This window comes from Oncorhynchus mykiss, chromosome 11 (genome assembly GCF_013265735.2).
Source record: "Oncorhynchus mykiss isolate Arlee chromosome 11, USDA_OmykA_1.1, whole genome shotgun sequence".
NCBI classification, from domain to species: domain Eukaryota; kingdom Metazoa; phylum Chordata; class Actinopteri; order Salmoniformes; family Salmonidae; genus Oncorhynchus; species Oncorhynchus mykiss.
The window spans coordinates 629,065-701,153 of NC_048575.1; the positions used below are offsets into that span (position 1 = coordinate 629,065).

The following is a 72,089-nucleotide window of genomic DNA, read 5'->3' on the forward strand; positions in this document are numbered from 1 at the left end:
TGGCCTGATATGGTTCCCAATCAGAGACAGCTGTTTATCGTTGTCTCTGATTGGGGATCATATTTTGGTAGCCATTTTCCCCATTGTTAGTTGTGGGATCTTGTCTACAGATATTTGCCTGTGTGCACAACAGTAGCTTCGTTTGGTATTTTGTTGTTTTTGTTCGGTGTTCATTTGCCATGCCTATCACGCTGCACCTTGGTCATTACGAAGATCATGACATATTTTGATTTGTTTAAGACTTTTTTGGTTACTACATGATTCCATATGTGTAATTTCATAGTTTTTAGCTCTTCACTATTATTCTACAATGTAAAAAATAGTAAAAATAAATAAAAAACCCTTGAATGAGTAGGTGTGTCCAATCTTTTGACTGGTACTGGTACTGTGTGTATGTATATGTATATAAGGGAACACTAAAATAACACATCCTAGATCTGAATGAATGAAATATTCTTATTAAATACTTTTTTCTTTACATAGTTGAATGTGCTGACAACAAAATCACACAGAAATTATCAATGGAAATCAAATTTATCAACCCATGGACGTCTGGATTTTGGAGTCACACTCAAAATTAAAGTGGAAAACCACACTACAGGCTGATCCAACTTTGATGTAATGTCCTTAAAACAAGTCAAAATGAGGCTCAGTAGTGTGTGTGGCCTCCACGTGCCTGTATGACCTCCCTACAACGCCTGGGCATGCTCCTGATGAGGTGGCGGATGGTCTCTTGGGGGATCTCCTCCCAGACCTGGACTAAAGCATCCGCCAACTCCTGGACAGTCTGTGGTGCAATGTGGCGTTGGTGGATGGAGCGAGACATGATGTCCCAGATGTGCTCAATTGGATTCAGGTCTGGGGAACGGGCGGGCCAGTCCATAGCATCAATGCCTTCCTCTTGCAGGAACTGCTGACACACTCCAGCCACATGAGGTCGAGCATTGTCTTGCATTAGGAGGAACCCAGGGCCAACCGCACCAGCATATGGTCTCACAAGGGGTCTGAGGAGCTTATCTCGGTACCTATTGGCAGTCAGGCTACCTCTGGCGAGCACATGGAGGGCTGTGCGGCCCCCCAAAGAAATGCCACCCCACACCATGAATGACCCACCGCCAAACCGGTCATGCTGGAGGATGTTTGCAGGCAGCAGAATGTTCTCCACGGCATCTCCAGACTCTATCACGTCTGTCACATGTACTCAGTGTGAACCTGCTTTCATCTGTGAAGAGCACAGGGCGCCAGTGGCGAATTTGCCAATCTTGGTGTTCTCTGGCAAATGCCAAACGTCCTGCATGGTGTTGGGCTGTAAGCACAACCCCCACCTGTAGACGTCGGGCCCTCATACCACCCTCATGGAGTCTGTTTCTGACCGTTTGAGCAGACACATGCCCATTTGTGGCCTGCTGGAGGTCATTTTGCAGGGCTCTGGCAGTGCTCCTCCTGCTCCTCCTTGTACAAAGGTGGAGGTAGCGGTCCTGCTGCTGGGTTGTTGCACTCCTACGGCCTCCTCCACGTCTCCTGATGTACTGGCCTGTCTCCTGGTAGCGCCTCCATGTTCTGGACACTACGCTGACAGACACAGCAAACCTTCTTGCCACAGCTCGCATTGATGTGCCATCCTGGATGAGCTGCACTACCTGAGCCACTTGTGTGGGTTGTAGACTCCGTCTCATGCTACCACTAGAGTGAAAGCACCGCCACCATTCAAAAGTGACCAAAACATCAGCCAGGAAGCACAGGAACTGAGAAGTGGTCTGTGGTTATCACCTGCAGAACCACTCCTTTATTGGGGGTGTCTTGCTAATTGCCTATAATTTCCACCTGTTGTCTATTCCATTTGCACAACAGCATGTGAAATTTATTGTCAATCAGTGTTGCTTCCTAAGTGGACAGTTTGATTTCACAGAAGTGTGATTGACTTGGAGTTACATTGTGTTGTTTAAGTGTTCCCTTTATTTTTTTGAGCAGTGTATATATATTTTTGTTGTTGCCTGTTTTGCATGTTATATTGGCATTAATACGTGTCACAAATCCGTTTGCTAATCATTTCTTGCTTTCTTGAGTAAAGCAGCTCCAAAATGCATGTGTTTCAGCCTAGCTCAGTGCTTTCTGTGGTGGTTACGGCAACCAGAGGATAATATGGAGCGTAGGGGTTGGTAATGTTCTCTAGTTGTGCTGTGATTGGCTCAGTGTTCTGTCACTCATGGGGCCACTACGTCACCGCAAAAAATTATGGTGATGATGATGTGATGATGTGATGATCACACCTACACACCAGCCTGGTCTCATAGACACAACATAATAAATAACGTAATAAAAGTTCATCCGGGACAATCAAATTAATATGATATGTTACGTTTAGTATGCTTACGTAAAGGCAAAAAATTCAAGTAGGGTGTTAGTCGGGATGGATGGGTGGGTGTTGAAGTATAATGCTAACTTCTAGCAACCCACAGGTTGCATGTTTGACGCTCATTAAGGACAACTTTAGCATTTTTGCTAATTCACAACTTTTAAGCTACTTTGCAACAACTTAGCATTTTAGCTAGCCCTTTCCAAAAACCTAACATTAAGAATTTTAACTAAACGTAAACCTAAACTTAACCTTAACCTAACGTTAGCCTCCTAGCTAGAATTCTTAACATATCATACGCTTTGCAAATATATATTTTTAAATATTGTACATTTTGCAGGTATCCTAGTGGTTAGAGCGTTGTGCCAGTAACCAAAAGGTTGCTAGATCGAATCCCTGAGCTGACAAGCTAAACATCTGTCCTTCTGCCCCTGGACAAGGCAGTTAACCCACTCTTCCAAGGCTGTCATTGAAAATAAGAATTTGTTCTTAATGTTCTTAACTGACTTGCCTAGTTAAATATCATAGGTGATGGACAAAAAAATGCATACATACCATATGAAACCTAATGTATATAAATTGAGTGTATCGGGAATTTACATGCAGAATAACACTAAATGCTCTGAGACCAGGTTGGACACACACATCTCCATCCCCCCAACCCATGGTAGTTTGTGAAATTTTTCGTAGTGGTGGTCTTGGTGTGTAATGTTTTGAGAGGGGAGAGACGCTGTAGCTTCCTTCTTCCATCGGTTCCAGCCATTCTTTTACTCGCGCCCATCTAACGTCAGTGGAGAACTTCTCGTGTCTCGCACACAGACACCTTGTCTGTTAAAGACGCGCAGCATCCACTCCACGGGAAGATGGAGAAACGGCAAGCACCGTTCTCCAGATTTACAGAACAAGAAAAATCAAGGAATTCTGTCAGTTAGGATGCAAATAGTGCTTTTCCGTCGATAGGAACTTCTTTTAGGGAAAGGGTAAGTGATATTTCAAATTTTTACAGAATATTATTTTATTCGTTTTTGAATAATATAATTGTGCACTGGATATGTAGTTCTGTTTGACCAGACCTATGGCGATAGGCTACTCTATACTGCCACAACAGTATTACATTATGTTATAATGACAGGCTTTCTCAGGAAATTGACATATTTTAGATTTATATATTGTTGCAGACAAACCGGAACGTTAGAAACGGGCACACGTTGACGTCAAACGTTAACAAATTACAGTTAACGAGTAGTCTGCATGCGTAAATATCAAAAGTATTGCCACTCTGTCATTTGACGCTTTATGCGTGTAGTTTATATTAATGTAATAAAAAAAATAGTATTAGGAAAATCTTTATTCTGAGATTATTTGATTGTGAATCGAGGTTGGTTCCGTTACTTATCCAAGAACTCCCGGATGAAATTGGGATTTCTCCCTTTTCCTACATTTAATTATGAATTCTACCCTCTCAAAATACCACTTTTTCCTCGAGCAAATTGTGTTTTGCGAAGGTTTCCACCTAAATGAAATAAATACCTTTTTAAACTAGTCAAGCTTTTCCAGACATAGTCTTTTCAACAGCCATAGGCTACTTGAAATATAAAGCAAATCAGTTATTTTGGACTTATAATAATCAAATATGTGAATGTTTGACCAGAAGGCAATGTATCAGAGATGAGAGAGTGGTGGTAGCAGAGTGAGAGAGATATAGAGAGACAGAGGGAGAGAGACAGAGATATAGAGAGACAGAGGGAGAGAGACAGAGATATTGAGAGACAGAGGGAGAGAGACAGAGATATAGAGAGACAGAGGGAGAGATATAGAGATCTATAGAGACAGAGGGAGAGATACAGAGTGAGGGAGAGACAGAGATGTATAGAGAGAGGGAGAGAGACAGAGATATATAGAGACAGAGGGAGAGAGACAGTGAGGGAGAGACAGATATATATAGAGACAGAGTGATGGAGAGACAGAGATATATAGAGACAGAGGGAGAGAGACAGAGATATATAGAAACAGAGGGAGAGATACAGAGATATATAGAGACAGAGGGAGAGAGACAGAGTAAGGGAGAGACAGAGATATATAGAGGCAGAGGGGGAGAGACAGAGATATATAGAGACAGAGGGAGAGAGACAGAGATATATAGAGACAGAGTGAGGGAGAGAGAGACATATAGAGACAGAGTGAGGGAGAGACAGAGATATATAGAGACAGAGTGAGGGAGAGACAGAGGGGGAGAGACAGAGGGAGAGAGACAGAGATATATAGAGACAGAGGGGGAGAGACAGAGATATAGAGCGACAGGGAGAAAAAGAGACAGAGGTGATGTGGTTGGGGGGTTTGTCAGATAGGAAGGCACATATCTCTGCCCCTGTCCCCTTGTGGTAGGAACTGAGATTACAGAGTGTTGGCCAGACTTCCAGTTTGGTATAGCCAAGGAGGGCTTTTCATTCTCTAGCTGTTAATCCATTATTATCAAGAGTTGGGCTGCATGGGGCTGGAAACCACCACCTTGGGGCGGGAGAAATAGCTTACAGCTAAAGCGGATTTCTGTTAGAAATCGTAATGGATGTTCATTTGGTCATGGGTATTGGTATTGGTATTGGTCATGGGGAAGGTATTGGTCATGGGTATTGGTATTGGTCATGGGGAAGGTATTGGTCATGGGTATTGGTCATGGGTATTGGTATTGGTCATGGGTATTGGTATTGGTCATGGGTATTGGTATTGGTCATGGTTATTGGTATTGGTATTGGTCATGGGTATTAGTATTGGTCATGGGTATTGGTATTGGTCATGGGTATTGGTATTGGTCATGGGTATTAGTATTGGTCATGGGTATTGGTATTGGTCATGGGTATTGGTCATGGGTATTGGTATTGGTCATGGGTATTGGTCATGGGTATTGGTATTGGTCATGGGGAAGGTATTGGTCATGGGGAAGGTATTGGTCATGGGTATTGGGGAAGGTATTGGTATTGGTCATGGGTATTGGTATTGGTATTGTTCATGGGTATTGGCATTGGTCATGGGGAAGGTATTGGTCATGGGTATTGGTATTGGTCATGGGTATTGGTATTGGTCATGGGTATTGGTCATGGGTATTGGTATTGGTATTGGTCATGGGGAAGGTATTGGTCATGGGTATTGGTATTGGTCATGGGTATTGGTATTGGTCATGGGTATTGGTATTGGTCATGGGTATTGGTCATGGGTATTGGTATTGGTCATGGGGAAGGTATTGGTCATGGGGAAGGTATTGGTCATGGGTATTGGTCATGGGTATTGGTATTGGTCATGGGTATTGGTATTGGTCATGGGTATTGGTATTGGTCATGGGTATTGGTCATGGGGAAGGTATTGGTCATGGGGAAGGTATTGGTCATGGGTATTGGTATTGGTCATGGGGAAGGTATTGGTCATGGGGAAGGTATTGGTCATGGGGAAGGTATTGGTATTGGTATTGGTCATGGGGAAGGTATTGGTCATGGGGAAGGTATGGGTATTGGTCATGGGTATTGGTATTGGTCATGGGGAAGGTATTGGTCATGGGGAAGGTATTGGTCATGGGTATTGGTCATGGGTATTGGTATTGGTCATGGGTATTGGTATTGGTCATGGGTATTGGTATTGGTCATGGTATTGGTCATGGGGAAGGTATTGGTCATGGGGAAGGTATTGGTCATGGGTATTGGTATTGGTCATGGGGAAGGTATTGGTCATGGGGAAGGTATTGGTCATGGGGAAGGTATTGGTTTTGGTATTGGTCATGGGTATTGGTATTGGTCATGGGGAAGGTATTGGTATTGGTCATGGGGAAGGTATTGGTCATGGGGAAGGTATTGGTTTTGGTATTGGTCATGGGTATTGGTATTGGTCATGGGTATTGGTATTGGTCATGGGGAAGGTATTGGTCATGGGGAAGGTATTGGTCATGGGGAAGGTATTGGTTTTGGTATTGGTCATGGGTATTGGTATTGGTCATGGGTATTAGTATTGGTCATGGGGAAGGTATTGGTCATGGGTATTGGTCATGGGGAAGGTATTGGTATTGGTATTGGTCATGGGGAAGGTATTGGTTTTGGTATTGGTCATGGGTATTGGTATTGGTCATGGGTATTAGTATTGGTCATGGGGAAGGTATTGGTCATGGGTATTGGTATTGGTCATGGGGAAGGTATTGGTCATGGGGAAGGTATTGGTCATGGGGAAGGTATTGGTCATGGGGTATTTTGAGTTCCATTACCTTCCAAATGTCCAGGGTTTAGAGGAATACCGCTGGTTATGGGTAGGTGAGCAGGAGACTGGTCTGAGAGCTCTGTTGGAGGTTTCATGTTGTTGGGATGTTTCATGTCTACAGATGTAGGATGTTAATTTGAGCCAGTTTGTTACCGAAGAAAAATAATCCCACAGCAACAGGAAATGTAAATTGTTATGTTGATTATAATTAATGGACATTTTTGTAGGGGTTGATACATTTTTTCGTTAGTGCAAATCAAGTAAAATTTAAAATTAGAATCACAAACTTTAGAAGCCTATTTAAACCTCAAATACACTACACGCTTGGATTTCCTACTGCACAAGAAAATTCTCAGCAACAATAGAGTGATCAAATTAAGATCCTCCGTCTGCAGTATGGGGGTGGATGGAACTGAGCATCCCACAAGGAGAGGATTCATAATTCCAGTTAGTATATGATGTATTATAAGACCAAGGATAGGTCTTCTGTGTTTTGTTGTACTAAACACAATGTATTTCGATTCTTACAAGACATCTAGAAATGTTTCTTATCATTAGATAGTAGAACATTTGAATATCAGTTGTACTCTCCAGCCCCATTCCCTCTCTGTTTTCTGTGTAGTTATTATTAGTAGGCTAGGCTAGTGCACGGCAGGCTAGTGCACGGCAGCATGCATCGAGCTGTCATTCCCCTCCCTAGGGGTGGCATCTTTTTGGACGCTCAGTCAAGCAGCTAATAGGGAAACATCATGTGACTCATTTAACTGTGTAATTATGTCTCTGGTCCAATATAGAGAGAAGAGTCCCCCCTCCCCTATAGCATCATCACAGCCTGCTTCATTACATTATCCCTCTCTCTGTGCCTCAGCTGAGCTAGCACTGCCTGGATATATAGGAAATAGACATGAGACCACACAAGAGAAAGAGAAGATGAGAGAGGAGGGGAGGGGAGAAGTGTGTGTGTGTGTGAGAGAGAGAGAGAGATACAGAGAGAGAAGGTGAGAGAGGAGGGGAGGGGAGAAGTGTGTGTGTGTGTGAGAGAGAGAGAGAGATACAGAGAGAGAAGGTGAGAGAGGAGGGGAGGGGAGAAGTGTGTGTGTGTGAGAGAGAGAGAGATACAGAGAGATAAGGAGAGAGAGGAGGGGAGGGGAGAAGTGTGTGTGTGTGTGAGAGAGAGAGAGAGATACAGAGAGAGAAGGTGAGAGAGGAGGGGAGGGGAGAAGTGTGTGTGTGTGAGAGAGAGAGAGATACAGAGAGATAAGGAGAGAGAGGAGGGGAGGGGAGAAGTGTGTGTGTGTGTGTGTGTGTGTGAGAGAGAGAGAGAGATACAGAGAGAGAAGGAGAGAGAGGAGGGGAGGGGAGAAGTGTGTGTGTGTGAGAGAGAGAGAGATACAGAGAGATAAGGAGAGAGAGGAGGGGAGGGGAGAAGTGTGTGTGTGTGTGTGAGAGAGAGAGAGATACAGAGAGAGAAGGAGAGAGAGGAGGGGAGGGGAGAAGTGTGTGTGTGTGTGAGAGAGAGAGAGAGAGATACAGAGAGAGAGGAGGGGAGGGGAGAAGTGTGTGTGTGTGTGAGAGAGAGAGAGAGAAGGAGAGAGAGAGGAGGGGAGGGGAGAAGTGTGTGTGTGTGTGTGAGAGAGAGAGAGAGAGAGATACAGAGAGAGAGGAGGGGAGGGGAGAAGTGTGTGTGTGTGTGTGAGAGAGAGAGAGAGAGAGATACAGAGAGAGAGGAGGGGAGGGGAGAAGTGTGTGTGTGTGTGTGAGAGAGAGAGAGAGAGAGATACAGAGAGAGAGGAGGGGAGGGGAGAAGTGTGTGTGTGTGTGAGAGAGAGAGAGAGAAGGAGAGAGAGAGGAGGGGAGGGGAGAAGTGTGTGTGTGTGTGTGAGAGAGAGAGAGAGAGAGAGAGATACAGAGAGAGAGGAGGGGAGGGGAGAAGTGTGTGTGTGTGTGTGAGAGAGAGAGAGAGAGAGATACAGAGAGAGAGGAGGGGAGGGGAGAAGTGTGTGTGTGTGTGTGTGTGTGAGAGAGAGAGAGAGAGATACAGAGAGAGAGGAGGGGAAGGGAGAAGTGTGTGTGTGTGTGAGAGAGAGAGAGAGAAGGAGAGAGAGAGGAGGGGAGGGGAGAAGTGTGTGTGTGTGTGAGAGAGAGAGAGAGAGAGATACAGAGAGAGAGGGTGGGGGGAATGCAAAGGAGACGGGGAGAGAAAGACAGGGACGGAAAAGGAGATCACTGAGGCAGTGAGTTATGAATTATGTAAGTGTTATTATGTAAGTGTTTCATCAGTGGGAAGACCTCTGTCTTTCTATGGTATTTCTCCCTTTGCTGTTCCTCTCCAAGACCGCACAATGTATTCACATTTTAGATTTTAAAAAAACATTTTAATTCACATTCTTGTGAATTGTTCCATAAACAATCATGTTTTTAACATATCAGATACATTATTTGATATCACTCAAGAAACAGTATATTACCACCAGTCAGTATATTACCACCAGTATATTACTACCAGTATATTACTACCAGTCAGTATATTACTACCAGTCAGTATATTACCACCAGTATATTACCACCAGTCAGTATATTACCACCAGTATATTACTACCAGTATATTACCACCAGTATATTACCACCAGTCAGTATATTACTACCAGTATATTACCACCAGTCAGTATATTACTACCAGTATATTACCACCAGTATATTACCACCAGTATATTACCACCAGTATATTACTACCAGTATATTACCACCAGTCAGTATATTACCACCAGTATATTACTACCAGTATATTACCACCAGTATATTACCACCAGTCAGTATATTACTACCAGTATATTACCACCAGTCAGTATATTACTACCAGTATATTACCACCAGTATATTACCACCAGTATATTACCACCAGTATATTACCACCAGTATATTACCACCAGTATATTACTACCAGTATATTACCACCAGTCAGTATATTACCACCAGTATATTGCCACCAGTATATTACCACCAGTCAGTATATTACCACCAGTATATTACCACCAGTATATTACTACCAGTATATTACCACCAGTCAGTATATTACCACCAGTATATTACCACCAGTATATTACTACCAGTATATTACCACCAGTATATTACCACCAGTATATTACTACCAGTATATTACCACCAGTCAGTATATTACCACCAGTATATTACCACCAGTATAGTACTACCAGTATATTACCACCAGTATATTACCACCAGTATATTACCACCAGTCAGTATATTACTACCAATTTTTATTTTATTTTTATTTATTCATTTATTTTTCTTCTTGGGCCTCTATAACTATATCTATTGTTTTTATTTTTGTTGTTGTTGTGTGATTTGGATTAATCCCCTCTACCACACGGAAACCCACTAATCTACTGACGGAACACAAGAGTTGGCTAACAACAGACTCCATCCTATGCTAGCTTGCTCCTGTGCTAGCTTGCTACCGATTTAGCTGTCTAAATCGCCGTGACCCCCAACCAACCTCTCCACTCACTGGACCTTTTTGATCACTCGACTGAGCATGCCTCTCCTTAATGTCAATATGCCTTGTCCATTGCTGTTCTGGTTAGTGTTTATTGGCTTATTTCACTGTAGAGCCTCTAGTCCTGCTCATTATACCTTATCCAACCTATTAGTTCCACCACCCACACATGCAATGACATCTCCTGGTTTCAATTATGTTTCTAGAGACAATATCTCTCTCTTCATCACTCAATACCTAGGTTTACCTCCACTGTATTCACATCCTACCATACCTTTGTCTGTACATTATACCTTGATGCTATTTTATCACCCCCAGAAACCTCCTTTTACTCTCTGTTCCAGACGTTCTAAACGACCAATTCTTATTGCTTTTAGCCGCACCCTTATTCTACTCCTACTCTGTTCCTCTGGCGATGTAGAGGTGAATCCAGGCCCTGCAGTGCCTAGCTCCACTCCTATTCCCCAGGCGCTCTCTTTTGACGACTTCTGTAACCGTAATAGCCTTGGTTTCATGCATGTTAACATTAGAAGCCTCCTCCCTAAGTTTGTTCTATTCACTGCTTTAGCACACTCTGCCAACCCGGATGTTCTAGCTGTGTCTGAATCCTGGCTTAGGAAGACTACCAAAAATTATGACATTTTCATCCCAAACTATAACATTTTCAGACAAGTTAGAACTGCCAAAGGGGGCGGTGTTGCAATCTACTGCAAAGATAGCCTGCAGAGTTCTGTCCTACTATCCAGGTCTGTACCCAAACAATTTGAACTTCTACTTTTAAAAATCCACCTCTCTAAAAACAAGTCTCTCACCGTTGCCGCCTGCTATAGACCACCCTCTGCCCCCAGCTGTGCTCTGGACACCATATGTGAACTGATTGCCCCCCATCTATCTTCAGAGCTTGTGCTGCTAGACGACCTAAACTGGAACATGCTTAACACCCCAGCCATCCTACAATCTAAACTTGATGCCCTCAACCTCACACAAATTATTAATGAACCTACCAGGTACCTCCCCAAAGCCTTAAACACGGGCACCCTCATAGATATCATCCTAACCAACTTGCCCTCTAAATACACCTCTGCTGTTTTCAACCAAGATCTCAGCGATCACTGCCTCATTGCCTGCATCCGTAATGGGTCAGCGGTCAAACGACCTCCACTCATCACTGTAAAACGCTCCCTGAAACACTTCAGCGAGCAGGCCTTTCTAATCGACCTGGCCGGGGTATCCTGGAAGGATATTGATCTCATCCCGTCAGTAGAGGATGCCTGGATATTTTTTAAAAATGCCTTCCTAACCATCTTAAATAAACATGCCCCATTCAAGAAATTTAGAACCAGGAACAGATATAGCCCTTGGTTCTCCCCAGACCTGACTGCCCTTAACCAACACAAAAACATCCTATGGCGTTCTGCATTAGCATCGAACAGCCCCCGTGATATGCAGCTGTTCAGGGAAGCTAGAAACCATTATACACAGGCAGTTAGAAAAGCCAAGGCTAGCTTTTTCAAGCAGAAATTTTCTTCCTGCAACACTAACTCAAAAAAGTTCTGGGACACTGTAAAGTCCATGGAGAATAAGAACACCTCCTCCCAGCTGCCCACTGCATTGAAGATAGGAAACACTGTCACCACTGATAAATCCACCATAATTGAGAATTTCAATAAGCATTTTTCTACGGCTGGCCATGCTTTCCACCTGGCTACTCCTACCCCGGTCAACAGCACTGCACCCCCCACAACAACTCGCCCAAGCCTTCCCCATTTCTCCTTCTCCCAAATCTGCTCAGCTGATGTTCTGAATGAGCTGCAAAATCTGGACCCCTACAAATCAGCCGGGCTAGACAATCTGGACCCTTTCTTTCTAAAATTATCTGCCAAAATTGTTGCCACCCCTATTACTAGCCTGTTCAACCTCTCTTTCGTGTCGTCTGAGATTCCCAAAGATTGGAAAGCAGCTGCGGTCATCCCCCTCTTCAAAGGGGGTGACACTCTTGACCCAAACTGCTACAGACCTATATCTATCCTACCATGCCTTTCTAAGGTCTTCGAAAGCCAAGTCAACAAACAGATTACCGACCATTTCGAATCTCACCATACCTTCTCTGCTATGCAATCTGGTTTCAGAGCTGGTCATGGGTGCACCTCAGCCACGCTCAAGGTCCTAAACGATATCTTAACCGCCATCGATAAGAAACATCACTGTGCAGCCGTATTCATTGATCTGGCCAAGGCTTTCGACTCTGTCAATCACCACATCCTCATCTGCAGACTCGACAGCCTTGGTTTCTCAAATGATTGCCTCGCCTGGTTCACCAACTACTTCTCTGATAGAGTTCAGTGTGTCAAATCGGAGGGTCTGCTGTCCGGACCTCTGGCAGTCTCTATGGGGGTGCCACAGGGTTCAATTCTTGGACCGACTCTCTTCTCTGTATACATCAATGAGGTCGCTCTTGCTGCTGGTGTGTCTCTGATCCACCTCTACGCAGACGACACCATTCTGTATACTTTTGGCCCTTCTTTGGACACTGTGTTAACAACCCTCCAGGCAATTTTCAATGCCATACAACTCTCCTTCCGTGGCCTCCAATTGCTCTTAAATACAAGTAAAACTAAATGCATGCTCTTCAACCGATCGCTACCTGTACGTACCCGGCTGTCCAACATTACTACTCTGGACGGCTCTGACTTAGAATACGTGGACAACTACAAATACTTAGGTGTCTGGTTAGACTGTAAACTCTCCTTCCAGACCCATATCAAACATCTCCAATCCAAAGTTACATCTAGAATTGGCTTCCTATTTCGCAACAAAGCATCCTTCACTCATGCTGCCAAACATACCCTTGTAAAACTGACCATCCTACCAATCCTCGACTTTGGCGATGTCATTTACAAAATAGCCTCCAATACCCTACTCAACAAATTGGATGCAGTCTATCACAGTGCAATCCGTTTTGTCACCAAAGCCCCATATACTACCCACCATTGCGACCTGCATGCTCTCGTTGGCTGGCCCTCGCTTCATACTCGTCGCCAAACCCACTGGCTCCATGTCATCTACAAGACCCTGCTAGGTAAAGTTCCCCCTTATCTCAGCTCGCTGGTCACCATTGCATCTCCCACCTGTAGCACACGCTCCAGCAGGTATATCTCTCTAGTCACCCCCAAAACCAATTCTTTCTTTGGCCGCCTCTCCTTCCAGTTCTCTGCTGCCAATGACTGGAACGAACTACAAAAATCTCTGAAACTGGAAACACTTATCTCCCTCACTAGCTTTAAGCACCAACTGTCAGAGCAGCTCACAGATTACTGCACCTGTACATAGCCCACCTATAATTTAGGCCAAACAACTACCTCTTTCCCTACTGTATTTCATTTATTTATTTATTTTGCTCCTTTGCACCCCAATATTTTATTTCTACTTTGCACATTCTCCCATTGCAAATCTACCATTCCAGTGTTTTACTTGCTATATTGTATTTACTTTGCCACCATGGCCTTTTTGCCTTTACCTCCCTTATCTCACCTCATTTGCTCACATCGTATATAGACTTGTTTATACTGTATTATTGACTGTATGTTTGTTTTACTCCATGTGTAACTCTGTGTCGTTGTATGTGTCGAACTGCTTTGCTTTATCTTGGCCAGGTCACAGTTGTAAATGAGAACTTGTTCTCAACTTGCCTACCTGGTTAAATAAAGGTGAAATAAAAATAAAATAAAAATATTACCACCAGTATATTACCACCAGTATATTACCACCAGTCAGTATATTACCACCAGTATATTACCACCAGTATATTACCACCAGTATATTACCACCAGTCAGTATATTACCACCAGTATATTACTACCAGTATATTACTACCAGTATATTACCACCAGTATATTACTACCAGTATATTACTACCAGTATATTACTACCAGTCAGTATATTACTACCAGTATATTACTTCCAGTATATTACCACCAGTCAGTATATTCCCACCAGTATATTACCACCAGTATATTACCACCAGTATATTACTACCAGTCAGTATATTACTGCCAGTATATTACTACCAGTATATTACTACCAGTCAGTATATTACTACCAGTATATTACTACCAGTATATTACCACCAGTCAGTATATTACCACCAATATATTACCACCAGTATATTACCACCAGTATATTACCACCAGTCAGTATATTAACACCAGTCAGTATATTACCACCAGTCAGTATATTACTACCAGTATATTACCACCAGTCAGTATATTACCACCAGTATATTACCACCAGTCAGTATATTACTACCAGTCAGTATATTACCACCAGTATATTATCCCCAGTCAGTATATTACCACCAGTCAGTATATTACTACCAGTATATTATCCCCAGTCAGTATATTACCACCAGTCAGTATATTACCACCAGTATATTACCACCAGTCAGTATATTACTACCAGTCAGTATATTACCACCAGTATATTATCCCCAGTCAGTATATTACCCCCAGTCAGTATATTACCACCAGTCAGTATATTACCACCAGTCAGTATATTACTACCAGTGTATTACTACCAGTATATTACTACCAGTATATTACTACCAGTCAGTATATTACTACCAGTATATTACTACCAGTATATTACCACCAGTCAGTATATTACTACCAGTATATTACTACCAGTATATTACCACCAGTCAGTATATTACCACCAGTATATTACCACCAGTATATTACCACCAGTATATTACTACCAGTCAGTATATTACTACCAGTATATTACTGCCAGTATATTACTACCAGTATATTACTACCAGTCAGTATATTACTACCAGTATATTACCACCAGTATATTACCACCAGTCAGTATATTACTACCAGTATATTACTACCAGTATATTACTACCAGTCAGTATATTACTACCAGTATATTACTTCCAGTATATTACCACCAGTCAGTATATTCCCACCAGTATATTACCACCAGTATATTACCACCAGTATATTACTACCAGTCAGTATATTACTATCAGTATATTACTGCCAGTATATTACTACCAGTATATTACTACCAGTCAGTATATTACTACCAATATATTACTACCAGTATATTACCACCAGTCAGTATATTACCACCAATATATTACCACCAGTATATTACCACCAGTATATTACCACCAGTCAGTATATTAACACCAGTCAGTATATTACCACCAGTCAGTATATTACTACCAGTATATTACCACCAGTCAGTATATTACCACCAGTATATTACCACCAGTCAGTATATTACTACCAGTATATTATCCCCAGTCAGTATATTACCACCAGTCAGTATATTACCACCAGTATATTACCACCAGTCAGTATATTACTACCAGTCAGTATATTACCACCAGTATATTATCCCCAGTCAGTATATTACCACCAGTCAGTATATTACTACCAGTATATTATCCCCAGTCAGTATATTACCACCAGTCAGTATATTACCACCAGTATATTACCACCAGTCAGTATATTACTACCAGTCAGTATATTACCACCAGTATATTATCCCCAGTCAGTATATTACCCCCAGTCAGTATATTACCACCAGTCAGTATATTACCACCAGTCAGTATATTACTACCAGTATATTACTACCAGTATATTACTACCAGTATATTACTACCAGTCAGTATATTACTACCAGTATATTACTACCAGTATATTACCACCAGTCAGTATATTACCACCAGTATATTACCACCAGTATATTACCACCAGTATATTACTACCAGTCAGTATATTACTACCAGTATATTACTGCCAGTATATTACTACCAGTATATTACTACCAGTCAGTATATTACTACCAGTATATTACCACCAGTATATTACCACCAGTCAGTATATTACTACCAGTATATTACTACCAGTATATTACTACCAGTCAGTATATTACTACCAGTATATTACTACCAGTATATTACCACCAGTCAGTATATTCCCTCCAGTCAGTAATGTAGTCATGTTTAACTCTGACCTCTGTCCTTCTCCAGTGTGCTCTGATCTGCTGAAGGAACATGGATGTGTCTGGGGGCCAGCAGCAGTATGGAGGATCTAAGAAGAGGGTGAAGATCCACCCCAATTCCGTCACAGTGAAATACGCCACCCACTTCCCCCAGCCTGGAGACGAGGGTTACGACGATGCTCCGTCCTTTGAGGACTTTGATTCGTTTGCGAAGGCCAGCCCTGCTAAGAGACTGGTGACAGACAGTAGTAGGAAGACCATGGAGACCCCCAGGACGTTATGGGGAGGGGTGGAGCCCCAGAGCCGGGACAAGGGGGTCGGGGGGCAGCTGGCTAGCTTCGGGGAGGCCAACGTCCTGGCGTCCCGGGTCACCTGGATGGCGTTGTTCGGGGCAGCGGTTGCTCACGGCTGCGTTGCTCTGATCACACGGCTGGCGGCAGACCGCTCCAAAGTGCCGTCCCTGGAGCTGATCTTCATCCGGTCTGTGATCCAGGTCCTGTCCATCACAGTGGTGTTTTATAACCAGGAGGAACCCTTCGGCCCGAAGGGGTACCGCCTCCGGCTCTTCTTCTATGGTGTCTGCAACGTCATCTCCATCACCTGCGCCTACACCGCCTTCGCCATCGTGCCGCCCAGCAACGGTACCATCATGTGGCGCGCAACCACCACGGTGTTCAGCGGCGTGATGGCCTTCCTGTTGTTAGACGAGAGGCTGGGCTACACGGACGTGGTGACGGTGGTGGGCAGCGTGTTCGGCCTGTGTCTCGTCATGATCCCCAATGTGGCCGACGAGGAGAAGTCTCGCCTCACCTTCTGGAAGGAGGCGTTCGGCTACACCATGACGGTGATGGCCGGCCTCACCGGAGCCCTGTCCATGATCGTCTACCGGGCCATCAAGGAGCGTGTCAGCATGTGGACAGCCCTGTTCACGTTCGGCTGGACGGGCACGGTGTGGGGCGCCTCCACCATGTTCGTTATGCAGGAGCCGATCATCCCCCTGGATGGGGAGACGTGGGGCTACCTCACGGGGATCTGTATCTGTTCCACCGTGGCGTTCCTGGGGGTCTACTACGCCCTCAACAAGTTCCACCCCGCCCTGGTGAGCACCGTGCAGCACCTGGAGATAGTGGTGGCCATGTTGCTTCAGCTCATGGTGCTGCGCATGGTCCCCTCCATCTACGACGTCATCGGGGGGCTGGTCATCATGGCCAGTGTGTTTACTCTAACGGGAGTGAAGCTATACAGGGTCAGCCGGGCTGTACGGCAGGACTACCAGGAGATACTGAACTCACCCATCAAATAGAGTCTGGAGTTCTGATTCAGGATCAGTTTGGCCCTATAGACCATAATGCATAAGATTACATGGACAGGGGTGAAACGGATTGTAGACCTCCACTTCTACTCTCTCTATATATTTAGAATTGTGGTGGTCATTAACTTGACGGAGTGTCAACTTGTGTGCAATGTCTTTGCTAAAGTTCTATTTGTCTGTGAAAAGATATTCCACGATGAAAGGGTTTGTTCTGATAGCTTTGATTTCATGTCAACTGTGATGAAGAAGAGTGTCAAAGTAACATGTGTTGTTTAGATTGTATGATACGTTCTGTACCTTAACTTTACAGCTATGGCGTAAATATGTGTCAGAGATATTCAGGCTGTGTCTGTCTCTGCTAGATGACCAGCATCTAAATAAGATACTAGGTACTACTGCTGCTGACAGTGTGTTAACAGGGCCGTGTTGACAAGATGATAAATCATTTTTGTTTGTTTCCTGCATAAGGGTGTATCTTTATTCTCACACTATCACAGTGTCTGCTATGCAGAACCCACTGGTTAAAATACACTCATGTTTATTTATTAATAGTAAAATAAATAAATGAACTTCTGTTGATCTCTGGAGAAAATGACAACAGTAGTCTAAATCAAATACTACAGATTATATATACTACAGAAGGTATATACTACAGATTGTATATACTACAGATTGTATATACTACAGAAGGTATATACTACAGAAGGTATATACTACAGATTGTAAATAATACAGAAGGTAAATACTACAGATTGTAAATACTACAGAAGGTATATACTACAGATTGTAAATACTACAGAAGGTATATACTACAGATTGTATATACTACAGATTGTATATACTACAGAAGGTAAATACTACAGATTGTAAATACTACAGAAGGTATATGCTACAGATTGTATATACTACAGATTGTATATACTACAGAAGGTATATACTACAGATTGTATATACTACAGATTGTATATACTACAGATTGTATATACTACAGAAGGTATATACTACAGATTGTATATACTACAGATTATATATACCACAGAAGGTAAATACTACAGAAGGTAAATACTACAGAAGGTATATACTACAGAAGGTATATACTACAGAAGGTAAATACTACAGAAGGTAAATACTACAGAAGGTATATACTACAGAAGGTATATACTAAAGATTGTAAATACTACAGAAGGTAAATACTACAGATTGTATATACTACAGATTGTATATACTACGGATTGTATATACTACAGAAGGTAAATACTACAGATTGTATATACTACAGATTGTATATACTACAGATTGTATATACTACATAAGGTATATAGTACAGAAGGTATATACTACAGATTGTAAATACTACAGAAGGTAAATACTGCAGATTGTATATACTACAGATTGTATATACTACAGAAGGTATATACTACAGATTGTATATACTACAGATTGTATATACTACAGAAGGTAAATACTACAGATTGTATATACTGCAGATTGTATATACTAAAGAAGGTATATACTACATAAGGTATATACTACAGAAGGTATATACTACAGATTGTAAATACTACAGAAGGTAAATACTACAGATTGTATATACTACAGATTGTATATACTACAGAAGGTATATACTACAGATTGTATATACTACAGAAGGTAAATACTACAGATTGTATATACTACAGATTGTATATACTAAAGAAGGTATATACTACAGATTGTATATACTACAGAAGGTATATACTACAGATTGTATATACTACAGATTGTATATACTACAGAAGGTATATACTACAGATAGTATATACTACAGATTGTATATACTACAGATTGTATATACTACAGAAGGTAAATACTACAGATTGTAAATACTACAGAAGGTATATACTACAGATTGTATATACTACAGATTGTATATACTACAGATTGTATATACTACAGAAGGTAAAAACTACAGATTGTAAATACTACAAAAGGTATATACTACAGATTGTATATACTACAGATTGTATATACTACAGAAGGTAAATACTACAGATTGTAAATACTACAGAAGGTATATACTACAGATTGTATATACTACAGATTGTATATACTACAGAAGGTATATACAACAGATAGTATATACTACAGATTGTATATACTACAGATTGTATATACTACAGAAGGTAAATACTACAGATTGTAAATACTACAGAAGGTATATACTACAGATTGTATATACTACAGATTGTATATACTACAGATTGTATATACTACAGAAGGTAAATACTACAGATTGTAAATACTACAGAAGGTAAATACTACAGATGTAAATCAATTTCTGCACAACATTTTAGAAATAAGCTTTTTGTACATATGGAACATGATTATCGGTATCTACACATCACAGAACACCATGTGGTTTCCTTCCTCCTATATAATGTGTACATACTCCACTATCTTTTACTATCCTGTTAGCCAGCAGCATAAGGAACTGATTACCATGATGTTGGCTTAGTGATTACATGTGTGTGTGTTCTTCCTCTGTTTAGTTTCAGCTGGCTATCATGTAAATGGGCTGAGGCAGGCTTCAGCGGCACTAAATGAGTTAAACCACGTAAATACATAAACCTTCGCTGCCTCCCTCTCCTCTCCTCTCCCCTCGCTGCCTCCCTCTCCTCTCCTCTCCCCTCGCTGCCTCCCTCACCTCTCCCCTCGCTGCCTCCCTCTCCTCTCCCCTCGCTGCCTCCCTCTCCTCTCCTCTCCCCTCACTGCCTCCCTCTCCTCTCCTCTCCCCACGCTGCCTCCCTCCCTCTCCTCCCCTCGCTGCCTCCCTCCTCCCCTCGCTGCCTCCCTCTCCTCTCCCCTCGCTGCCACCCTCTCCTCTCCCCTCGCTGCCACCCTCTCCTCTCCTCTCCCCTCGCTGCCTGCCTCTTCTCTCCTCTCCCCTCGCTGCCTCCCTCTCCTCTCCCCTCGCTGCCACCCTCTCCTCTCCCCTCGCTGCCACCCTCTCCTCTCCTCTCCCCTCGCTGCCTGCCTCTTCTCTCCTCTCCCCTCGCTGCCTCCCTCTCCTCTCCTCTCCCCTAGCTGCCTCCCTCTCCTCTCCCCTCGCTGCCACCCTCTCTTCTCCCCTCGCTGCCTCCCTCTCCTCTCTCCTCTCCCCTCGCTGCCTGCCTCTCCTCTCCTCTCCCCTCGCTGCCGCCCTCTCCTCTCCCCTCGCTACCTCCCTCTCCTCTCCTCTCCCCTCGCTGCCTCCCTCTCCTCTCCCCTCGCTGCCTCCCTCTCCTCTCCTCTTCCCTCGCTGCCTCCCTCTCCTCTCCTCTCCCCTCGCTGCCTCCCTCTCCTCTCCTCTCCTCTCCTCTCCTCTCCGCTCCTCTCCTCTCCTCTCCCCTCGCTGCCTCCCTCCCTCTCCTCTCCCCTCGCTGCCTCCCTCTCCTCTCCTCTCCCCTCGCTGCCGCCCTCTCCTCTCCCCTCGCTACCTCCCTCTCCTCTCCTCTCCCCTCGCTGCCTCCCTCTCCTCTCCCCTCGCTGCCTCCCTCTCCTCTCCTCTTCCCTCGCTGCCTCCCTCTCCTCTCCTCTCCTCTCCCCTCGCTGCCTCCCTCTCCTCTCCTCTCCTCTCCTCTCCGCTCCTCTCCTCTCCTCTCCCCTCGCTGCCTCCCTCTCCTCTCCTCTCCCCTCGCTGCCTCCCTCTTCTCTCCTCTCCCCTCGCTGCCTCCCTCTCCTCTCCTCTCCCTCGCTGCCTCCCTCTCCTCTCCCTCGCTGCCTCCCTCTCCTCTCCTCTCCTCTCCCTCGCTGCCTCCCTCCCTCTCCTCTCCTCTCCCCCCACTGCCTCCCTCACCTCTCCTCTCCTCACTGCATCTCCTCTCCCCTCGCTACCTCCCTCTCCTCTCCCTCGCTGCCTCCCTCTCCTCTCCTCTCCCCTCGCTGCCTCCCTCTCCTCTCCTCTCACTCCTCTCCTCTCGCTGCCTCCCTCTCCTCTCCCCTCACTGCCTCCCTCTCCCCCCACTGCCTCCCTCCCCTCTCCTCTCCTCACTTAATCTCCTCTCTTCTCTCTCCATGCTGCCTCCCATCTCCTTTCCTTTCCCTCCTCCACCCTCCCCCTCATTTCCGCTCCCTGTCCTCTCTCTCTCCTACCTCTCCTCTCCTCTCTCCTCCCCTCGCTGCCTCCCTCTCCTCTCCTCTCCTCTCCCCTCGCTGCCTGCCTCTCCTCTCCTCTCCCCTCGCTGCCTCCCTCTCCTCTCCCCTCACTGCCTCCCTCTCCTCTCCCCTCGCTGCCGCCCTCTCCTCTCCTCTCCCCTCGCTACCTCCCTCTCCTCTCCTCTCCTCTCCCCTCGCTGCCTCCCTCTCCTCTCCCCTCGCTGCCTCCCTCTCCTCTCCTCTTCCCTCGCTGCCTCCCTCTACTCTTCTCTCCTCTCCCCTCGCTGCCTCCCTCTCCTCTCCCTCGCTGCCTCCCTCTCCTCTCCTCTCCCTCCCTCTCCTCTCCTCTCCCCTCGCTGCCTCCCTCTCAACTCCTCTCACTCCTCTCCCCTCACTGCCTCCCTCTCCTCTCCCCTCACTGCCTCCCTCTCCTCTCCCCCCACTGCCTCCCTCCCCTCTCCTCTCCTCACTGCATCTCCTCTCTTCTCTCTCCATGCTGCCTCCCATCTCCTTTCCTGTCCCTCCTCCACCCTCCCCCTCATTTCCGCTCCCTGTCCTCTCTCTCTCCTACCTCTCCTCTCCTCTCCTCTCCTCTCCTCTCCTCTCCCGCCCATGCTCAGTGATGGGTATTCGTCTACAGAGGTGAAACTCATTTATTAAAGCAATATAATCAGTCTCAGTATTATTCTCCAAACTTTAAAATCAATATAATAATGATGAAAAGGCTTGAGGAAATCCAAGGGGATTTTGTGTATAGTGGTAATAAAGAAATCATTTTTTTAGGATATGTCCACCAGGTGGCGTATGAAACATTTTAGTCAATGTATTTACAAAGTATTTTTTACACCAAGTGCTGTACAGAAACAGACAGCAAGCAATACAGACGTGGAAGCACGGTATCTAGGAAAGACTCCCTAGAAAGGACGGAGCCTTTGAAGAAACGTAGAGAGGAACCAGGCTCTGAGGGGTGGCAAGTCCTCTACTGGCTGTACTGGGTAGAGAGGAACCAGGTTCTGAGGGGTGACCAGTCCTCTACTGGCTGTACTGGGTAGAGAGGAACCAGGTTCTGAGGGGTGACCAGTCCTCTACTGGCTGTACTGGGTAGAGAGGAACCAGGCTCTGAGGGGTGACCAGTCCTCTACTGGCTGTACTGGGTAGAGAGGAACCAGGCTCTGAGGGGTGGCCAGTCCTCTACTGGCTGTACTGGGTAGAGAAGAACCAGGCTCTGAGGAGTGACCAGTCCTCTACTGGCTGTACTGGGTAGAGAGGAACCAGGTTCTGAGGGGTGACCAGTCCTCTACTGGCTGTACTGGGTAGAGAGGAACCAGGCTCTGAGGGGTGGCCAGTCCTCTACTGGCTGTACTGGGTAGAGAGGAACCAGGTTCTGAGGGGTGACCAGTCCTCTACTGGCTGTACTGGGTAGACCAGAGGAACCAGTCTCTGAGGGGTAGCCAGTCCTCTACTGACTGTACTGGGTAGAGAGGAACCAGGCTCTGAGAGGTGACCAGTCCTCTACTGGCTGTACTGGGTAGAGAGGAACCAGGCTCTGAGGGGTGACCAGTCCTCTATTGGCTGTACTGGGTAGAGAGGAACCAGGCTCTGAGGGGTGGCCAGTCCTCTACTGGCTGTACTGGGTAGAGAGGAACCAGGCTCTGAGGGGTGGCCAGTCCTCTACTGGCTGTACTGGTGGAGATTATAAGAGTAAATGGCCATCGTTCTTCAAGATGTTCAAACGTTCATAGATGAACAGCAGGGTCACATAATAATCCCAGTGGTTATCGAAGGTGCAACAACAGGTCAGCACTACAGGAGTAAATGTCAGTTGGCCATTCATAGAGAGCATTCAGAGGTCTCTGTTGTATGATGGCATTATCTTCCCTTCTACCATTCTAGTTCAGTACATTCTACCATTCTAGTTCAGTACATTCTACCATTCTAGTTCAGTACATTCTACCATTCTAGGTCTGTACATTCTACCATTCTAGTTCAGTACATTCTACCATTCTAGTTCAGTACATTCTACCATTCTAGTTCAGTGAATTCTACCACTCTAGTTCAGTACATTCTACCACTCTAGTTCAGTACATTCTACCATTCTAGTTCATAACATTCTACCATTCTAGTTCAGTACATTCTACCATTCTAGTTCAGTACATTCTACCATTCTAGGTCTGTACATTCTACCATTCTAGTTCAGTACATTCTACCATTCTAGTTCAGTACATTCTACCATTCTAGTTCAGTGAATTCTACCACTCTAGTTCAGTACATTCTACCACTCTAGTTCAGTACATTCTACCATTCTAGTTCAGTACATTCTACCATTCTAGTTCAGTGCATTCTACCACTCTAGTTCAGTACATTCTACCATTCTAGTTCAGTACATTCTACCATTCTAGTTCAGTGCATTCTACCACTCTAGTTCAGTACATTCTACCATTCTAGTTCAGTGCATTCTACCACTCTAGTTCAGTACATTCTACCATTCTAGTTCAGTACATTCTACCATTCTAGTTCAGTGCATTCTACCATTCTAGTTCAGTACATTCTACCATTCTAGTTCATAACATTCTACCATTCTAGTTCAGTACATTCTACCATTCTAGTTCAGTACATTCTACCATTCTAGTTCAGTGCATTCTACCATTCTAGTTCAGTACATTCTACCATTCTTGTTCAGTGCATTCTAGTTCAGTACATTCTACCATTCTAGTTCATAACATTCTACCATTCTAGTTCAGTACATTCTACCATTCTAGTTCAGTACATTCTACTATTCTAGTTCAGTCCATTCTACCATTCTAGTTCAGTACATTCTACCATTCTAGTTCAGTACATTCTACTATTCTAGTTCAGTCCATTCTACCATTCTAGTTCAGTACATTCTACCATTCTAGTTCAGTACATTCTACCATTCTAGTTCAGTACATTCTACCATTCTAGTTCAGTCCATTCTACCATTCTAGTTCAGTACATTCTACCATTCTAGTTCAGTCCATTCTACCATTCTAGTTCAGTACATTCTACCATTCTAGTTCAGTACATTCTACCATTCTAGTTCAGTGCATTCTAGTTCAGTCCATTCTACCATTCTAGTTCAGTACATTCTACCATTCTAGTTCAGTCCATTCTACCATTCTAGTTCAGTACATTCTACCATTCTAGTTCAGTACATTCTACCATTCTAGTTCAGTGCATTCTAGTTCAGTCCATTCAACTATTCTAGTTCAGTCCATTCTACCATTCTAGTTCAGTACATTCTACCGTTTTAGTTCAGTACATTATACCACTCTAGTTCAGTACATTCTACCGTTTTAGTTCAGTACATTCTACCCTTCTTAGTTCAATATATTCTAGTTCAGTCCATTCTACCACTCTTAGTACAGTATATTCTAGTTAATTCCATCCTGCCATTCTAGTTTAGTACATTCTGCCATGCTTGGTTCTGTACATTCTACCATTCTAATTCAGTACATTCTTCCATTGTAGTTCAGTAGGTTCTAGTTCAGTACATTCTCCCATTCTAGTTCAGTACATTCTACCATTCTAGTTCAGTACATTCTACCATTCTAGTTCAGTACATTCTCTCATTCTAGTTCAGTACATTCTACCATTCTATTTCAGTACATTCTCTCATTCTAGTTCAGTACATTCTACCATTCTATTTCAGTACATTCTACCATTCTAGTTCAGTACATTCTCTCATTCTAGTTCAGTACATTCTACCATTCTATTTCAGTACATTCTACCACTCTAGTTCAGTACATTCTACCATTCTAGATCAGTACGTTCTACCGTTCTAGTTCCGTACATTCTACCATTCTAGTTCAGTACATTCTACCATTCTAGTTCATAACATTCTACCATTCTAGTTTAGTACATTCTTCCATTCTAGTTCAGTACATTCTACCATTCTAGTTTAGTAAATTCTACCATTCTAGTTCATAACATTCTGACATTCTGGGTGTCAGAATGGGTCTGGGTTCTGGGTCTTTACGAATGGAACTTCGTTTGGGTCTCTGCGTATGGAACTCCGTTTGGGTCTTTACGAATGGAACTCCGTTTGGGTCTCTGCGTATGGAACTCCGTTTGGGTCTTTACGTATGGAACTCCGTTTGGGTCTCTGCGTATGGAACTCCGTTTGGGTCTTTACGTATGGAACTCCGTTTGGGTCTCTGCGTATGGAACTCTGTTTGGGTCTCTACGTATGGAACTCTGTTTGGGTCTTTACGTATGGAACTCCGTTTGGGTCTCTGCGTATGGAACTCCGTTTGGGTCTTTACGTATGGAACTCCGTTTGGGTCTCTGCGTATGGAACTCCGTTTGGGTCTCTGCGTATGGAACTCCGTTTGGGTCTCTGCGTATGGAACTCCGTTTGGGTCTTTACGTATGGAACTCCGTTTGGGTCTTTACGTATGGAACTCCGTTTGGGTCTCTGCGTATGGAACTCTGTTTGGGTCTCTACGTATGGAACTCTGTTTGGGTCTTTACGTATGGAACTCCGTTTGGGTCTCTGCGTATGGAACTCCGTTTGGGTCTTTACGTATGGAACTCCGTTTGGGTCTCTGCGTATGGAACTCCGTTTGGGTCTCTGCGTATGGAACTCCGTTTGGGTCTCTGCGTATGGAACTCCGTTTGGGTCTTTACGTATGGAACTCCGTTTGGGTCTTTACGTATGGAACTCCGTTTGGGTCTTTACATATGGAACTCCGTTTGGGTCTTTACGTATGGAACTCCGTTTGGGTCTTTACGTATGGAACTCCGTTTGGGTCTTTACATATGGAACTCCGTTTGGGTCTTTACGTATGGAACTCCGTTTGGGTCTCTGCGTATGGAATGCTGTTTGGGTCTCTGCGTATGGAATGCTGTTTGGGTCTCTGCGTATGGAATGCTGTTTGGGTCTCTGCGTATGGAATGCTGTTTGGGTCTCTGCGTATGGAATGCTGTTTGGGTCTCTGCGTATGGAATGCTGTTTGGGTCTCTGCGTATGGAATGCTGTTTGGGTCTCTGCGTATGGAATGCTGTTTGGGTCTCTGCGTATGGAATGCTGTTTGGGTCTCTGCGTATGTAATGCTGTTTGGGTCTCTGCGTATGGAATGCTGTTTGGGTCTCTGCGTATGGAATGCTGTTTGGGTCTCTGCGTATGGAATGCTGTTTGGGTCTCTGCGTATGGAACTCCGTTTGGGTCTCTGCGTATGGAATGCTGTTTGGGTCTCTGCGTATGGAATGCTGTTTGGGTCTTTACATATGGAATTCCGTTTGGGTCTCTGCGTATGGAATGCTGTTTGGGTCTTTACATATGGAATTCCGTTTGGGTCTCTGCGTATGGAATGCTGTTTGGGTCTTTACATATGGAATTCCGTTTGGGTCTCTGCGTATGGAACTCCGTTTGGGTCTCTGCATATGGAACTCCGTTTGGGTCTCTGCGTACGGAATGCTGTTTGGGTCTTTATGTATGGAACTCCGTTTGGGTCTTTACGTATGGAACTCTGTTTGGGTCTCTGCGTATGGAACTCTGTTTGGGTCTTTACGTATGGAACTCCGTTTCGGTCTTTACGCATGGAACTCCGTTTGGGTCTTTACGTATGGAATTCCGTTTGGGTCTTTACGTATGGAATGCTGTTTTGGTCTCTGCGTATGGAATGCTGTTTGGGTCTCTGCGTATGGAACTCCGTTTGGGTCTTTACGTATGGAACGTCGTTTGCGTCTCTGCGTATGGAACTCCGTTTGGGTCTTTACGTATGGAATTCCGTTTGGGTCTTTACGTATGGAACTCCGTTTGGGTCTTTACGTATGGAATTCCGTTTGGGTCTTTACGTATGGAATGCTGTTTTGGTCTCTGCGTATGGAATGCTGTTTGGGTCTCTGCGTATGGAACTCAGTTTGGGTCTCTGCGTATGGAATGCTGTTTGGGTCTTTACATATGGAATTCCGTTTGGGTCTCTGCGTATGGAATGCTGTTTGGGTCTTTACGTATGGAACTTCGTTTGGGTCTCTGCATATGGAACTCCGTTTGGGTCTCTGCATATGGAATGCTGTTTGGGTCTCTGCGTATGGAATGCTGTTTGGGTCTCTGCGTATGGAACTTCGTTTGGGTCTCTGCGTATGGAATGCTGTTTGGGTCTCTGCGTATGGAATGCTGTTTGGGTCTCTGCGTATGGAACTTCGTTTGGGTCTCTGCGTATGGAACTCTGTTTGGGTCTATACATATGGAACTTCGTTTGGGTCTTTACGTATGGAACTCTGTTTGGGTCTATACGTATGGAACTCTGTTTGGGTCTCTGCGTACGGAATGCTGTTTGGGTCTTTACGTATGGAACTCTGTTTGGGTATCTGAGTATGGAACTCCGTTTGGGTCTTTACGTATGGAACTCTTTTTGGCTATCTGCGTATGGAACTCCGTTTGGGTCTTTAGTTATGGAATGCTGTTTGGGTCTCTGCGTATGGAATGCTGTTTGGGTCTCTGCGTATGGAATGCTGTTTGGGTCTTTACGTATGGAACTCTGTTTGGGTATCTGAGTATGGAACTCCGTTTGGGTCTTTACGTATGGAACTCCGTTTTGGTCTCTGCGTATGGAACTCCGTTTTGATCTTTACGTATGGAACTCCGTTTGGGTCTCTGCGTATGGAACTCTGTTTGGGTCTCTGCGTATGGAACTCTGTTTGGGTCTCTGCGTATGGAACTCCGTTTGGGTCTTTACGTATGGAACTCCGTTTGGGTCTCTGCGTAAGGAACTCCGTTTGGGTCTTTACGTATGGAACTCTGTTTGGGTCTCTGCGTATGGAACTCTGTTTGGGTCTCTGCGTATGGAACTCTGTTTGGGTCTCTGCGTATGGAACTCCGTTTGGGTCTCTACGTATGGAACTCTGTTTGGGTCTCTGCGTATGGAATGCTGTTTGGTTCTTTACGTATTGAACTCCGTTTGGGTCTTAACGTATGGAACTCCGTTTGGGTCTTAACGTATGGAACTCCGTTTGGGTCTTAACGTATGGAATGCTGTTTGGGTCTTTACGTATTGAACTCCGTTTGGGTCTTAACGTATGGAACTCCGTTTGGGTCTTAACGTATGGAACTCCGTTTGGGTCTTAACGTATGGAACTCCGTTTGGGTCTTTACGTATTGAACTCTGTTTGGGTCTCTACGTATGGAACTCTGTTTGGGTCTCTGCGTATGGAACTCCGTTTGGGTCTTAACGTATGGAACTCCGTTAGGGTCTTTACGTATGGAACTCCATTTGGGTCTTTACGTATGGAACTACGTTAGGGTCTTTACGTATGGAACTCCATTTGGGTCTTTACGTATGGAACTACGTTAGGGTCTTTACGTATGGAACTCCGTTTGGGTCTTTACGTATGGAACTACGTTTGGGTCTCTGCGTATGGAATGCTGTTTGGGTCTTTACGTATGGAATTCCGTTTGGGTCTTTACGTATGGAACTCTGTTTTGGTCTCTGCGTATGGAATGCTGTTTGGGTCTCTGGGTATGGAACTCCGTTTGGGTCTCTGCGTATGGAACTCCGTTTGGGTCTTTACGTATGGAACTCTGTTTGGGTCTTTACATATGGAATGCTGTTTGGGTCTCTGGGTATGGAACTCCGTTTGGGTCTTTACGTATGGAACTCCGTTTGGGTCTCTGCATATGGAACTCCGTTTGGGTCTCTGCGTATGGAATGCTGTTTGGGTCTCTGCGTATGGAATGCTGTTTGGGTCTCTGCGTATGGAACTTTGTTTGGGTCTCTGCATATGGAACTCCGTTTGGGTCTCTGCATATGGAATGCTGTTTTGGTCTCTGCGTATGGAATGCTGTTTGGGTCTCTACGTATGGAACTCCGTTTGGGTCTCTGCGTATGGAATGCTGTTTGGGTCTCTACGTATGGAACTCCGTTTGGGTCTCTGCGTACGGAACACCGTTTGGGTCTTTACGTATGGAACTCCGTTTGGGTCTCTGCATATGGAACTCCGTTTGGGTCTTTACGTATGGAATGCTGTTTGGGTCTCTGCGTATGGAATTCCGTTTGGGTCTTTACGTATGGAACTCCGTTTGGGTCTTTACGTATGGAACTCCGTTTGGGTCTTTACGTATGGAATGCCGTTTGGGTCTTTACGTATGGAATGCTGTTTGGGTCTTTACGTATGGAACTCCGTTAGGGTCTCTGCGTATGGAATGCTGTTTGGGTCTTTACGTATGGAACTCCGTTAGGGTCTTTACGTATGGAGTGCTGTTTGGGTCTTTACATATGGAATGCTGTTTGGGTCTCTGGGTATGGAACTCCGTTTGGGTCTTTACGTATGGAACTCCGTTTGGGTCTCTGCGTATGGAACTCCGTTTGGGTCTTTACGTATGGAACTCCATTTGGGTCTCTGCGTATGGAACTCTGTTTGGGTCTTTACATATGGAATGCTGTTTGGGTCTCTACGTATGGAACTCCGTTTGGGTCTTTACGTATTGAACTCCGTTTGGGTCTCTGCGTATGGAATGCTGTTTGGGTCTCTGCGTATGGAATGCTGTTTGGGTCTCTGCGTATGGAACTTTGTTTGGGTCTCTGCATATGGAACTCCGTTTGGGTCTCTGCATATGGAATGCTGTTTTGGTCTCTGCGTATGGAATGCTGTTTGGGTCTCTACGTATGGAACTCCGTTTGGGTCTCTGCGTATGGAACTCTGTTTGGGTCTTTACGTATGGAATTCCGTTTGGGTCTTTACGTATGGAACTCTGTTTGGGTCTCTGCGTATGGAATGCTGTTTGGGTCTCTGGGTATGGAACTCCGTTTGGGTCTTTACGTATGGAACTCTGTTTGGGTCTCTGCGTATGGAATGCTGTTAGGGTCTCTGCGTATGGAACTCCGTTTGGGTCTCTGGGTATGGAACTCCGTTTGGGTCTCTGCATATGGAACTCCGTTTGGGTCTCTGCGTATGGAATGCTGTTTGGGTCTCTGCGTATGGAATGCTGTTTGGGTCTCTGCGTATGGAACTCCGTTTGGGTCTCTGCGTATGGAATGCTGTTTTGGTCTCTGCGTATGGAATGCTGTTTGGGTCTCTGCGTATGGAACTTCGTTTGGGTCTCTGCGTATGGAACTCCGTTTGGGTCTCTGCGTATGGAACTCCGTTTGGGTCTCTGCGTATGGAACTCCGTTTGGGTCTTTACGTATGGAACTTTGTTTGGGTCTCTGCGTATGGAACTCCGTTTGGGTCTCTGCGTATGGAACTCCGTTTGGGTCTTTACGTATGGAACTCCGTTTGGGTCTCTGCGTATGGAACTCCGTTTGGGTCTCTGCGTATGGAACTCTGTTTGGGTCTCTGCGTATGGAATGCCGTTTGGGTCTTTACGTACGGAACTCCGTTTGGGTCTTTACGTATGGAACTCTGTTTGGGTCTCTGCGTATGGAATGCCGTTTGGGTCTTTACATATGGAATGCTGTTTGGGTCTTTACATATGGAATGCTGTTTGGGTCTTTACGTATGGAACTCTGTTTGGGTCTCTGCGTATGGAATGCTGTTTGGGTCTCTGGGTATGGAACTCCGTTTGGGTCTTTACGTATGGAACTCTGTTTGGGTCTCTGCGTATGGAATGCCGTTTGGGTCTTTACGTATGGAACTCTGTTTGGGTCTCTGCGTATGGAACTCCGTTTGGGTCTCTGCGTATGGAATGCTGTTTGGGTCTCTGCGTATGGAATGCTGTTTGGGTCTCTGCGTATGGAACTTTGTTTGGGTCTCTGCATATGGAACTCCGTTTGGGTCTCTGCATATGGAATGCTGTTTTGGTCTCTGCGTATGGAATGCTGTTTGGGTCTCTGCGTATGGAACTTCGTTTGGGTCTCTGCGTATGGAACTTCGTTTGGGTCTCTGCGTATGGAACTTTGTTTGGGTCTCTGCGTATGGAACTCCGTTTGGGTCTTTACGTATGGAACTCCGTTTGGGTCTCTGCGTATGGAACTCCGTTTGGGTCTTTACGTATGGAACTCTGTTTGGGTCTCTGCGTATGGAACTCCGTTTGGGTCTCTACGTATGGAACTCCGTTTGGGTCTCTGCGTATGGAACTCCGTTTGGGTCTTTACGTATGGAACTCCGTTTGGGTCTCTGCGTATGGAACTCCGTATGGGTCTTTACGTATGGAACTCCGTATGGGTCTTTACATATGGAACTCCGTTTGGGTCTTTACGTATGGAACTCTGTTTGGGTCTCTGCGTATGGAACTCCGTTTGGGTCTCTGCGTATGGAACTTCGTATGGGTCTTTACATATGGAACTCCGTTTGGGTCTTTACATATGGAATGCCGTTTGGGTCTTTACGTATGGAACTCCGTTTGGGTCTCTGCGTATGGAACTCCGTTTGGGTCTCTGCGTATGGAACTCCGTATGGGTCTTTACATATGGAACTCAGTTTGGGTCTTTACGTATGGAACTCTGTTTGGGTCTCTGCGTATGGAATGCTGTTTGGGTCTTTACGTATGGAACTCCGTTTGGGTCTTTACGTATGGAACGTCGTTTGGGTCTCTGCGTATGGAATGCCGTTTGGGTCTTTACGTATGGAATTCCGTTTGGGTCTTTACGTATGGAACTCCGTTTGGGTCTCTGCGTATGGAACTCCGTTAGGGTCTTTACGTATGGAGTGCTGTTTGGGTCTTTACATATGGAATTCCGTTTGGGTCTCTGCGTATGGAATGCTGTTTGGGTCTTTACGTATGGAACTTCGTTTGGGTCTCTGCATATGGAACTCCGTTTGGGTCTCTGCATATGGAATGCTGTTTGGGTCTTTACGTATGGAACTCTGTTTGGGTCTTTACATATGGAATGCTGTTTGGGTCTCTGGGTATGGAACTCCGTTTGGGTCTTTACGTATGGAACTCCGTTTGGGTCTCTGCATATAGAACTCCGTTTGGGTCTCTGCGTATGGAATGCTGTTTGGGTCTCTGCGTATGGAATGCTGTTTGGGTCTCTGCGTATGGAACTTTGTTTGGGTCTCTGCATATGGAACTCCGTTTGGGTCTCTGCATATGGAATGCTGTTTTGGTCTCTGCGTATGGAATGCTGTTTGGGTCTCTACGTATGGAACTCCGTTTGGGTCTCTGCGTATGGAATGCTGTTTGGGTCTCTACGTATGGAACTCCGTTTGGGTCTCTGCGTACGGAACTCCGTTTGGGTCTTTACGTATGGAACTCCGTTTGGGTCTCTGCATATGGAACTCCGTTTGGGTCTTTACGTATGGAATGCTGTTTGGGTCTCTGCGTATGGAATTCCGTTTGGGTCTTTACGTATGGAACTCCGTTTGGGTCTTTACGTATGGAACTCCGTTTGGGTCTTTACGTATGGAATGCTGTTTGGGTCTTTACGTATGGAACTCCGTTAGGGTCTCTGCGTATGGAATGCTGTTTGGGTCTTTACGTATGGAACTCCGTTAGGGTCTTTACGTATGGAGTGCTGTTTGGGTCTTTACATATGGAATGCTGTTTGGGTCTCTGGGTATGGAACTCCGTTTGGGTCTTTACGTATGGAACTCCGTTTGGGTCTCTGCGTATGGAACTCCGTTTGGGTCTTTACGTATGGAACTCCATTTGGGTCTCTGCGTATGGAACTCTGTTTGGGTCTTTACATATGGAATGCTGTTTGGGTCTCTACGTATGGAACTCTGTTTGGGTCTTTACGTATTGAACTCCGTTTGGGTCTCTGCGTATGGAATGCTGTTTGGGTCTCTGCGTATGGAATGCTGTTTGGGTCTCTGCGTATGGAACTTTGTTTGGGTCTCTGCATATGGAACTCCGTTTGGGTCTCTGCATATGGAATGCTGTTTTGGTCTCTGCGTATGGAATGCTGTTTGGGTCTCTACGTATGGAACTCCGTTTGGGTCTCTGCGTATGGAACTCTGTTTGGGTCTTTACGTATGGAATTCCGTTTGGGTCTTTACGTATGGAACTCTGTTTGGGTCTCTGCGTATGGAATGCTGTTTGGGTCTCTGGGTATGGAACTCCGTTTGGGTCTTTACGTATGGAACTCTGTTTGGGTCTCTGCGTATGGAATGCTGTTAGGGTCTCTGCGTATGGAACTCCGTTTGGGTCTCTGGGTATGGAACTCCGTTTGGGTCTCTGCATATGGAACTCCGTTTGGGTCTCTGCGTATGGAATGCTGTTTGGGTCTCTGCGTATGGAATGCTGTTTGGGTCTCTGCGTATGGAACTCCGTTTGGGTCTCTGCGTATGGAATGCTGTTTTGGTCTCTGCGTATGGAATGCTGTTTGGGTCTCTGCGTATGGAACTTCGTTTGGGTCTCTGCGTATGGAACTCCGTTTGGGTCTCTGCGTATGGAACTCCGTTTGGGTCTCTGCGTATGGAACTCCGTTTGGGTCTTTACATATGGAATGCTGTTTGGGTCTCTACGTATGGAACTCCGTTTGGGTCTTTACGTATTGAACTCCGTTTGGGTCTCTGCGTATGGAATGCTGTTTGGGTCTCTGCGTATGGAATGCTGTTTGGGTCTCTGCGTATGGAACTTTGTTTGGGTCTCTGCATATGGAACTCCGTTTGGGTCTCTGCATATGGAATGCTGTTTTGGTCTCTGCGTATGGAATGCTGTTTGGGTCTCTACGTATGGAACTCCGTTTGGGTCTCTGCGTATGGAATGCTGTTTGGGTCTCTACGTATGGAACTCCGTTTGGGTCTCTGCGTACGGAACTCCGTTTGGGTCTTTACGTATGGAACTCCGTTTGGGTCTCTGCATATGGAACTCCGTTTGGGTCTTTACGTATGGAATGCTGTTTGGGTCTCTGCGTATGGAATTCCGTTTGGGTCTTTACGTATGGAACTCCGTTTGGGTCTTTACGTATGGAACTCCGTTTGGGTCTTTACGTATGGAATGCCGTTTGGGTCTTTACGTATGGAATGCTGTTTGGGTCTTTACGTATGGAACTCCGTTAGGGTCTCTGCGTATGGAATGCTGTTTGGGTCTTTACGTATGGAACTCCGTTAGGGTCTTTACGTATGGAGTGCTGTTTGGGTCTTTACATATGGAATGCTGTTTGGGTCTCTGGGTATGGAACTCCGTTTGGGTCTTTACGTATGGAACTCCGTATGGGTCTTTACATATGGAACTCCGTTTGGGTCTTTACATATGGAATGCCGTTTGGGTCTTTACGTATGGAACTCCGTTTGGGTCTCTGCGTATGGAACTCCGTTTGGGTCTCTGCGTATGGAACTCCGTATGGGTCTTTACATATGGAACTCAGTTTGGGTCTTTACGTATGGAACTCTGTTTGGGTCTCTGCGTATGGAATGCTGTTTGGGTCTTTACGTATGGAACTCCGTTTGGGTCTTTACGTATGGAACGTCGTTTGGGTCTCTGCGTATGGAATGCCGTTTGGGTCTTTACGTATGGAATTCCGTTTGGGTCTTTACGTATGGAACTCCGTTTGGGTCTCTGCGTATGGAACTCCGTTAGGGTCTTTACGTATGGAGTGCTGTTTGGGTCTTTACATATGGAATTCCGTTTGGGTCTCTGCGTATGGAATGCTGTTTGGGTCTTTACGTATGGAACTTCGTTTGGGTCTCTGCATATGGAACTCCGTTTGGGTCTCTGCATATGGAATGCTGTTTGGGTCTTTACGTATGGAACTCTGTTTGGGTCTTTACATATGGAATGCTGTTTGGGTCTCTGGGTATGGAACTCCGTTTGGGTCTTTACGTATGGAACTCCGTTTGGGTCTCTGCATATAGAACTCCGTTTGGGTCTCTGCGTATGGAATGCTGTTTGGGTCTCTGCGTATGGAATGCTGTTTGGGTCTCTGCGTATGGAACTTTGTTTGGGTCTCTGCATATGGAACTCCGTTTGGGTCTCTGCATATGGAATGCTGTTTTGGTCTCTGCGTATGGAATGCTGTTTGGGTCTCTACGTATGGAACTCCGTTTGGGTCTCTGCGTATGGAATGCTGTTTGGGTCTCTACGTATGGAACTCCGTTTGGGTCTCTGCGTACGGAACTCCGTTTGGGTCTTTACGAATGGAACTCCGTTTGGGTCTCTGCATATGGAACTCCGTTTGGGTCTTTACGTATGGAATGCTGTTTGGGTCTCTGCGTATGGAATTCCGTTTGGGTCTTTACGTATGGAACTCCGTTTGGGTCTTTACGTATGGAACTCCGTTTGGGTCTTTACGTATGGAATGCTGTTTGGGTCTTTACGTATGGAACTCCGTTAGGGTCTCTGCGTATGGAATGCTGTTTGGGTCTTTACGTATGGAACTCCGTTAGGGTCTTTACGTATGGAGTGCTGTTTGGGTCTTTACATATGGAATGCTGTTTGGGTCTCTGGGTATGGAACTCCGTTTGGGTCTTTACGTATGGAACTCCGTTTGGGTCTCTGCGTATGGAACTCCGTTTGGGTCTTTACGTATGGAACTCCATTTGGGTCTCTGCGTATGGAACTCTGTTTGGGTCTTTACATATGGAATGCTGTTTGGGTCTCTACGTATGGAACTCTGTTTGGGTCTTTACGTATTGAACTCCGTTTGGGTCTCTGCGTATGGAATGCTGTTTGGGTCTCTGCGTATGGAATGCTGTTTGGGTCTCTGCGTATGGAACTTTGTTTGGGTCTCTGCATATGGAACTCCGTTTGGGTCTCTGCATATGGAATGCTGTTTTGGTCTCTGCGTATGGAATGCTGTTTGGGTCTCTACGTATGGAACTCCGTTTGGGTCTCTGCGTATGGAACTCTGTTTGGGTCTTTACGTATGGAATTCCGTTTGGGTCTTTACGTATGGAACTCTGTTTGGGTCTCTGCGTATGGAATGCTGTTTGGGTCTCTGGGTATGGAACTCCGTTTGGGTCTTTACGTATGGAACTCTGTTTGGGTCTCTGCGTATGGAATGCTGTTAGGGTCTCTGCGTATGGAACTCCGTTTGGGTCTCTGGGTATGGAACTCCGTTTGGGTCTCTGCATATGGAACTCCGTTTGGGTCTCTGCGTATGGAATGCTGTTTGGGTCTCTGCGTATGGAATGCTGTTTGGGTCTCTGCGTATGGAACTCCGTTTGGGTCTCTGCGTATGGAATGCTGTTTTGGTCTCTGCGTATGGAATGCTGTTTGGGTCTCTGCGTATGGAACTTCGTTTGGGTCTCTGCGTATGGAACTCCGTTTGGGTCTCTGCGTATGGAACTCCGTTTGGGTCTCTGCGTATGGAACTCCGTTTGGGTCTTTACATATGGAATGCTGTTTGGGTCTCTACGTATGGAACTCCGTTTGGGTCTTTACGTATTGAACTCCGTTTGGGTCTCTGCGTATGGAATGCTGTTTGGGTCTCTGCGTATGGAATGCTGTTTGGGTCTCTGCGTATGGAACTTTGTTTGGGTCTCTGCATATGGAACTCCGTTTGGGTCTCTGCATATGGAATGCTGTTTTGGTCTCTGCGTATGGAATGCTGTTTGGGTCTCTACGTATGGAACTCCGTTTGGGTCTCTGCGTATGGAATGCTGTTTGGGTCTCTACGTATGGAACTCCGTTTGGGTCTCTGCGTACGGAACTCCGTTTGGGTCTTTACGTATGGAACTCCGTTTGGGTCTCTGCATATGGAACTCCGTTTGGGTCTTTACGTATGGAATGCTGTTTGGGTCTCTGCGTATGGAATTCCGTTTGGGTCTTTACGTATGGAACTCCGTTTGGGTCTTTACGTATGGAACTCCGTTTGGGTCTTTACGTATGGAATGCCGTTTGGGTCTTTACGTATGGAATGCTGTTTGGGTCTTTACGTATGGAACTCCGTTAGGGTCTCTGCGTATGGAATGCTGTTTGGGTCTTTACGTATGGAACTCCGTTAGGGTCTTTACGTATGGAGTGCTGTTTGGGTCTTTACATATGGAATGCTGTTTGGGTCTCTGGGTATGGAACTCCGTTTGGGTCTTTACGTATGGAACTCCGTTTGGGTCTCTGCGTATGGAACTCCGTTTGGGTCTTTACGTATGGAACTCCATTTGGGTCTCTGCGTATGGAACTCTGTTTGGGTCTTTACATATGGAATGCTGTTTGGGTCTCTACGTATGGAACTCCGTTTGGGTCTTTACGTATTGAACTCCGTTTGGGTCTCTGCGTATGGAATGCTGTTTGGGTCTCTGCGTATGGAATGCTGTTTGGGTCTCTGCGTATGGAACTTTGTTTGGGTCTCTGCATATGGAACTCCGTTTGGGTCTCTGCATATGGAATGCTGTTTTGGTCTCTGCGTATGGAATGCTGTTTGGGTCTCTACGTATGGAACTCCGTTTGGGTCTCTGCGTATGGAACTCTGTTTGGGTCTTTACGTATGGAATTCCGTTTGGGTCTTTACGTATGGAACTCTGTTTGGGTCTCTGCGTATGGAATGCTGTTTGGGTCTCTGGGTATGGAACTCCGTTTGGGTCTTTACGTATGGAACTCTGTTTGGGTCTCTGCGTATGGAATGCTGTTAGGGTCTCTGCGTATGGAACTCCGTTTGGGTCTCTGGGTATGGAACTCCGTTTGGGTCTCTGCATATGGAACTCCGTTTGGGTCTCTGCGTATGGAATGCTGTTTGGGTCTCTGCGTATGGAATGCTGTTTGGGTCTCTGCGTATGGAACTCCGTTTGGGTCTCTGCGTATGGAATGCTGTTTTGGTCTCTGCGTATGGAATGCTGTTTGGGTCTCTGCGTATGGAACTTCGTTTGGGTCTCTGCGTATGGAACTCCGTTTGGGTCTCTGCGTATGGAACTCCGTTTGGGTCTCTGCGTATGGAACTCCGTTTGGGTCTTTACGTATGGAACTTTGTTTGGGTCTCTGCGTATGGAACTCCGTTTGGGTCTCTGCGTATGGAACTCCGTTTGGGTCTTTACGTATGGAACTCCGTTTGGGTCTCTGCGTATGGAACTCCGTTTGGGTCTCTGCGTATGGAACTCTGTTTGGGTCTCTGCGTATGGAATGCCGTTTGGGTCTTTACGTACGGAACTCCGTTTGGGTCTTTACGTATGGAACTCTGTTTGGGTCTCTGCGTATGGAATGCCGTTTGGGTCTTTACATATGGAATGCTGTTTGGGTCTTTACATATGGAATGCTGTTTGGGTCTTTACGTATGGAACTCTGTTTGGGTCTCTGCGTATGGAATGCCGTTTGGGTCTTTACATATGGAATGCTGTTTGGGTCTTTACATATGGAATGCCGTTTGGGTCTTTACGTATGGAACTCTGTTTGGGTCTCTGCGTATGGAACTCCGTTTGGGTCTCTGCGTATGGAATGCTGTTTGGGTCTCTGCGTATGGAATGCTGTTTGGGTCTCTGCGTATGGAACTTTGTTTGGGTCTCTGCATATGGAACTCCGTTTGGGTCTCTGCATATGGAATGCTGTTTTGGTCTCTGCGTATGGAATGCTGTTTGGGTCTCTGCGTATGGAACTTCGTTTGGGTCTCTGCGTATGGAACTTCGTTTGGGTCTCTGCGTATGGAACTTTGTTTGGGTCTCTGCGTATGGAACTCCGTTTGGGTCTTTACGTATGGAACTCCGTTTGGGTCTCTGCGTATGGAACTCCGTTTGGGTCTTTACGTATGGAACTCTGTTTGGGTCTCTGCGTATGGAACTCTGTTTGGGTCTCTACGTATGGAACTCCGTTTGGGTCTCTGCGTATGGAACTCCGTTTGGGTCTTTACGTATGGAACTCCGTTTGGGTCTCTGCGTATGGAACTCCGTATGGGTCTTTACGTATGGAACTCCGTATGGGTCTTTACATATGGAACTCCGTTTGGGTCTTTACGTATGGAACTCTGTTTGGGTCTCTGCGTATGGAACTCCGTTTGGGTCTCTGCGCATGGAACTTCGTATGGGTCTTTACATATGGAACTCCGTTTGGGTCTTTACATATGGAATGCCGTTTGGGTCTTTACGTATGGAACTCCGTTTGGGTCTCTGCGTATGGAACTCCGTTTGGGTCTCTGCGTATGGAACTCCGTATGGGTCTTTACATATGGAACTCAGTTTGGGTCTTTACGTATGGAACTCTGTTTGGGTCTCTGCGTATGGAATGCTGTTTGGGTCTTTACGTATGGAACTCCGTTTGGGTCTTTACGTATGGAACGTCGTTTGGGTCTCTGCGTATGGAATGCCGTTTGGGTCTTTACGTATGGAATTCCGTTTGGGTCTTTACGTATGGAACTCCGTTTGGGTCTCTGCGTATGGAACTCCGTTAGGGTCTTTACGTATGGAGTGCTGTTTGGGTCTTTACATATGGAATTCCGTTTGGGTCTCTGCGTATGGAATGCTGTTTGGGTCTTTACGTATGGAACTTCGTTTGGGTCTCTGCATATGGAACTCCGTTTGGGTCTCTGCATATGGAATGCTGTTTGGGTCTTTACGTATGGAACTCTGTTTGGGTCTTTACATATGGAATGCTGTTTGGGTCTCTGGGTATGGAACTCCGTTTGGGTCTTTACGTATGGAACTCCGTTTGGGTCTCTGCATATGGAACTCCGTTTGGGTCTCTGCGTATGGAATGCTGTTTGGGTCTCTGCGTATGGAATGCTGTTTGGGTCTCTGCGTATGGAACTTTGTTTGGGTCTCTGCATATGGAACTCCGTTTGGGTCTCTGCATATGGAATGCTGTTTTGGTCTCTGCGTATGGAATGCTGTTTGGGTCTCTACGTATGGAACTCCGTTTGGGTCTCTGCGTATGGAATGCTGTTTGGGTCTCTACGTATGGAACTCCGTTTGGGTCTCTGCGTACGGAACTCCGTTTGGGTCTTTACGTATGGAACTCCGTTTGGGTCTCTGCATATGGAACTCCGTTTGGGTCTTTACGTATGGAATGCTGTTTTGGTCTCTGCGTATGGAATTCCGTTTGGGTCTTTACGTATGGAACTCCGTTTGGGTCTTTACGTATGGAACTCCGTTTGGGTCTTTACGTATGGAATGCTGTTTGGGTCTTTACGTATGGAACTCCGTTAGGGTCTCTGCGTATGGAATGCTGTTTGGGTCTTTACGTATGGAACTCCGTTAGGGTCTTTACGTATGGAGTGCTGTTTGGGTCTTTACATATGGAATGCTGTTTGGGTCTCTGGGTATGGAACTCCGTTTGGGTCTTTACGTATGGAACTCCGTTTGGGTCTCTGCGTATGGAACTCCGTTTGGGTCTTTACGTATGGAACTCCATTTGGGTCTCTGCGTATGGAACTCTGTTTGGGTCTTTACATATGGAATGCTGTTTGGGTCTCTACGTATGGAACTCCGTTTGGGTCTTTACGTATTGAACTCCGTTTGGGTCTCTGCGTATGGAATGCTGTTTGGGTCTCTGCGTATGGAATGCTGTTTGGGTCTCTGCGTATGGAACTTTGTTTGGGTCTCTGCATATGGAACTCCGTTTGGGTCTCTGCATATGGAATGCTGTTTTGGTCTCTGCGTATGGAATGCTGTTTGGGTCTCTACGTATGGAACTCCGTTTGGGTCTCTGCGTATGGAACTCTGTTTGGGTCTTTACGTATGGAATTCCGTTTGGGTCTTTACGTATGGAACTCTGTTTGGGTCTCTGCGTATGGAATGCTGTTTGGGTCTCTGGGTATGGAACTCCGTTTGGGTCTTTACGTATGGAACTCTGTTTGGGTCTCTGCGTATGGAATGCTGTTAGGGTCTCTGCGTATGGAACTCCGTTTGGGTCTCTGGGTATGGAACTCCGTTTGGGTCTCTGCATATGGAACTCCGTTTGGGTCTCTGCGTATGGAATGCTGTTTGGGTCTCTGCGTATGGAATGCTGTTTGGGTCTCTGCGTATGGAACTCCGTTTGGGTCTCTGCGTATGGAATGCTGTTTTGGTCTCTGCGTATGGAATGCTGTTTGGGTCTCTGCGTATGGAACTTCGTTTGGGTCTCTGCGTATGGAACTCCGTTTGGGTCTCTGCGTATGGAACTCCGTTTGGGTCTCTGCGTATGGAACTCCGTTTGGGTCTTTACGTATGGAACTTTGTTTGGGTCTCTGCGTATGGAACTCCGTTTGGGTCTCTGCGTATGGAACTCCGTTTGGGTCTTTACGTATGGAACTCCGTTTTGGTCTCTGCGTATGGAACTCCGTTTGGGTCTCTGCGTATGGAACTCTGTTTGGGTCTCTGCGTATGGAATGCCGTTTGGGTCTTTACGTACGGAACTCCGTTTGGGTCTTTACGTATGGAACTCTGTTTGGGTCTCTGCGTATGGAATGCCGTTTGGGTCTTTACATATGGAATGCTGTTTGGGTCATTACATATGGAATGCTGTTTGGGTCTTTACGTATGGAACTCTGTTTGGGTCTCTGCGTATGGAATGCTGTTTGGGTCTCTGGGTATGGAACTCCGTTTGGGTCTTTACGTATGGAACTCTGTTTGGGTCTCTGCGTATGGAATGCCGTTTGGGTCTTTACGTATGGAACTCTGTTTGGGTCTCTGCGTATGGAACTCCGTTTGGGTCTCTGCGTATGGAATGCTGTTTGGGTCTCTGCGTATGGAATGCTGTTTGGGTCTCTGCGTATGGAACTTTGTTTGGGTCTCTGCATATGGAACTCCGTTTGGGTCTCTGCATATGGAATGCTGTTTTGGTCTCTGCGTATGGAATGCTGTTTGGGTCTCTGCGTATGGAACTTCGTTTGGGTCTCTGCGTATGGAACTTCGTTTGGGTCTCTGCGTATGGAACTTTGTTTGGGTCTCTGCGTATGGAACTCCGTTTGGGTCTTTACGTATGGAACTCCGTTTGGGTCTCTGCGTATGGAACTCCGTTTGGGTCTTTACGTATGGAACTCTGTTTGGGTCTCTGCGTATGGAACTCTGTTTGGGTCTCTACGTATGGAACTCCGTTTGGGTCTCTGCGTATGGAACTCCGTTTGGGTCTTTACGTATGGAACTCCGTTTGGGTCTCTGCGTATGGAACTCCGTATGGGTCTTTACGTATGGAACTCCGTATGGGTCTTTACATATGGAACTCCGTTTGGGTCTTTACGTATGGAACTCTGTTTGGGTCTCTGCGTATGGAACTCCGTTTGGGTCTCTGCGTATGGAACTTCGTATGGGTCTTTACATATGGAACTCCGTTTGGGTCTTTACATATGGAATGCCGTTTGGGTCTTTACGTATGGAACTCCGTTTGGGTCTCTGCGTATGGAACTCCGTTTGGGTCTCTGCGTATGGAACTCCGTATGGGTCTTTACATATGGAACTCAGTTTGGGTCTTTACGTATGGAACTCTGTTTGGGTCTCTGCGTATGGAATGCTGTTTGGGTCTTTACGTATGGAACTCCGTTTGGGTCTTTACGTATGGAACGTCGTTTGGGTCTCTGCGTATGGAATGCCGTTTGGGTCTTTACGTATGGAATTCCGTTTGGGTCTTTACGTATGGAACTCCGTTTGGGTCTCTGCGTATGGAACTCCGTTAGGGTCTTTACGTATGGAGTGCTGTTTGGGTCTTTACATATGGAATTCCGTTTGGGTCTCTGCGTATGGAATGCTGTTTGGGTCTTTACGTATGGAACTTCGTTTGGGTCTCTGCATATGGAACTCCGTTTGGGTCTCTGCATATGGAATGCTGTTTGGGTCTTTACGTATGGAACTCTGTTTGGGTCTTTACATATGGAATGCTGTTTGGGTCTCTGGGTATGGAACTCCGTTTGGGTCTTTACGTATGGAACTCCGTTTGGGTCTCTGCATATGGAACTCCGTTTGGGTCTCTGCGTATGGAATGCTGTTTGGGTCTCTGCGTATGGAATGCTGTTTGGGTCTCTGCGTATGGAACTTTGTTTGGGTCTCTGCATATGGAACTCCGTTTGGGTCTCTGCATATGGAATGCTGTTTTGGTCTCTGCGTATGGAATGCTGTTTGGGTCTCTACGTATGGAACTCCGTTTGGGTCTCTGCGTATGGAATGCTGTTTGGGTCTCTACGTATGGAACTCCGTTTGGGTCTCTGCGTACGGAACTCCGTTTGGGTCTTTACGTATGGAACTCCGTTTGGGTCTCTGCATATGGAACTCCGTTTGGGTCTTTACGTATGGAATGCTGTTTGGGTCTCTGCGTATGGAATTCCGTTTGGGTCTTTACGTATGGAACTCCGTTTGGGTCTTTACGTATGGAACTCCGTTTGGGTCTTTACGTATGGAATGCCGTTTGGGTCTTTACGTATGGAATGCTGTTTGGGTCTTTACGTATGGAACTCCGTTAGGGTCTCTGCGTATGGAATGCTGTTTGGGTCTTTACGTATGGAACTCCGTTAGGGTCTTTACGTATGGAGTGCTGTTTGGGTCTTTACATATGGAATGCTGTTTGGGTCTCTGGGTATGGAACTCCGTTTGGGTCTTTACGTATGGAACTCCGTTTGGGTCTCTGCGTATGGAACTCCGTTTGGGTCTTTACGTATGGAACTCCATTTGGGTCTCTGCGTATGGAACTCTGTTTGGGTCTTTACATATGGAATGCTGTTTGGGTCTCTACGTATGGAACTCCGTTTGGGTCTTTACGTATTGAACTCCGTTTGGGTCTCTGCGTATGGAATGCTGTTTGGGTCTCTGCGTATGGAATGCTGTTTGGGTCTCTGCGTATGGAACTTTGTTTGGGTCTCTGCATATGGAACTCCGTTTGGGTCTCTGCATATGGAATGCTGTTTTGGTCTCTGCGTATGGAATGCTGTTTGGGTCTCTACGTATGGAACTCCGTTTGGGTCTCTGCGTATGGAACTCTGTTTGGGTCTTTACGTATGGAATTCCGTTTGGGTCTTTACGTATGGAACTCTGTTTGGGTCTCTGCGTATGGAATGCTGTTTGGGTCTCTGGGTATGGAACTCCGTTTGGGTCTTTACGTATGGAACTCTGTTTGGGTCTCTGCGTATGGAATGCTGTTAGGGTCTCTGCGTATGGAACTCCGTTTGGGTCTCTGGGTATGGAACTCCGTTTGGGTCTCTGCATATGGAACTCCGTTTGGGTCTCTGCGTATGGAATGCTGTTTGGGTCTCTGCGTATGGAATGCTGTTTGGGTCTCTGCGTATGGAACTCCGTTTGGGTCTCTGCGTATGGAATGCTGTTTTGGTCTCTGCGTATGGAATGCTGTTTGGGTCTCTGCGTATGGAACTTCGTTTGGGTCTCTGCGTATGGAACTCCGTTTGGGTCTCTGCGTATGGAACTCCGTTTGGGTCTCTGCGTATGGAACTCCGTTTGGGTCTTTACGTATGGAACTTTGTTTGGGTCTCTGCGTATGGAACTCCGTTTGGGTCTCTGCGTATGGAACTCCGTTTGGGTCTTTACGTATGGAACTCCGTTTGGGTCTCTGCGTATGGAACTCTGTTTGGGTCTCTGCGTATGGAATGCCGTTTGGGTCTTTACGTACGGAACTCCGTTTGGGTCTTTACGTATGGAACTCTGTTTGGGTCTCTGCGTATGGAATGCCGTTTGGGTCTTTACATATGGAATGCTGTTTGGGTCTTTACATATGGAATGCTGTTTGGGTCTTTACGTATGGAACTCTGTTTGGGTCTCTGCGTATGGAATGCTGTTTGGGTCTCTGGGTATGGAACTCCGTTTGGGTCTTTACGTATGGAACTCTGTTTGGGTCTCTGCGTATGGAATGCCGTTTGGGTCTTTACGTATGGAACTCTGTTTGGGTCTCTGCGTATGGAACTCCGTTTGGGTCTCTGCGTATGGAATGCTGTTTGGGTCTCTGCGTATGGAATGCTGTTTGGGTCTCTGCGTATGGAACTTTGTTTGGGTCTCTGCATATGGAACTCCGTTTGGGTCTCTGCATATGGAATGCTGTTTTGGTCTCTGCGTATGGAATGCTGTTTGGGTCTCTGCGTATGGAACTTCGTTTGGGTCTCTGCGTATGGAACTTCGTTTGGGTCTCTGCGTATGGAACTTTGTTTGGGTCTCTGCGTATGGAACTCCGTTTGGGTCTTTACGTATGGAACTCCGTTTGGGTCTCTGCGTATGGAACTCCGTTTGGGTCTTTACGTATGGAACTCTGTTTGGGTCTCTGCGTATGGAACTCTGTTTGGGTCTCTACGTATGGAACTCCGTTTGGGTCTCTGCGTATGGAACTCCGTTTGGGTCTTTACGTATGGAACTCCGTTTGGGTCTCTGCGTATGGAACTCCGTATGGGTCTTTACGTATGGAACTCCGTTTGGGTCTCTGCGTATGGAACTCCGTATGGGTCTTTACGTATGGAACTCCGTATGGGTCTTTACATATGGAACTCCGTTTGGGTCTTTACATATGGAACTCTGTTTGGGTCTCTGCGTATGGAACTCCGTTTGGGTCTCTGCGTATGGAACTTCGTATGGGTCTTTACATATGGAACTCCGTTTGGGTCTTTACATATGGAATGCCGTTTGGGTCTTTACGTATGGAACTCCGTTTGGGTCTCTGCGTATGGAACTCCGTTTGGGTCTCTGCGTATGGAACTCCGTATGGGTCTTTACATATGGAACTCAGTTTGGGTCTTTACGTATGGAACTCTGTTTGGGTCTCTGCGTATGGAATGCTGTTTGGGTCTTTACGTATGGAACTCCGTTTGGGTCTTTACGTATGGAACGTCGTTTGGGTCTCTGCGTATGGAATGCCGTTTGGGTCTTTACGTATGGAATTCCGTTTGGGTCTTTACGTATGGAACTCCGTTTGGGTCTCTGCGTATGGAACTCCGTTAGGGTCTTTACGTATGGAGTGCTGTTTGGGTCTTTACATATGGAATTCCGTTTGGGTCTCTGCGTATGGAATGCTGTTTGGGTCTTTACGTATGGAACTTCGTTTGGGTCTCTGCATATGGAACTCCGTTTGGGTCTCTGCATATGGAATGCTGTTTGGGTCTCTGCGTATGGAATGCTGTTTGGGTCTCTGCGTATGGAACTTCGTTTGGGTCTATGCGTATGGAATGCTGTTTGGGTCTCTGCGTATGGAATGCTGTTTGGGTCTCTGCGTATGGAACTTCGTTTGGGTCTCTGCGTATGGAACTCTGTTTGGGTCTATACATATGGAACTTTGTTTGGGTCTTTACGTATGGAACTCTGTTTGGGTCTTTACGTATGGAACTCTGTTTGGGTCTCTGCGTATGGAACTCCGTTTGGGTCTTTACGTATGGAACTCTGTTTGGGTATCTGAGTATGGAACTCCGTTTGGGTCTTTACGTATGGAACTCTGTTTGGGTATCTGCGTATGGAACTCCGTTTGGGTCTTTAGTTATGGAATGCTGTTTGGGTCTCTGCGTATGGAATGCTGTTTGGGTCTCTGCGTATGGAACTCCATTTGGGTCTTTACGTATGGAACTCCGTTTTGGTCTCTGCGTATGGAACTCCGTTTGGGTCCTTACGTATGGAACTCCGTTTGGGTCCTTACGTATGGAACTCCGTTTGGGTCCTTACGTATGGAACTCCGTTTGGGTCTTTACGTATGGAACTCCGTTTGGGTCTCTGCGTATGGAACTCCGTTTGGGTCTCTGCGTATGGAACTCCGTTTGGGTCCTTACGTATGGAACTCCGTTTGGGTCTCTGCGTATGGAACTCTGTTTGGGTCTTTACGTATGGAACTCTGTTTCGGTCTCTGCGTATGGAATGCTGTTTGGGTCTCTGGGTATGGAACTCCGTTTGGGTCCTTACGTATGGAACTCCGTTTGGGTCTCTGCGTATGGAACTACGTTAGGGTCTTTACGTATGGAACTCCATTTGGGTCTCTGGGTATGGAACTACGTTAGGGTCTTTACGTATGGAACTCCATTTGGGTCTTTACGTATGGAACTCCGTTTGGGTCTCTGGGTATGGAACTACGTTTGGGTCTTTACGTATGGAACTCCATTTGGGTCTCTGGGTATGGAACTACGTTAGGGTCTTTACGTATGGAACTCCATTTGGGTCTTTACGTATGGAACTCCGTTTGGGTCTCTGCGTATGGAATGCTGTTTGGGTCTTTACGTATGGAATTCCGTTTGGGTCTTTACGTATGGAATTCCGTTTGGGTCTTTACGTATGGAACTCCGTTTGGGTCTTTACGTATGGAACTCCATTTGGGTCTTTACGTATGGAACTCCGTTTGGGTCTCTGCGTATGGAACTCCGTTTGGGTCTCTGCGTATGGAATGCTGTTTGGGTCTTTACGTATGGAATTCCGTTTGGGTCTTTACGTATGGAACTCCGTTTGGGTCTTTACGTATGGAACTCCGTTTGGGTCTTTACGTATGGAACTACGTTAGGGTCTTTACGTATGGAATGCTGTTTGGGTCTTTACGTATGGAACTCTGTTTGGGTCTCTGCGTATGGAACTCCGTTTGGGTCTCTGCGTATGGAACTCCGTATGGGTCTTTACATATGGAACTCCGTTTGGGTCTTTACGTATGGAACTCTGTTTGGGTCTCTGCGTATGGAATGCTGTTTGGGTCTTTACGTATGGAACTCCGTTTGGGTCTTTACGTATGGAACGTCGTTTGGGTCTCTGCGTATGGAATGCCGTTTGGGTCTTTACGTATGGAATTCCGTTTGGGTCTTTACGTATGGAACTCCGTTTGGGTCTCTGCGTATGGAACTCCGTTAGGGTCTTTACGTATGGAGTGCTGTTTGGGTCTTTACATATGGAATTCCGTTTGGGTCTCTGCGTATGGAATGCTGTTTGGGTCTTTACGTATGGAACTCCGTTTGGGTCTCTGCGTATGGAACTCCGTTAGGGTCTCTGCATATGGAACTCCGTTTGGGTCTCTGCATATGGAATGCTGTTTGGGTCTCTGCGTATGGAATGCTGTTTGGGTCTCTGCGTATGGAACTTTGTTTGGGTCTCTGCGTATGGAATGCTGTTTGGGTCTCTGCGTATGGAATGCTGTTTGGGTCTCTGCGTATGGAACTTCGTTTGGGTCTCTGCGTATGGAACTCTGTTTGGGTCTATACATATGGAACTTTGTTTGGGTCTTTACGTATGGAACTCTGTTTGGGTCTTTACGTATGGAACTCTGTTTGGGTCTCTGCGTATGGAACTCCGTTTGGGTCTTTACGTATGGAACTCTGTTTGGGTATCTGAGTATGGAACTCCGTTTGGGTCTTTACGTATGGAACTCTGTTTGGGTATCTGCGTATGGAACTCCGTTTGGGTCTTTAGTTATGGAATGCTGTTTGGGTCTCTGCGTATGGAATGCTGTTTGGGTCTCTGCGTATGGAACTCCGTTTGGGTCTTTACGTATGGAACTCCGTTTTGGTCTCTGCGTATGGAACTCCGTTTGGGTCCTTACGTATGGAACTCCGTTTGGGTCCTTACGTATGGAACTCCGTTTGGGTCTTTACGTATAGAACTCCGTTTGGGTCTCTGCGTATGGAACTCCGTTTGGGTCCTTACGTATGGAACTCCGTTTGGGTCTCTGCGTATGGAACTCTGTTTGGGTCTTTACGTATGGAACTCTGTTTCGGTCTCTGCATATGGAATGCTGTTTGGGTCTCTGGGTATGGAACTACGTTAGGGTCTTTACGTATGGAACTCCATTTGGGTCTCTGGGTATGGAACTACGTTAGGGTCTTTACGTATGGAACTCCATTTGGGTCTTTACGTATGGAACTCCGTTTGGGTCTCTGGGTATGGAACTACGTTTGGGTCTTTACGTATGGAACTCCATTTGGGTCTCTGGGTATGGAACTACGTTAGGGTCTTTACGTATGGAACTCCATTTGGGTCTTTACGTATGGAACTCCGTTTGGGTCTCTGCGTATGGAATGCTGTTTGGGTCTTTACGTATGGAATTCCGTTTGGGTCTTTACGTATGGAATTCCGTTTGGGTCTTTACATATGGAACTCCGTTTGGGTCTTTACGTATGGAACTCTGTTTGGGTCTCTGCGTATGGAATGCCGTTTGGGTCTTTACGTATGGAACTCCGTTTGGGTCTCTGCGTATGGAACTCCGTTTGGGTCTCTGCGTATGGAACTCCGTTTGGGTCTTTACGTATGGAACTCCGTTTGGGTCTCTACATATGGAACTCCGTTTGGGTCTTTACGTATGGAATGCTGTTTGGGTCTTTACGTATGGAATGCTGTTTGGGTCTCTGCGTATGGAATGCTGTTTGGGTCTTTACGTATGGAATGCTGTTTGGGTCTCTGCGTATGGAATGCTGTTTGGGTCTCTGCGTATGGAATGCTGTTTGGGTCTTTACATATGGAACTCCGTTTGGGTCTTTACGTATGGAACTCCGTTTCGGTCTCTACATATGGAACTCCGTTTGGGTCTTTACGTATGGAATGCTGTTTGGGTCTCTGCGTATGGAATGCCGTTTGGGTCTTTACGTATGGAACGTCGTTTGGGTCTCTGTGTATGGAATGCCGTTTGGGTCTTTACGTATGGAATTCCGTTTGGGTCTTTACGTATGGAACTCCGTTTGGGTCTCTGCGTATGGAACTCCGTTTGGGTCTCTGCGTATGGAACTCCGTTTGGGTCTTTACGTATGGAACTCCGTTTGGGTCTCTACGTATGGAACTCTGTTTGGGTCTCTGCGTATGGAACTCCGTTTGGGTCTCTGCGTATGGAATGCTGTTTGGGTCTTTACGTATGGAATTCCGTTTGGGTCTTTACGTATGGAACTCTGTTTGGGTCTCTGCGTATGGAATGCTGTTTGGGTCTCTGGGTATGGAACTCCGTTTGGGTCTTTAGGTATGGAACTCCGTTTGGGTCTCTGCATATGGAACTCCGTTTGGGTCTCTGCGTATGGAATGCTGTTTGGGTCTCTGCGTATGGAATGCTGTTTGGGTCTCTGCGTATGGAACTTTGTTTGGGTCTCTGCATATGGAACTCCGTTTGGGTCTCTGCATATGGAATGCTGTTTTGGTCTCTGCGTATGGAATGCTGTTTGGGTCTCTGCGTATGGAACTTCGTTTGGGTCTCTGCGTATGGAACTTCGTTTGCGTCTCTGCGTATGGAACTTTGTTTGGGTCTCTGCGTATGGAACTCCGTTTGGGTCTTTACGTATGGAACTCCGTTTGGGTCTCTGCGTATGGAACTCTGTTTGGGTCTCTACGTATGGAACTCCGTTTGGGTCTCTGCGTATGGAACTCCGTTTGGGTCTTTACCTATGGAACTCTGTTTGGGTCTCTGCGTATGGAACTCCGTTTGGGTCTTTACGTATGGAACTCCGTTTGGTCTTTACGTATGGAACTCCGTTTGGGTCTCTGCGTATGGAACTCCGTTTTGGTCTTTACGTATGGAACTCCGTTTGGGTCTCTGCGTATGGAACTCCGTTTGGGTCTTTACGTATGGAACTCCGTTTGGGTCTTTACGTATGGAACTCCGTTTGGGTCTCTGCGTATGGAACTCCGTTTGGGTCTCTGCGTATGGAACTCCGTTTGAGTCTCTGCGTATGGAACTCCGTTTGGGTCTTTACGTATGGAACTCCGTTTGGGTCTTTACGTATGGAACTCCGTTTGGGTCTTTACGTATGGAACTCCGTTTGGGTCTTTACGTATGGAACTCCGTTTGGGTCTTTACGTATGGAACTCCATTTGGGTCTTTACGTATGGAACTCCGTTTGGGTCTTTACGTATGGAACTCCATTTGGGTCTTTACGTATGGAACTCCGTTTGGGTCTCTGCGTATGGAATGCCGTTTGGGTCTCTGCGTATGGAACTCCGTTTGGGTCTTTACGAATGGAACGCTGTTTGGGTCTCTGCGTATGGAACTCCGTTTGGGTCTTTACGAATGGAACGCTGTTTGGGTCTCTGCGTATGGAACTCTGTTTGGGTCTCTACGTATGGAATGCTGTTTGGGTCTCTGCGTATGGAACTCCGTTTGGGTCTCTGCGTATGGAACTCCGTTTGGGTCTTTACATATGGAACTCCGTTTGGGTCTTTACATATGGAACTCCGTTTGGGTCTTTACGTATGGAACTCTGTTTGGGTCTCTGCGTATGGAATGCCGTTTGGGTCTTTACGTATGGAACTCCGTTTGGGTCTCTGCGTATGGAATGCTGTTTGGGTCTTTACGTATGGAACTCCGTTTGGGTCTTTACGTATGGAACGTCGTTTGGGTCTCTGCGTATGGAATGCCGTTTGGGTCTTTACGTATGGAATTCCGTTTGGGTCTTTACGTATGGAACTCCGTTTGGGTCTCTGCGTATGGAACTCCGTTTGGGTCTCTGCGTATGGAACTCCGTTTGGGTCTTTACGTATGGAACTCCGTTTGGGTCTCTACGTATGGAACTCCGTTTGGGTCTCTGCGTATGGAACTCCGTTTGGGTCTTTACGTATGGAACTCCATTTGGGTCTTTACGTATGGAACTACGTTAGGGTCTTTAAGTATGGAATGCTGTTTGGGTCTTTAGATATGGAACTCCGTTTGGGTCTTTACGTATGGAACTCTGTTTGGGTCTCTGGGTATGGAACTCCGTTTGGGTCTTAACGTATGTAACTTCGTTTGGGTCTTTACGTATGGAACTCCATTTGGGTCTTTACGTATGGAACTACGTTAGGGTCTTTACGTATGGAATGCTGTTTGGGTCTTTAGATATGGAACTCCGTTTGGGTCTCTGCGTATGGAATGCTGTTTGGGTCTCTGCGTATGGAACTCCGTTTGGGTCTTAACGTATGGAACTCCGTTTGGGTCTTTACGTATGGAACTCCGTTTGGGTCTCTGCGTATGGAATGCTGTTTGGGTCTCTACGTATGGAATGCTGTTTGGGTCTCTGCGTATGGAACTCCGTTTGGGTCTCTGCGTATGGAACTCCGTTTGGGTCTTTAAGTATGGAACTCCGTTTGGGTCTTTACGTATGGAACTCCATTTTGGTCTCTGCGTATGGAACTCCGTTTGGGTCTTTACATATGGTACTCCGTTTGGGTCTTTACATATGGAACTCCGTTTGGGTCTTTACGTATGGAACTCTGTTTGGGTCTCTGCGTATGGAATGCCGTTTGGGTCTTTACGTATGGAACTCCGTTTGGGTCTTTACGTATGGAATTCCGTTTGGGTCTTTACGTATGGAACTCCGTTTGGGTCTCTGCGTATGGAACTCCGTTTGGGTCTCTGCGTATGGAACTCCGTTTGGGTCTTTACGTATGGAACTCCGTTTGGGTCTCTACATATGGAACTCCGTTTGGGTCTTTACGTATGGAATGCTGTTTGGGTCTTTACGTATGGAATGCTGTTTGGGTCTCTGCGTATGGAATGCTGTTTGGGTCTTTACGTATGGAATGCTGTTTGGGTCTCTGCGTATGGAATGCTGTTTGGGTCTCTGCGTATGGAATGCTGTTTGGGTCTTTACATATGGAACTCCGTTTGGGTCTTTACGTATGGAACTCCGTTTCGGTCTCTACATATGGAACTCCGTTTGGGTCTTTACGTATGGAATGCTGTTTGGGTCTCTGCGTATGGAATGCCGTTTGGGTCTTTACGTATGGAACGTCGTTTGGGTCTCTGCGTATGGAATGCCGTTTGGGTCTTTACGTATGGAATTCCGTTTGGGTCTTTACGTATGGAACTCCGTTTGGGTCTCTGCGTATGGAACTCCGTTTGGGTCTCTGCGTATGGAACTCCGTTTGGGTCTTTACGTATGGAACTCCGTTTGGGTCTCTACGTATGGAACTCTGTTTGGGTCTCTGCGTATGGAACTCCGTTTGGGTCTCTGCGTATGGAATGCTGTTTGGGTCTTTACGTATGGAATTCCGTTTGGGTCTTTACGTATGGAACTCTGTTTGGGTCTCTGCGTATGGAATGCTGTTTGGGTCTCTGGGTATGGAACTCCGTTTGGGTCTTTAGGTATGGAACTCCGTTTGGGTCTCTGCATATGGAACTCCGTTTGGGTCTCTGCGTATGGAATGCTGTTTGGGTCTCTGCGTATGGAATGCTGTTTGGGTCTCTGCGTATGGAACTTTGTTTGGGTCTCTGCATATGGAACTCCGTTTGGGTCTCTGCATATGGAATGCTGTTTTGGTCTCTGCGTATGGAATGCTGTTTGGGTCTCTGCGTATGGAACTTCGTTTGGGTCTCTGCGTATGGAACTTCGTTTGCGTCTCTGCGTATGGAACTTTGTTTGGGTCTCTGCGTATGGAACTCCGTTTGGGTCTTTACGTATGGAACTCCGTTTGGGTCTCTGCGTATGGAACTCTGTTTGGGTCTCTACGTATGGAACTCCGTTTTGGTCTTTACGTATGGAACTCCGTTTGGGTCTCTTCGTATGGAACTCCGTTTGGGTCTTTACGTATGGAACTCCGTTTGGGTCTTTACGTATGGAACTCCGTTTGGGTCTCTGCGTATGGAACTCCGTTTGGGTCTCTGCGTATGGAACTCCGTTTGAGTCTCTGCGTATGGAACTCCGTTTGGGTCTTTACGTATGGAACTCCGTTTGGGTCTTTACGTATGGAACTCCGTTTGGGTCTTTACGTATGGAACTCCGTTTGGGTCTCTGCGTATGGAATGCCGTTTGGGTCTCTGCGTATGGAACTCCATTTGGGTCTTTACGTATGGAACTCCGTTTGGGTCTTTACGTATGGAACTCCGTTTGGGTCTTTACGTATGGAACTCCGTTTGGGTCTCTGCGTATGGAATGCCGTTTGGGTCTCTGCGTATGGAACTCCGTTTGGGTCTTTACGAATGGAACGCTGTTTGGGTCTCTGCGTATGGAACTCCGTTTGGGTCTTTACGAATGGAACGCTGTTTGGGTCTCTGCGTATGGAACTCTGTTTGGGTCTCTACGTATGGAATGCTGTTTGGGTCTCTGCGTATGGAACTCCGTTTGGGTCTCTGCGTATGGAACTCCGTTTGGGTCTTTACATATGGAACTCCGTTTGGGTCTTTACATATGGAACTCCGTTTGGGTCTTTACGTATGGAACTCTGTTTGGGTCTCTGCGTATGGAATGCCGTTTGGGTCTTTACGTATGGAACTCCGTTTGGGTCTCTGCGTATGGAATGCTGTTTGGGTCTTTACGTATGGAACTCCGTTTGGGTCTTTACGTATGGAACGTCGTTTGGGTCTCTGCGTATGGAATGCCGTTTGGGTCTTTACGTATGGAATTCCGTTTGGGTCTTTACGTATGGAACTCCGTTTGGGTCTCTGCGTATGGAACTCCGTTTGGGTCTCTGCGTATGGAACTCCGTTTGGGTCTTTACGTATGGAACTCCGTTTGGGTCTCTACGTATGGAACTCCGTTTGGGTCTCTGCGTATGGAACTCCGTTTGGGTCTTTACGTATGGAACTCCATTTGGGTCTTTACGTATGGAACTACGTTAGGGTCTTTAAGTATGGAATGCTGTTTGGGTCTTTAGATATGGAACTCCGTTTGGGTCTCTGCGTATGGAATGCTGTTTGGGTCTTTACGTATGGAATTCCGTTTGGGTCTTTACGTATGGAACTCTGTTTGGGTCTCTGGGTATGGAACTCCGTTTGGGTCTTAACGTATGGAACTTCGTTTGGGTCTTTACGTATGGAACTCCATTTGGGTCTTTACGTATGGAACTACGTTAGGGTCTTTACGTATGGAATGCTGTTTGGGTCTTTAGATATGGAACTCCGTTTGGGTCTCTGCGTATGGAATGCTGTTTGGGTCTCTGCGTATGGAACTCCGTTTGGGTCTTAACGTATGGAACTCCGTTTGGGTCTTTACGTATGGAACTCCGTTTGGGTCTCTGCGTATGGAATGCTGTTTGGGTCTTTACGTATGGAATTCCGTTTGGGTCTTTACGTATGGAACTCTGTTTGGGTCTCTGGGTATGGAACTCCGTTTGGGTCTTTACGTATGGAACTCCGTTTGGGTCTCTGCATATGGAACTCCGTTTGGGTCTCTGCGTATGGAATGCTGTTTGGGTCTCTGCGTATGGAATGCTGTTTGGGTCTCTGCGTATGGAACTTTGTTTGGGTCTCTGCATATGGAACTCCGTTTGGGTCTCTGCATATGGAATGCTGTTTTGGTCTCTGCGTATGGAATGCTGTTTGGGTCTCTGCGTATGGAACTTCGTTTGGGTCTCTGCGTATGGAACTTCGTTTGGGTCTCTGCGTATGGAACTTCGTTTGGGTCTCTGCGTATGGAACTCTGTTTGGGTCTCTACGTATGGAACTCCGTTTGGGTCTCTGCGTATGGAACTCCGTTTGGGTCTTTACGTATGGAACTCTGTTTGGGTCTCTGCGTATGGAACTCCGTTTGGGTCTTTACGTATGGAACTCCGTTTGGGTCTTTACGTATGGAACTCCGTTTGGGTCTCTGCGTATGGAACTCCGTTTGGGTCTCTGCGTATGGAACTCCGTTTGGGTCTCTGCGTATGGAATTCCGTTTGGGTCTTTACATATGGAACTCCGTTTGGGTCTTTACGTATGGAACTCCGTTTGGGTCTCTGCGTATGGAATGCCGTTTGGGTCTCTGCGTATGGAACTCCGTTTGGGTCTTTACGAATGGAACGCTGTTTGGGTCTCTGCGTATGGAACTCTGTTTGGGTCTCTACGTATGGAACTCCGTTTGGGTCTCTGCGTATGGAACTCCGTTTGGGTCTCTGCGTATGGAATGCCGTTTGGGTCTCTGCGTATGGAACTCCGTTTGGGTCTTTACGATTTGAACTCCGTTTGGGTCTTTACGTATGGAACTCCGTTTGGGTCTTTACGTATGGAACTCCATTTGGGTCTCTGCGTATGGAACTCCGTTTGGGTCTTTACATATGGAACTCCGTTTGGGTCTTTACATATGGAACTCCGTTTGGGTCTTTACGTATGGAACTCCGTTTGGGTCTCTGCGTATGGAATGCTGTTTGGGTCTTTACGTATGGAATTCCGTTTGGGTCTTTACGTATGGAACTCCGTTTGGGTCTCTGCGTATGGAACTCCGTTTGGGTCTCTGCGTATGGAACTCCGTTTGGGTCTTTACGTATGGAATTCCGTTTGGGTCTCTACGTATGGAACTCTGTTTGGGTCTCTGCGTATGGAACTCCGTTTGGGTCTTAACGTATGGAACTCCGTTTGGGTCTTTACGTATTGAACTACGTTTGGGTCTTTACGTATGGAACTCCATTTGGGTCTTTACGTATGGAACTACGTTTGGGTCTTTACGTATGGAACTCCGTTTGGGTCTCTGCGTATGGAACTACGTTAGGGTCTTTACGTATGGAACTCCGTTTGGGTCTTTACGTATGGAACTCTGTTTGGGTCTTTACGTATGGAACTCTGTTAGGGTCTTTACGTATGGAACTACGTTAGGGTCTTTACGTATGGAACTCTGTTTGGGTCTCTGGGTATGGAACTCCGTTTGGGTCTTAACGTATGGAACTTCGTTTGGGTCTTTACGTATGGAACTCCATTTGGGTCTTTACGTATGGAACTACGTTAGGGTCTTTACGTATGGAATGCTGTTTGGGTCTTTAGATATGGAACTCCGTTTGGGTCTCTGCGTATGGAATGCTGTTTGGGTCTCTGCGTATGGAACTCCGTTTGGGTCTTAACGTATGGAACTCCGTTTGGGTCTTTACGTATGGAACTCCGTTTGGGTCTCTGCGTATGGAATGCTGTTTGGGTCTTTACGTATGGAATTCCGTTTGGGTCTTTACGTATGGAACTCTGTTTGGGTCTCTGGGTATGGAACTCCGTTTGGGTCTTTACGTATGGAACTCCGTTTGGGTCTCTGCATATGGAACTCCGTTTGGGTCTCTGCGTATGGAATGCTGTTTGGGTCTCTGCGTATGGAATGCTGTTTGGGTCTCTGCGTATGGAACTTTGTTTGGGTCTCTGCATATGGAACTCCGTTTGGGTCTCTGCATATGGAATGCTGTTTTGGTCTCTGCGTATGGAATGCTGTTTGGGTCTCTGCGTATGGAACTTCGTTTGGGTCTCTGCGTATGGAACTTCGTTTGGGTCTCTGCGTATGGAACTTCGTTTGGGTCTCTGCGTATGGAACTCTGTTTGGGTCTCTACGTATGGAACTCCGTTTGGGTCTCTGCGTATGGAACTCCGTTTGGGTCTTTACGTATGGAACTCTGTTTGGGTCTCTGCGTATGGAACTCCGTTTGGGTCTTTACGTATGGAACTCCGTTTGGGTCTTTACGTATGGAACTCCGTTTGGGTCTCTGCGTATGGAACTCCGTTTGGGTCTCTGCGTATGGAACTCCGTTTGGGTCTCTGCGTATGGAATTCCGTTTGGGTCTTTACATATGGAACTCCGTTTGGGTCTTTACGTATGGAACTCCGTTTGGGTCTCTGCGTATGGAATGCCGTTTGGGTCTCTGCGTATGGAACTCCGTTTGGGTCTTTACGAATGGAACGCTGTTTGGGTCTCTGCGTATGGAACTCTGTTTGGGTCTCTACGTATGGAATGCTGTTTGGGTCTCTGCGTATGGAACTCCGTTTGGGTCTCTGCGTATGGAATGCCGTTTGGGTCTCTGCGTATGGAACTCCGTTTGGGTCTTTACGATTTGAACTCCGTTTGGGTCTTTACGTATGGAACTCCGTTTGGGTCTTTACGTATGGAACTCCATTTGGGTCTCTGCGTATGGAACTCCGTTTGGGTCTTTACATATGGAACTCCGTTTGGGTCTTTACATATGGAACTCCGTTTGGGTCTTTACGTATGGAACTCCGTTTGGGTCTCTGCGTATGGAATGCTGTTTGGGTCTTTACGTATGGAATTCCGTTTGGGTCTTTACGTATGGAACTCCGTTTGGGTCTCTGCGTATGGAACTCCGTTTGGGTCTCTGCGTATGGAACTCCGTTTGGGTCTTTACGTATGGAATTCCGTTTGGGTCTCTACGTATGGAACTCTGTTTGGGTCTCTGCGTATGGAACTCCGTTTGGGTCTTAACGTATGGAACTCCGTTTGGGTCTTTACGTATTGAACTACGTTTGGGTCTTTACGTATGGAACTCCATTTGGGTCTTTACGTATGGAACTACGTTTGGGTCTTTACGTATGGAACTCCGTTTGGGTCTCTGCGTATGGAACTACGTTAGGGTCTTTACGTATGGAACTCCGTTTGGGTCTTTACGTATGGAACTCTGTTTGGGTCTTTACGTATGGAACTCTGTTAGGGTCTTTACGTATGGAACTACGTTAGGGTCTTTACGTATGGAACTCTGTTTGGGTCTTTACGTATGGAACTCTGTTAGGGTCTTTACGTATGGAACTACGTTAGGGTCTTTACGTATGGAACTCTGTTTGGTTCTCTACGTATGGAACTCTGTTTGGGTCTCTGCGTATGGAATGCTGTTTGGGTCTTTACGTATGGAACTCTGTTTGGGTCTTTACGTATGGAACTCCGTTTGGGTCTTTACGTATGGAACTCCATTTGGGTCTCTGCGTATGGAACTCCGTTTGGGTCTTTACATATGGTACTCCGTTTGGGTCTTTACATATGGAACTCCGTTTGGGTCTTTACGTATGGAACTCCGTTTGGGTCTCTGCGTATGGAATGCTGTTTGGGTCTCTGCGTATGGAACTCCGTTTGGGTCTTAACGTATGGAACTCCGTTTGGGTCTTTACGTATGGAACTCCGTTTGGGTCTCTGCGTATGGAATGCTGTTTGGGTCTTTACGTATGGAATTCCGTTTGGGTCTTTACGTATGGAACTCTGTTTGGGTCTCTGGGTATGGAACTCCGTTTGGGTCTTTACGTATGGAACTCCGTTTGGGTCTCTGCATATGGAACTCCGTTTGGGTCTCTGCGTATGGAATGCTGTTTGGGTCTCTGCGTATGGAATGCTGTTTGGGTCTCTGCGTATGGAACTTTGTTTGGGTCTCTGCATATGGAACTCCGTTTGGGTCTCTGCATATGGAATGCTGTTTTGGTCTCTGCGTATGGAATGCTGTTTGGGTCTCTGCGTATGGAACTTCGTTTGGGTCTCTGCGTATGGAACTTCGTTTGGGTCTCTGCGTATGGAACTTCGTTTGGGTCTCTGCGTATGGAACTCTGTTTGGGTCTCTACGTATGGAACTCCGTTTGGGTCTCTGCGTATGGAACTCCGTTTGGGACTTTACGTATGGAACTCTGTTTGGGTCTCTGCGTATGGAACTCCGTTTGGGTCTTTACGTATGGAACTCCGTTTGGGTCTTTACGTATGGAACTCCGTTTGGGTCTCTGCGTATGGAACTCCGTTTGGGTCTCTGCGTATGGAACTCCGTTTGGGTCTCTGCGTATGGAATTCCGTTTGGGTCTTTACATATGGAACTCCGTTTGGGTCTTTACGTATGGAACTCCGTTTGGGTCTCTGCGTATGGAATGCCGTTTGGGTCTCTGCGTATGGAACTCCGTTTGGGTCTTTACGAATGGAACGCTGTTTGGGTCTCTGCGTATGGAACTCTGTTTGGGTCTCTACGTATGGAACTCCGTTTGGGTCTCTGCGTATGGAACTCCGTTTGGGTCTCTGCGTATGGAATGCCGTTTGGGTCTCTGCGTATGGAACTCCGTTTGGGTCTTTACGATTTGAACTCCGTTTGGGTCTTTACGTATGGAACTCCGTTTGGGTCTTTACGTATGGAACTCCATTTGGGTCTCTGCGTATGGAACTCCGTTTGGGTCTTTACATATGGAACTCCGTTTGGGTCTTTACATATGGAACTCCGTTTGGGTCTTTACGTATGGAACTCCGTTTGGGTCTCTGCGTATGGAATGCTGTTTGGGTCTTTACGTATGGAATTCCGTTTGGGTCTTTACGTATGGAACTCCGTTTGGGTCTCTGCGTATGGAACTCCGTTTGGGTCTCTGCGTATGGAACTCCGTTTGGGTCTTTACGTATGGAATTCCGTTTGGGTCTCTACGTATGGAACTCTGTTTGGGTCTCTGCGTATGGAACTCCGTTTGGGTCTTAACGTATGGAACTCCGTTTGGGTCTTTACGTATTGAACTACGTTTGGGTCTTTACGTATGGAACTCCATTTGGGTCTTTACGTATGGAACTACGTTTGGGTCTTTACGTATGGAACTCCGTTTGGGTCTCTGCGTATGGAACTACGTTAGGGTCTTTACGTATGGAACTCCGTTTGGGTCTTTACGTATGGAACTCTGTTTGGGTCTTTACGTATGGAACTCTGTTTGGGTCTTTACGTATGGAACTCCGTTTGGGTCTTTACGTATGGAACTCTGTTTGGGTCTTTACGTATGGAACTCTGTTAGGGTCTTTACGTATGGAACTACGTTAGGGTCTTTACGTATGGAACTCTGTTTGGGTCTTTACGTATGGAACTCTGTTAGGGTCTTTACGTATGGAACTACGTTAGGGTCTTTACGTATGGAACTCTGTTTGGTTCTCTACGTATGGAACTCTGTTTGGGTCTCTGCGTATGGAATGCTGTTTGGGTCTTTACGTATGGAACTCTGTTTGGGTCTTTACGTATGGAACTCCGTTTGGGTCTTTACGTATGGAACTCCATTTGGGTCTCTGCGTATGGAACTCCGTTTGGGTCTTTACATATGGTACTCCGTTTGGGTCTTTACATATGGAACTCCGTTTGGGTCTTTACGTATGGAACTCTGTTTGGGTCTCTGCGTATGGAATGCCGTTTGGGTCTTTACGTATGGAACTCCGTTTGGGTCTTTACGTATGGAATTCCGTTTGGGTCTTTACGTATGGAACTCCGTTTGGGTCTCTGCGTATGGAACTCCGTTTGGGTCTCTGCGTATGGAACTCCGTTTGGGTCTTTACGTATGGAACTCCGTTTGGGTCTCTACATATGGAACTCCGTTTGGGTCTTTACGTATGGAATGCTGTTTGGGTCTTTACGTATGGAATGCTGTTTGGGTCTCTGCGTATGGAATGCTGTTTGGGTCTTTACGTATGGAATGCTGTTTGGGTCTCTGCGTATGGAATGCTGTTTGGGTCTCTGCGTATGGAATGCTGTTTGGGTCTTTACATATGGAACTCCGTTTGGGTCTTTACGTATGGAACTCCGTTTCGGTCTCTACATATGGAACTCCGTTTGGGTCTTTACGTATGGAATGCTGTTTGGGTCTCTGCGTATGGAATGCCGTTTGGGTCTTTACGTATGGAACGTCGTTTGGGTCTCTGCGTATGGAATGCCGTTTGGGTCTTTACGTATGGAATTCCGTTTGGGTCTTTACGTATGGAACTCCGTTTGGGTCTCTGCGTATGGAACTCCGTTTGGGTCTCTGCGTATGGAACTCCGTTTGGGTCTTTACGTATGGAACTCCGTTTGGGTCTCTACGTATGGAACTCTGTTTGGGTCTCTGCGTATGGAACTCCGTTTGGGTCTCTGGGTATGGAACTCCGTTTGGGTCTTTAGGTATGGAACTCCGTTTGGGTCTCTGCATATGGAACTCCGTTTGGGTCTCTGCGTATGGAATGCTGTTTGGGTCTCTGCGTATGGAATGCTGTTTGGGTCTCTGCGTATGGAACTTTGTTTGGGTCTCTGCATATGGAACTCCGTTTGGGTCTCTGCATATGGAATGCTGTTTTGGTCTCTGCGTATGGAATGCTGTTTGGGTCTCTGCGTATGGAACTTCGTTTGGGTCTCTGCGTATGGAACTTCGTTTGCGTCTCTGCGTATGGAACTTTGTTTGGGTCTCTGCGTATGGAACTCCGTTTGGGTCTTTACGTATGGAACTCCGTTTGGGTCTCTGCGTATGGAACTCTGTTTGGGTCTCTACGTATGGAACTCCGTTTGGGTCTCTGCGTATGGAACTCCGTTTGGGTCTTTACCTATGGAACTCTGTTTGGGTCTCTGCGTATGGAACTCCGTTTGGGTCTTTACGTATGGAACTCCGTTTGGTCTTTACGTATGGAACTCCGTTTGGGTCTCTGCGTATGGAACTCCGTTTTGGTCTTTACGTATGGAACTCCGTTTGGGTCTCTTCGTATGGAACTCCGTTTGGGTCTTTACGTATGGAACTCCGTTTGGGTCTTTACGTATGGAACTCCGTTTGGGTCTCTGCGTATGGAACTCCGTTTGGGTCTCTGCGTATGGAACTCCGTTTGAGTCTCTGCGTATGGAACTCCGTTTGGGTCTTTACGTATGGAACTCCGTTTGGGTCTTTACGTATGGAACTCCGTTTGGGTCTTTACGTATGGAACTCCGTTTGGGTCTCTGCGTATGGAATGCCGTTTGGGTCTCTGCGTATGGAACTCCGTTTGGGTCTTTACGTATGGAACTCCGTTTGGGTCTTTACGTATGGAACTCTGTTTGGGTCTTTACGTATGGAACTCCGTTTGGGTCTCTGCGTATGGAATGCCGTTTGGGTCTCTGCGTATGGAACTCCGTTTGGGTCTTTACGAATGGAACGCTGTTTGGGTCTCTGCGTATGGAACTCCGTTTGGGTCTTTACGAATGGAACGCTGTTTGGGTCTCTGCGTATGGAACTCTGTTTGGGTCTCTACGTATGGAATGCTGTTTGGGTCTCTGCGTATGGAACTCCGTTTGGGTCTCTGCGTATGGAACTCCGTTTGGGTCTTTACATATGGAACTCCGTTTGGGTCTTTACATATGGAACTCCGTTTGGGTCTTTACGTATGGAACTCTGTTTGGGTCTCTGCGTATGGAATGCCGTTTGGGTCTTTACGTATGGAACTCCGTTTGGGTCTCTGCGTATGGAATGCTGTTTGGGTCTTTACGTATGGAACTCCGTTTGGGTCTTTACGTATGGAACGTCGTTTGGGTCTTTACATATGGAACTCCGTTTGGGTCTTTACGTATGGAACTCCGTTTGGGTCTCTGCGTATGGAATGCCGTTTGGGTCTCTGCGTATGGAACTCCGTTTGGGTCTTTACGAATGGAACGCTGTTTGGGTCTCTGCGTATGGAACTCTGTTTGGGTCTCTACGTATGGAACTCCGTTTGGGTCTCTGCGTATGGAACTCCGTTTGGGTCTCTGCGTATGGAATGCCGTTTGGGTCTCTGCGTATGGAACTCCGTTTGGGTCTTTACGATTTGAACTCCGTTTGGGTCTTTACGTATGGAACTCCGTTTGGGTCTTTACGTATGGAACTCCATTTGGGTCTCTGCGTATGGAACTCCGTTTGGGTCTTTACATATGGAACTCCGTTTGGGTCTTTACATATGGAACTCCGTTTGGGTCTTTACGTATGGAACTCCGTTTGGGTCTCTGCGTATGGAATGCTGTTTGGGTCTTTACGTATGGAATTCCGTTTGGGTCTTTACGTATGGAACTCCGTTTGGGTCTCTGCGTATGGAACTCCGTTTGGGTCTCTGCGTATGGAACTCCGTTTGGGTCTTTACGTATGGAATTCCGTTTGGGTCTCTACGTATGGAACTCTGTTTGGGTCTCTGCGTATGGAACTCCGTTTGGGTCTTAACGTATGGAACTCCGTTTGGGTCTTTACGTATTGAACTACGTTTGGGTCTTTACGTATGGAACTCCATTTGGGTCTTTACGTATGGAACTACGTTTGGGTCTTTACGTATGGAACTCCGTTTGGGTCTCTGCGTATGGAACTACGTTAGGGTCTTTACGTATGGAACTCCGTTTGGGTCTTTACGTATGGAACTCTGTTTGGGTCTTTACGTATGGAACTCTGTTAGGGTCTTTACGTATGGAACTACGTTAGGGTCTTTACGTATGGAACTCTGTTTGGGTCTTTACGTATGGAACTCTGTTAGGGTCTTTACGTATGGAACTACGTTAGGGTCTTTACGTATGGAACTCTGTTTGGTTCTCTACGTATGGAACTCTGTTTGGGTCTCTGCGTATGGAATGCTGTTTGGGTCTTTACGTATGGAACTCTGTTTGGGTCTTTACGTATGGAACTCCGTTTGGGTCTTTACGTATGGAACTCCATTTGGGTCTCTGCGTATGGAACTCCGTTTGGGTCTTTACATATGGTACTCCGTTTGGGTCTTTACATATGGAACTCCGTTTGGGTCTTTACGTATGGAACTCTGTTTGGGTCTCTGCGTATGGAATGCCGTTTGGGTCTTTACGTATGGAACTCCGTTTGGGTCTTTACGTATGGAATTCCGTTTGGGTCTTTACGTATGGAACTCCGTTTGGGTCTCTGCGTATGGAACTCCGTTTGGGTCTCTGCGTATGGAACTCCGTTTGGGTCTTTACGTATGGAACTCCGTTTGGGTCTCTACATATGGAACTCCGTTTGGGTCTTTACGTATGGAATGCTGTTTGGGTCTTTACGTATGGAATGCTGTTTGGGTCTCTGCGTATGGAATGCTGTTTGGGTCTTTACGTATGGAATGCTGTTTGGGTCTCTGCGTATGGAATGCTGTTTGGGTCTCTGCGTATGGAATGCTGTTTGGGTCTTTACATATGGAACTCCGTTTGGGTCTTTACGTATGGAACTCCGTTTCGGTCTCTACATATGGAACTCCGTTTGGGTCTTTACGTATGGAATGCTGTTTGGGTCTCTGCGTATGGAATGCCGTTTGGGTCTTTACGTATGGAACGTCGTTTGGGTCTCTGCGTATGGAATGCCGTTTGGGTCTTTACGTATGGAATTCCGTTTGGGTCTTTACGTATGGAACTCCGTTTGGGTCTCTGCGTATGGAACTCCGTTTGGGTCTCTGCGTATGGAACTCCGTTTGGGTCTTTACGTATGGAACTCCGTTTGGGTCTCTACGTATGGAACTCTGTTTGGGTCTCTGCGTATGGAACTCCGTTTGGGTCTCTGGGTATGGAACTCCGTTTGGGTCTTTAGGTATGGAACTCCGTTTGGGTCTCTGCATATGGAACTCCGTTTGGGTCTCTGCGTATGGAATGCTGTTTGGGTCTCTGCGTATGGAATGCTGTTTGGGTCTCTGCGTATGGAACTTTGTTTGGGTCTCTGCATATGGAACTCCGTTTGGGTCTCTGCATATGGAATGCTGTTTTGGTCTCTGCGTATGGAATGCTGTTTGGGTCTCTGCGTATGGAACTTCGTTTGGGTCTCTGCGTATGGAACTTCGTTTGCGTCTCTGCGTATGGAACTTTGTTTGGGTCTCTGCGTATGGAACTCCGTTTGGGTCTTTACGTATGGAACTCCGTTTGGGTCTCTGCGTATGGAACTCTGTTTGGGTCTCTACGTATGGAACTCCGTTTGGGTCTCTGCGTATGGAACTCCGTTTGGGTCTTTACCTATGGAACTCTGTTTGGGTCTCTGCGTATGGAACTCCGTTTGGGTCTTTACGTATGGAACTCCGTTTGGTCTTTACGTATGGAACTCCGTTTGGGTCTCTGCGTATGGAACTCCGTTTTGGTCTTTACGTATGGAACTCCGTTTGGGTCTCTTCGTATGGAACTCCGTTTGGGTCTTTACGTATGGAACTCCGTTTGGGTCTTTACGTATGGAACTCCGTTTGGGTCTCTGCGTATGGAACTCCGTTTGGGTCTCTGCGTATGGAACTCCGTTTGAGTCTCTGCGTATGGAACTCCGTTTGGGTCTTTACGTATGGAACTCCGTTTGGGTCTTTACGTATGGAACTCCGTTTGGGTCTTTACGTATGGAACTCCATTTGGGTCTCTGCGTATGGAACTCCGTTTGGGTCTTTACATATGGAACTCCGTTTGGGTCTTTACATATGGAACTCCGTTTGGGTCTTTACGTATGGAACTCCGTTTGGGTCTCTGCGTATGGAATGCTGTTTGGGTCTTTACGTATGGAATTCCGTTTGGGTCTTTACGTATGGAACTCCGTTTGGGTCTCTGCGTATGGAACTCCGTTTGGGTCTCTGCGTATGGAACTCCGTTTGGGTCTTTACGTATGGAATTCCGTTTGGGTCTCTACGTATGGAACTCTGTTTGGGTCTCTGCGTATGGAACTCCGTTTGGGTCTTAACGTATGGAACTCCGTTTGGGTCTTTACGTATTGAACTACGTTTGGGTCTTTACGTATGGAACTCCATTTGGGTCTTTACGTATGGAACTACGTTTGGGTCTTTACGTATGGAACTCCGTTTGGGTCTCTGCGTATGGAACTACGTTAGGGTCTTTACGTATGGAACTCCGTTTGGGTCTTTACGTATGGAACTCTGTTTGGGTCTTTACGTATGGAACTCTGTTAGGGTCTTTACGTATGGAACTACGTTAGGGTCTTTACGTATGGAACTCTGTTTGGGTCTTTACGTATGGAACTCTGTTAGGGTCTTTACGTATGGAACTACGTTAGGGTCTTTACGTATGGAACTCTGTTTGGGTCTTTACGTATTGAACTCTGTTAGGGTCTTTACGTATGGAACTACGTTAGGGTCTTTACGTATGGAACTCTGTTTGGTTCTCTACGTATGGAACTCTGTTTGGGTCTCTGCGTATGGAATGCTGTTTGGGTCTTTACGTATGGAACTCTGTTTGGGTCTTTACGTATGGAACTCCGTTTGGGTCTTTACGTATGGAACTCCATTTGGGTCTCTGCGTATGGAACTCCGTTTGGGTCTTTACATATGGTACTCCGTTTGGGTCTTTACATATGGAACTCCGTTTGGGTCTTTACGTATGGAACTCTGTTTGGGTCTCTGCGTATGGAATGCCGTTTGGGTCTTTACGTATGGAACTCCGTTTGGGTCTTTACGTATGGAATTCCGTTTGGGTCTTTACGTATGGAACTCCGTTTGGGTCTCTGCGTATGGAACTCCGTTTGGGTCTCTGCGTATGGAACTCCGTTTGGGTCTTTACGTATGGAACTCCGTTTGGGTCTCTACATATGGAACTCCGTTTGGGTCTTTACGTATGGAATGCTGTTTGGGTCTTTACGTATGGAATGCTGTTTGGGTCTCTGCGTATGGAATGCTGTTTGGGTCTTTACGTATGGAATGCTGTTTGGGTCTCTGCGTATGGAATGCTGTTTGGGTCTCTGCGTATGGAATGCTGTTTGGGTCTTTACATATGGAACTCCGTTTGGGTCTTTACGTATGGAACTCCGTTTCGGTCTCTACATATGGAACTCCGTTTGGGTCTTTACGTATGGAATGCTGTTTGGGTCTCTGCGTATGGAATGCCGTTTGGGTCTTTACGTATGGAACGTCGTTTGGGTCTCTGCGTATGGAATGCCGTTTGGGTCTTTACGTATGGAATTCCGTTTGGGTCTTTACGTATGGAACTCCGTTTGGGTCTCTGCGTATGGAACTCCGTTTGGGTCTCTGCGTATGGAACTCCGTTTGGGTCTTTACGTATGGAACTCCGTTTGGGTCTCTACGTATGGAACTCTGTTTGGGTCTCTGCGTATGGAACTCCGTTTGGGTCTCTGGGTATGGAACTCCGTTTGGGTCTTTAGGTATGGAACTCCGTTTGGGTCTCTGCATATGGAACTCCGTTTGGGTCTCTGCGTATGGAATGCTGTTTGGGTCTCTGCGTATGGAATGCTGTTTGGGTCTCTGCGTATGGAACTTTGTTTGGGTCTCTGCATATGGAACTCCGTTTGGGTCTCTGCATATGGAATGCTGTTTTGGTCTCTGCGTATGGAATGCTGTTTGGGTCTCTGCGTATGGAACTTCGTTTGGGTCTCTGCGTATGGAACTTCGTTTGCGTCTCTGCGTATGGAACTTTGTTTGGGTCTCTGCGTATGGAACTCCGTTTGGGTCTTTACGTATGGAACTCCGTTTGGGTCTCTGCGTATGGAACTCTGTTTGGGTCTCTACGTATGGAACTCCGTTTGGGTCTCTGCGTATGGAACTCCGTTTGGGTCTTTACCTATGGAACTCTGTTTGGGTCTCTGCGTATGGAACTCCGTTTGGGTCTTTACGTATGGAACTCCGTTTGGTCTTTACGTATGGAACTCCGTTTGGGTCTCTGCGTATGGAACTCCGTTTTGGTCTTTACGTATGGAACTCCGTTTGGGTCTCTTCGTATGGAACTCCGTTTGGGTCTTTACGTATGGAACTCCGTTTGGGTCTTTACGTATGGAACTCCGTTTGGGTCTCTGCGTATGGAACTCCGTTTGGGTCTCTGCGTATGGAACTCCGTTTGAGTCTCTGCGTATGGAACTCCGTTTGGGTCTTTACGTATGGAACTCCGTTTGGGTCTTTACGTATGGAACTCCGTTTGGGTCTTTACGTATGGAACTCCGTTTGGGTCTCTGCGTATGGAATGCCGTTTGGGTCTCTGCGTATGGAACTCCGTTTGGGTCTTTACGTATGGAACTCCGTTTGGGTCTTTACGTATGGAACTCCGTTTGGGTCTTTACGTATGGAACTCCGTTTGGGTCTCTGCGTATGGAATGCCGTTTGGGTCTCTGCGTATGGAACTCCGTTTGGGTCTTTACGAATGGAACGCTGTTTGGGTCTCTGCGTATGGAACTCCGTTTGGGTCTTTACGAATGGAACGCTGTTTGGGTCTCTGCGTATGGAACTCTGTTTGGGTCTCTACGTATGGAATGCTGTTTGGGTCTCTGCGTATGGAACTCCGTTTGGGTCTCTGCGTATGGAACTCCGTTTGGGTCTTTACATATGGAACTCCGTTTGGGTCTTTACATATGGAACTCCGTTTGGGTCTTTACGTATGGAACTCTGTTTGGGTCTCTGCGTATGGAATGCCGTTTGGGTCTTTACGTATGGAACTCCGTTTGGGTCTCTGCGTATGGAATGCTGTTTGGGTCTTTACGTATGGAACTCCGTTTGGGTCTTTACGTATGGAACGTCGTTTGGGTCTTTGCGTATGGAATGCCGTTTGGGTCTTTACGTATGGAATTCCGTTTGGGTCTTTACGTATGGTACTCCGTTTGGGTCTCTGCGTATGGAACTCCGTTTGGGTCTCTGCGTATGGAACTCCGTTTGGGTCTTTACGTATGGAACTCCGTTTGGGTCTCTACGTATGGAACTCCGTTTGGGTCTCTGCGTATGGAACTCCGTTTGGGTCTTTACGTATGGAACTCCATTTGGGTCTTTACGTATGGAACTACGTTAGGGTCTTTAAGTATGGAATGCTGTTTGGGTCTTTAGATATGGAACTCCGTTTGGGTCTCTGCGTATGGAATGCTGTTTGGGTCTTTACGTATGGAATTCCGTTTGGGTCTTTACGTATGGAACTCTGTTTGGGTCTCTGGGTATGGAACTCCGTTTGGGTCTTAACGTATGGAACTTCGTTTGGGTCTTTACGTATGGAACTCCATTTGGGTCTTTACGTATGGAACTACGTTAGGGTCTTTACGTATGGAATGCTGTTTGGGTCTTTAGATATGGAACTCCGTTTGGGTCTCTGCGTATGGAATGCTGTTTGGGTCTCTGCGTATGGAACTCCGTTTGGGTCTTAACGTATGGAACTCCGTTTGGGTCTTTACGTATGGAACTCCGTTTGGGTCTCTGCGTATGGAATGCTGTTTGGGTCTTTACGTATGGAATTCCGTTTGGGTCTTTACGTATGGAACTCTGTTTGGGTCTCTGGGTATGGAACTCCGTTTGGGTCTTTACGTATGGAACTCCGTTTGGGTCTCTGCATATGGAACTCCGTTTGGGTCTCTGCGTATGGAATGCTGTTTGGGTCTCTGCGTATGGAATGCTGTTTGGGTCTCTGCGTATGGAACTTTGTTTGGGTCTCTGCATATGGAACTCCGTTTGGGTCTCTGCATATGGAATGCTGTTTTGGTCTCTGCGTATGGAATGCTGTTTGGGTCTCTGCGTATGGAACTTCGTTTGGGTCTCTGCGTATGGAACTTCGTTTGGGTCTCTGCGTATGGAACTTCGTTTGGGTCTCTGCGTATGGAACTCTGTTTGGGTCTCTACGTATGGAACTCCGTTTGGGTCTCTGCGTATGGAACTCCGTTTGGGTCTTTACGTATGGAACTCTGTTTGGGTCTCTGCGTATGGAACTCCGTTTGGGTCTTTACGTATGGAACTCCGTTTGGGTCTTTACGTATGGAACTCCGTTTGGGTCTCTGCGTATGGAACTCCGTTTGGGTCTCTGCGTATGGAACTCCGTTTGGGTCTCTGCGTATGGAATTCCGTTTGGGTCTTTACATATGGAACTCCGTTTGGGTCTTTACGTATGGAACTCCGTTTGGGTCTCTGCGTATGGAATGCCGTTTGGGTCTCTGCGTATGGAACTCCGTTTGGGTCTTTACGAATGGAACGCTGTTTGGGTCTCTGCGTATGGAACTCTGTTTGGGTCTCTACGTATGGAATGCTGTTTGGGTCTCTGCGTATGGAACTCCGTTTGGGTCTCTGCGTATGGAATGCCGTTTGGGTCTCTGCGTATGGAACTCCGTTTGGGTCTTTACGAATGGAATTCCGTTTGGGTCTTTACGTATGGAACTCCGTTTGGGTCTTTACGTATGGAACTCCATTTGGGTCTCTGCGTATGGAACTCCGTTTGGGTCTTTACATATGGAACTCCGTTTGGGTCTTTACATATGGAACTCCGTTTGGGTCTTTACGTATGGAACTCCGTTTGGGTCTCTGCGTATGGAATGCTGTTTGGGTCTTTACGTATGGAATTCCGTTTGGGTCTTTACGTATGGAACTCCGTTTGGGTCTCTGCGTATGGAACTCCGTTTGGGTCTCTGCGTATGGAACTCCGTTTGGGTCTTTACGTATGGAATTCCGTTTGGGTCTCTACGTATGGAACTCTGTTTGGGTCTCTGCGTATGGAACTCCGTTTGGGTCTTAACGTATGGAACTCCGTTTGGGTCTTTACGTATTGAACTCCGTTTGGGTCTTTACGTATGGAACTCCATTTGGGTCTTTACGTATGGAACTACGTTTGGGTCTTTACGTATGGAACTCCGTTTGGGTCTCTGCGTATGGAACTACGTTAGGGTCTTTACGTATGGAACTCCGTTTGGGTCTTTACGTATGGAACTCTGTTTGGGTCTTTACGTATGGAACTCTGTTAGGGTCTTTACGTATGGAACTACGTTAGGGTCTTTACGTATGGAACTCTGTTTGGGTCTTTACGTATGGAACTCTGTTAGGGTCTTTACGTATGGAACTACGTTAGGGTCTTTACGTATGGAACTCTGTTTTGTTCTCTGCGTATGGAACTCTGTTTGGGTCTCTGCGTATGGAATGCTGTTTGGGTCTTTACGTATGGAACTCTGTTTGGGTCTTTACGTATGGAACTCTGTTTGGGTCTTTACGTATGGAACTCTGTTTGGGTCTTTACGTATGGAACTCTGTTTGGGTCTTTACGTATGGAACTCCGTTTGGGTCTTTACGTATGGAACTCCGTTTGGGTCTCTGCTTATGGAACTCCGTTTGGGTCTCTGCGTATGGAACTCCGTTTGAGTCTCTGCGTATGGAACTCCGTTTGGGTCTTTACGTATGGAACTCCGTTTGGGTCTTTACGTATGGAACTCCGTTTGGGTCTTTACGTATGGAACTCCGTTTGGGTCTCTGCGTATGGAATGCCGTTTGGGTCTCTGCGTATGGAACTCCGTTTGGGTCTTTACGTATGGAACTCCGTTTGGGTCTTTACATATGGAACTCCGTTTGGGTCTCTGCGTATGGAATGCCGTTTGGGTCTCTGCGTATGGAACTCCGTTTGGGTCTTTACGTATGGAACTCCGTTTGGGTCTTTACGTATGGAACTCCGTTTGGGTCTTTACGTATGGAACTCCGTTTGGGTCTTTACGTATGGAACTCCGTTTGGGTCTTTACGTATGGAACTCCGTTTGGGTCTTTACGTATGGAACTCCGTTTGGGTCTCTACGTATGGAACTCCGTTTGGGTCTTTACGTATGGAACTCCGTTTGGGTCTCTACGTATGGAATGCCGTTTGGGTCTCTGCGTATGGAACTCCGTTTGGGTCTTTACGTATGGAACTCCGTTTGGGTCTTTACGTATGGAACT

The 72,089-nt window shown here is 46.3% G+C and overlaps 1 protein-coding gene across 1 annotated transcript; it reads left to right on the forward strand.

Annotated features, from left to right (window-relative positions):
• The first annotated feature begins 3,058 nt into the window (after nt 1-3,058).
• Nucleotides 3,059-17,897, forward strand: LOC110535151 (solute carrier family 35 member G2). The gene is made up of 2 exons (XM_021620012.2): nt 3,059-3,336; nt 16,150-17,897. Exon 2 carries the CDS (start codon nt 16,174-16,176, stop codon nt 17,422-17,424), a length of 1,251 nt encoding a protein of 416 aa, XP_021475687.2. The 5' UTR covers nt 3,059-3,336; nt 16,150-16,173; the 3' UTR covers nt 17,425-17,897.
• The last annotated feature ends 54,192 nt before the right edge of the window (nt 17,898-72,089 follow it).

Coding starts and splice junctions, on each gene's coding strand:
- LOC110535151 (XM_021620012.2), top strand. CDS start 16,174: ATGGATGTGTCTGGGGGCCAGCAGCAGTATGGAGGATCTAAGAAGAGG.